The 72,089-nt window shown below is 35.9% G+C and overlaps 2 protein-coding genes across 2 annotated transcripts; both read right to left on the bottom strand.

Moving 5' to 3' along the window:
• Nucleotides 1-46,009: 46,009 nt before the first annotated feature.
• LOC104646216 (E3 ubiquitin protein ligase RIE1-like) lies at nt 46,010-49,968 on the bottom strand. The gene is made up of 5 exons (XM_069296054.1): nt 49,912-49,968; nt 48,625-48,660; nt 46,550-46,609; nt 46,345-46,458; nt 46,010-46,261 (listed from the first exon to the last, which is right to left on the bottom strand). Exons 1-5 carry the CDS (start codon nt 49,912-49,914, stop codon nt 46,121-46,123), a joined length of 354 nt encoding a protein of 117 aa, XP_069152155.1. The 5' UTR covers nt 49,915-49,968; the 3' UTR covers nt 46,010-46,120.
• Nucleotides 49,969-66,487: 16,519 nt separating this feature from the next.
• Nucleotides 66,488-70,554, bottom strand: LOC138347737 (E3 ubiquitin protein ligase RIE1-like). Its single transcript, XM_069296053.1, has 5 exons — nt 70,498-70,554; nt 69,194-69,229; nt 67,048-67,107; nt 66,843-66,956; nt 66,488-66,759 (listed from the first exon to the last, which is right to left on the bottom strand). Exons 1-5 carry the CDS (start codon nt 70,498-70,500, stop codon nt 66,625-66,627), a joined length of 348 nt encoding a protein of 115 aa, XP_069152154.1. The 5' UTR covers nt 70,501-70,554; the 3' UTR covers nt 66,488-66,624.
• Nucleotides 70,555-72,089: the final 1,535 nt, after the last annotated feature.

Genomic DNA, 72,089 nt, shown 5'->3' with positions numbered 1-72,089 from the left:
TCATGATCTTAAGCACAACTATTGGTTGGATGGCATGAAGAAGGACATCTTAGATTATGTGGCTAAGTCTCCTAATTGTCAGCAGGTTAAGGCAGAGCATCTTAAGCCTGGTGGTGTGACTCAGATTATTGAGATTCTGACTTGGAAATGGGAGGCTATTAATATGGATTTTGTGGTTGGGATTCTTAGGACTAGGAGGCTACATGACTCCATATGGGTTATTGTGGACAGATTGACTAAGTCTGCCCACTTTATCCCTGTGAAGTCTACTTACAGAGCCGAGGATTATGTGAGACTCTATATTGATGAGATTGTGAGAGTGCATAGGATTCCCTTGTCTATTATTTCAGATAGAAGAGCTCAATTTACTTCATATTTATGGAGATCTTTCTAGAAGATCTTGGGCACACAAGTGAAGCTTAGCACTACCTTTCATCCTCAGACAAAATGGCAGGCAGAGCGCCCCATTTAGACATTCGAGGACATGTTGAGAGAGTGTGGGATTGACTTAAGAGGTAATTGGGATGACTATCTGCCTTTGATAGAGTTCTCGTATGATAATAGATAGCACTAGAGCATTGCGATGGCACCGTTTGAGGCATTGTATGGTAGGAGGTGTAGATCTCCAGTTGGGTGGTTCGAGGTTGGAGAGTCATCCATTTTGGGTCTGTAGATCATTCATGAGGACTTGGAGAAAGTTAGAGTGATTAGGGACAGGTTGGCTACTGCTTACAGCCGACATAAATCATATGCAGACAACAAAAAGGGCCCCTTAGAATTTAATGTTGGTGACCAAGTTTACTTAAAGATATCGCCTATGAAAGGGGTGATGAGATTTGGTAGAAAAGGGAAGCTGAGTCTGAGGTGTGTGGGGCCATATGAGATCCTACAACGTGTTGGTGAGGTGGCCTATGAGTTAGAATTGCCTGCAGAGCTAGCTTTTGTTCATCTAGTCTTTCATGTCTCAATGTTGAAGAAGTTCCTACGTGATCCAGCATCAATCCTACCTATTGAAGGTTTGGGGGTTGGTGAAGACTTGTCTTATGAGGAGGTGTTTGTTGAGATCTTTGACAGATAGGTCAAGCGGCTGAGGAACAAGGAGATTGCAACAGTGAAGGTATTGTGGAGAAATCATCTTGTTGAGGGTGCTAAGTGAGAGGCTGAGGCCAACATGAGATCTCGCTATCATCATCTTTTCAGCTCTTGAGGTTAGACTTCTTACTCGTAAGGCTATATTTCCTTAGCTCTCCGTATTTTGTTGCTATTGCTTGACTGTGCATAGTGAATATGTTATGATCTGGTTGGCATTACGATTCGTAGTGTTAATGTCATTCAGGGGAGGGATAATGTAACAACCCTAAAAATTGAATAGGATAAATACTTAAGGTGATTTAATTATTATTTAAAATCTATTCATTAAGAGTAAAATGGTCCTTTCACGTATAATTAATTAAATCATATTTTAAGTATTAAGGAGATTCCTAAATTGACTAAGTCATTATCTAAGACTAAACAACTTCACACTTTCCCTCTCACACAATCTCTCTCTCGTTTCACCAACTCTCTCATGCTGGTTTCTGCCAAAAACAACTTCAAGAACTGAAAATACATCAAGAGTTATTAACACTTGAAGAACTCACATGAAATTTTAAGAAAAACAAAGTAACCAAAACGTTAATCCAAAGAGAAGATTCCATCGAGTTGGTAGTGAAACTTTAGGTAACATGGACGTGGTTTTGGAGAAGATTTTGAGCAGCAACTTCACTTTTGATCAATCAAATGATCAATCAAATTAAGGTATGGGTTTCTTCTCTCTTGAACCCTTTCCCAAGAGACTCCTTACGATTCAAGATATTCACTCCGAAACTAAGGTTGTTTCCCGTTGCATGCCCTGTCAGTAGCTCCCAATGAATTGTAGGTTGGGTATGATTGCTAGTAGATTTAGGTGTATATTATGTTTTCGTGATGAATATGATTATGTTTGTGTACTTTAAATCGTATGAAAGGCAACCATATTTTTTTGAAAATATCTGCAAGTGTTGTGTGTAAGAATGTTACAGTGAATGAGGTTCTCTATGTAATGCTCCAAAAATTTAATGTATTGTGGTTGTATCTTTTTCGTGAATAAACTGAGGTAAGGCGTGAAGTTCATATGAAATGTTATGTGGCTTGATTGAGGGTGAAATTCTTGGCTAAACAAATCTATGAAAATATACCTAAAACATTATAAATGAACTACGAAATTTACCTAAGAACTAATGTGTAATTTGATGAAAAATGTGCAGAAAAATCGTGGAATAAATTTCCAGACCTAGAAATAGGGTTAAGAAAGAATCTGGAAATTTTCAGACATAAAAAAAAAACAAACAAACAAAAAAAAAATTGAGGCCTGCAGGGATCGAACCCAAGACCTCACTAAAATAGACCTTAATAATTTAATAAAGAGGGGTGTGCTAAGTAGGGCTCGAACTGGGGGTGGGGTTCCAGCGAAATTCGGTAGAAAAAGGATGAAATTTTTGTTGTTGTTGAGGGGTTATGATCCCACAACATGGAGGATCCCCCAAGTATGTAATTAAAAATAAGTGAGGCGCATGGGATTCGAATCCGTGTGCCCTTAGCTAGACTCTTCTACTTAAAATGTAAATATATAAATGAGAGGAGTGGGATTCGAACCCACGTCCTCTAGGTATGTAGCGAAGGAGAAAAAAAGAAGAAGGGGGGGGCTGTGGGAATCGATTCCACAACCCCTCGACTAATAGCGAAAATGAGAAGCTAAGGAGGGGAAAATTTATTAAGGGAAAAGAATGGGGTCGTGGGGAATTGATCCCACGCCTCTCAGCAGCTACCGAATGGGAAGGTAAAAAAAATAAGGACTCTATGGGGGTTCAAACCCACAACCTCCCTTCCCCAAAAAAAAGTAAAGGAAAAATCAAGATGCTGTGGGGGTTTGAACCTACAACTTCTTGGTTTAGGCAAGAATGGGCAACAAGAGACTAATAAAAATTAAAAGTAGGGATTGTGGGGGCTCGAACCCCTAAACCCTTCGGTTAACTAAAAGTAAAATTAAAATAGAAAATTAGTTCTTCTATGTAAATGTTGATATTTAATTTAGAGTTCTAATGTTATAAATATTAGAAATAAAATCAATAAAAAATTAAAATGATATCCAAGTGATTCAAGATTTGGGTTCCATTGCCGAAACTTTCGTCTTGATATATAAGTCATACGTGAGTAAAATATCCAAGAGTAATGCCACCTACTTAGATAAAAAATCAAGGTCTTGGCATATATACAAGATACATATGTCTTGTACTACCTAATCTTAGGAAAGAAAGAATCACTTAACGAACTATGGTTGAAGCCCCATGGCTTGTATATATAGACAAATAAGTCTAACGTACGTTTAAAAGTAAGTGAACCTAAGATGTACATTATAAAATGATGAACCCTAGGAGGGTTACGTATAAGGGTAAGATACACTAAAAGTCCAAGTTCATTGGCATATGATGAGATGAACTATGAAATGATGAAATGAACATTCACGTAATAAGAGGTGAGTAACTATGAAAAGCAAAGGTGCTAATAATGAAAAATGTGGTGACAACATGATATGATGCTAATGAATATGATGAGAGCAATCTCAAAGGAGCCTAATAAATATTACCAATACGTACCCACCAATGAAAGTGTAAGATCATGAAGAGACCAGTCTCTATGAACGTTTAACACACTTAATACTAATGATGAGATGAGAAATCATCTAATGAGCTACGCTGTCCTCATACTAGAAGCCAGCTTTCTTGACGTATTAGTTGAATGTAATGGAACTTTATACTGAGCACCGATTGACTAGCTACGAGCGGTGATGCCTTCTTTCAGAAAGGACAAATGTTCACGTAACTCTCATGAGATGAGACTGTTCGGCTTGCCAGGTATGGGTCCCCATATATCTCCTAGTCTTTGAACCTATACTACCAATATAAGGATATGGCGGGGTTATATTCCCATATACTCTAGCATGTTATTAAGTCACTTTGGTTGGTGATTCCAGCTCTTTTCGGTGTGGGGGAGACACTGGATTTCATGATGCTCACATGATCTATGTCGCTTGAAGTTAAAGTTTCTATTGAATGAATAAGGCTAGCCTCAAATGAAGCATGTAATGATTTGAATGATACAAAAGGTATTAGGATAGGATAATCAAGAGGTGAGCTCGACCCAGGTAATGACATTAGATTATTCCTGATCATTGCACAACAAACCCGATGAAAGTCTTAAACTATACCCTAGGTATAGCTGGTGTTCATAACTAGCCTATGAATGAAATGAAATGAAATATGTATGAATGAATGAAGCAGACTCTATGTTTGATAATGAAGAATCCCTAGTTGAGGTCCCATGTGTTGAGCCCTCATTTTGGAAAGTCTTAATGTCAAGTCCATAATTCCAAAGTCTCATGGCATATGAATGAATGATATGAGAGAAGCTATCTGTTATATGTTATGTGCTATATGAAGATGTTATGTGTTGTGTTCAATACATTATTTATAATGATGAATGTTACTTTCATGGCATGACCTTCCTAACTGAATTTGGAAAGTTTACTAACTTTCCTAATCTCAATTTGGCAAGTCTACTGACTTGACTTTCAAAAATCATGTCATTAGGAAAGATCTGTTCTTTCTCATGCATATCCTTGGTGTGTGCTTTCATATACCATACTTAGTACAAATGTGTACTAACACTATACAACTATACTATTTTAGGTGCAAGCCTAGGTGGGCGATAGAGCTACAGGTTCATTGTTGCAGCTATCCGGACGTCAACATTCATCCAGAAATTTGGTAGGTTCTCACGCTTTCGAGGATGCTACTATTTACATTCTAGCGTAGTTTTAGAGTTGAGCTAGTGGAGCATGTTCCACTAGCGTTTCTTACCTATTTTGGTTCTGAGTTTGTATTGGTGCCACTTTGGCTATTATACAATTATTACTTAATGAATTATTTCTTTCAGTTGCTTATCTATTTAGTGTTAGATGGTTGATGATGAACGATTATGAAATATTAAGATTATCTAGCAAGTATGTTAAAGATAAAAAAGTTTCAAATTTTCCGCAAAAATTAACTTATGTAAAGTAAGGATGACGTAAGTAGGCTTGTTTGCGACCTCTGAGAGGTCAACAATGCCGGTCTTGTCTAGGGTCTAGATTCCAGTCGTGACAGTGGTAAGAATATTCATGATATTCTTTGTGTTCTTGACTTGGAAGAAAATTTGCTTAGTGTTGGTCGAGTCATGAAAAATTGTTATTCTCTTATGTTTAGAGATAATTTTTGCAAAGTATTTGATAAAATTAAGCCAAATTAAGTTATTTTTGAAGTAAAGATGATAAAAAGAATTTATTTATACAATTTTATCAAAATGCATTCAAACATAAAGTTGTAGATGACTCATGGCTTTGACACAAATGATTTGTTACTTGAATTTTCATGGTCTGAACCTTCTTAAGCAGAATCCATGGTGTAAGGCCTTACTAATACATATACTAAGATTATGGTAGACAAGACTTCTATCATATTTTTAGACTTGTCAAATAAATAAAAGGATGAGGAAGAAGATTAGAAAGATATCCTAAGGGGGAGAAATCTCATATTAAGATGATGAAGAACCACCTCAGAGAGAAACAAAAATATTGAGGGCATTTATCAAAGATGCAAATTTACCATTATTGAGAAAGAGAACTATGAGGAGACAATAAAATATGATGTTCGAAAGAAATCCATGCCAATGAAATTCGGAAGATTGAGAAAAATAATACTTGAGAGTGTGTGACTATACCCAAAGAAAATAGTTGCAAGTCTAAATTTAATTTACAAAACCAAACTCAATCAAGTAGGAGATATTCCAAAGCACAAGAGAAAGGTAGAATTCAGTTATATTATTGCTAACACGAGAACAACTTGATGACATCTTCACCGAAGAACTTCTTAGAGAAAAAATTTTCAAGGTTTGAGAATGCATTGGACTTGTCAAGCAAATGCATTAATGGGGAGTGATGCGATTAATGCTTTCACACCTTGATATTTTATTGTCTATTAGTCTTCAAGAAGTCTTTTAGGATTCTTTAAAACATGTATTTAGTAAATTGTGATACATGTATTTAGTTATTTGTGCAAGACTTCTTGTTTTACATTTTTATTAGTATAAGATGTAATGGATAATTCTAATCATTTCAAGTGATCTTAATTATAAACTGAGAATTCTTTCAAGAAAGTATTCTCCTTTTATATTTCCTATAAAAATATAATCTCCTTCGAAAAAGACAATATAATCTTTTATGGTGATTTCAACCTGCCAAAATTGAAGGCTTTGCACTATATCTAGCTAGAAAATATTCTTCGAGTGCAAAGCAAAAGTACTTTCACTATGAACTTCTCCCCTTTCTTAGAAGACGACCCCTTTTATCCGGTGACTCTTCGCAATATGAGATTCAACCAAATAGTCTTGTTCCACTAGTGCAACTAAATATGTTTTCAATCTGCACTAGAAAATCAACAATAGGGTCTATCACTTTTTCTATATATTTTTTTCTAATAAAGGGTTCTATCCCACTTTCAAGCTCTTTTCAATAATAATCATCATTGAAAAGCATAGGAAAAAGTTTTATGAGTAGAGGCGGTTGGTTAACGCTTGACTCGAAAGACCCTAAGTTTTCCTTAGAGTATTCTTGGAAGATAGTTGGATAGGCAGGGCTAGAAAGAAGAGGGTTGGATAGGCATGTATGGGAGGACGTTTGACGGGTTGACCCATTGTAGGTTGACTTCCATCAAAATTATCATTCATGTGCAAACTGGTGCAACCTCCCACCAAAGGTGACGAGTGAAAGAAGAAGGCATATACACACTTATAAGTCAAAGAGCCTAAGAAAATCACGTAAGGCATGGAATAAAAAAAACCTTTGACACTCTTTATGATAAGGTAATTATGGATCAAAGCTAATCAAATAAGACAAAGACTACTAGCTTTGCCATAATAGAAAGGAGAATCATAGAACAAATGAAATATACAGACAAAAGGTGACATATATTCATGAAAAATATTTTTCTTTATCCACTTTGCTCCCCCTCCTCCATAAAAAAAGAGAATGTTGATTTTTGTTTGGTTGAGTTAGTTTTTCCAACCAAGAAAGGCACGAGGCATGGTAACTAAAGACTTAATTAGCTTTAACTTTTTTTTTATTTTGTCAGCTAAGTTCTTTTATCAACATATGATATTATCGAATTGGCCAACTCAAAATTGTAAGCTCTATAGTAAAGTGTAAAATGGTGTGCTTAGTGTAATCAGGGGTTCAAACCAAAAAAAAATGTACTACTCGACATCCTAACCTTTCATCAGACAACTATATCGAGCTCATTGAACATTAAGTTTCTTCTTTATTTTTTTCGTATCATTGAAATTATCTAAATTATGCTCTGACTTCCATAAGAAAAATCTCTTATTCCTATCCTAAAATTCTCCAAAATTAATTAGAGTGAGACTTCTTTTGAAGAAGATTTCAATGTCATATATTTTTCCTTTCCTACTCGCTCAGTTTTTATTTGAAATCTAGTTTCACCACTCTTCCTCATTACGGTCGCTAATCTAGTTTTTATTACTTGTCTACCTTTTTTTGTATTACTACCTTATTTTATGGTGCCAAAAGAAACTAAAATTGTATTTTACTGCTAATCTGATAACCATCTAGCAGTATTTTCTATTTCTTTTCTTCTTTTTCTTTTGGAGTTTTTTCTTGTAATGCGTACCTCTATCTTTGAAAAAGCAGAGGAGGGGGACAAGTTTAGGAGTCTATTTTTTTAAATCTTTGAAAAAAATACTCTTATTTGTTGTAGAAAGAGAAATATCATTTTACAAACGACTTTGATTCAATAAGACAAAAAATTCATATAGAAAGTGTATGTCATGCATATTCATTAGTCTACTATTTCTACGTGTGAGAGATAAGTGTTTTCTCTATGGTAATTCTCTTGGACAAAAAACACATTTCATTATCATAAGTCATCCTTTCTTATGTCATAAAATTTTACTACTACTGAAACTTTAATATTGTTAAAATAGGAAGAGATCAAACTAACAAGTGAAATTATACTAGATAAAGTGTGCATGATACTGACCTCTATTACTATGGGGTCATCTCTGTGACTGCCAGCCAACATGTAAACTTCAAATGATGAGATGTATGTAATAATAAGGAAAATCCAAATGAGAATAAGAGAAATTGTTAATATTCAAATATAATCTACAAAACATGGATATTTGATTTGGTAGGTCATCTTATGAACATAAATCCAATTTCACTATACACCAAGCTACATAAGATAAAGTACCATTTTAGAGAAAAAATATAATGAAAATGTTTATTGACAGAATAATTTGTACATATTAATAAGATGTGAACTTAGAAGAACTAAGCAAAACATATAGATCTAATAGTATTAAATCAACATATAATCTGAACTTGAAAATATAGGGTCAAACAAGCAAGTACACAAAATATAATGAATGAATCGAGTTGTATCTTAACCAAATATCATAACAATTTTAGTGGAATACCTTTCCAAGAAAATGATGGAAAGATCTAATAAGCATGAGTTCGTTACAAAAAAAAAGGAGGTGGCTAAAATAATTGATTATGTGAAATCAAAAATTCTATAAATCATTACATAGAAGAAAAATTATCAAAAAAAGGATGATATACCAAGCATGTGGATAGTTAAATTTAATGTTCTTATTATCTCCCATCTCAATTTTTTAACACCCCTCCAAAAGGGGCTCCCACATTATGCTTTCTTTGAGACTCAAACTCACAACCTTAAGGTTGGAAGTGAAGACACCTTACCATCTGATCAACTCTCTCTTTCTCTCATTTTTATTTTTTTTTAATTTCATTCACTTCTTTCAAATTTAACTTCGGTAGAAATAATATATTGTATGATTATATATACACATACAAAAATGTATATCATATTTTAATTAACCTGTATATTCCTTAAAATACCCTTTAAAATATTTAGTAAGATTCTATTATTTTAATTATTTATTTTTATAAACTATTCAGTACAATTACTAATTTATAAAAATTAAACTTTTGACTTTATAAAAGAAATTAATAATTGAATCATTTCGATACGTAAATCAATTGTTTTGAAAAAAAAATATTGATACCCATAACTATAGTACTTCATCATAATATATTTAAAATCCTAGTTGGTTCATTTCTTTATTTGTGATTTCTTATTTTAGTTTACTTAGATTTTTACACTAATGAAAAAATTAATATAATTTTATAAAATATTTCGCACCTTTACAAAGTTTAAGTTTGTAAGTCAATGTTATCTTTGTATAGTTGCTCTACGTACGCATGTGGAATTACTATTGAATATGAACATATTTTTAGGTACAATAGATCGGCTTAATCCATGTAATTCACCCATCACAAATCAATAGACACGAAATTAGCACCAAGACTTGAGAAATTATATTTTCTATAGTCTTTATTGATGAAAGTGTATCAAATAAAATAAAAGTATAAAATCAACAAATAATAGCAATATAGTGGTAGAACCATAACCCACTCATAGTACTTATGACCAGAATTGTATTTTTTAAATGATGCATTTTATTGCATAATTTAAGAAAATTGATGAATTAAAATTTTTCATTTTTACAAAATCGACTGAATTCGTTGGTTTTAATATATTCCCATGTCAATTAATGAATGGACTCTGTCTATTTCTTATGAATCACTTGCATTATTCTTTTTGTGAGTTGTCACCTGTAATTATGCAAAATGATAGCCAAAAAATTGTATTTAGCTTTGAATTATTTGTCGTAGCAAATAGTTGATTCGATACAAATTTTAAGTCGTTGATATTAACACATTATATATTTTATGACAATATTTTTGTTGTCACTAAATCATAGATTGATTAAACACAATAAAAAATTTGTCACCAATTATTTATATTATTAGTGACGAAAATAAATTTCATAATTAAATCAACATTTTTATAGCTAAAACTCATATTTAACTACGAATTCAAATTTGTCGATATTGTAACATGTTTTTTTAGATGAATTCCTTTTGTCAAAAATTAATAATTATTAAGACAAAAAATAATTTTTCATGAATTAGATACACTATTAGTGACGAAATAATGTGTCACTAATAATGTTAAATTTGTAACTAACACTATTTAACAAATGACGCCAATTAATTTTTCAGTGGAAAACTTTATTGGACAAAACTTTGCTTCATTTTTTTATGTTTCGTCGCTAAAAGTATGTGTTGCATATATTTAAGCACGAAAAGTAAATTTTGTCACTAAAATCAAACAATTAATGACCTATTGGATGTCCTGGCTAATAATTTCGTAGCTATATATCATATTTATATATTGTAGTGAATTTCAAAGTAAGAAATCCCCAATTGAGTTAGGGTTTTCTTTAACTTCCATAGGTTCTCTTGATTACGACTTAAATGATTGAATTATTATCTCTTATGCATGTATTGATTAAATGTCATTGATTTTATGATGATTCCCCTATGAACCCATGTATCCCCATGCTTTCCAAGTTATGAACATTTAATATGGTCTTGCATTATGAAGGAAGTCTTTTATGAAATCAAGCATGAATTGATCTAATTATATGAATTTATGATGGAATCCATATCTAACTCATGCTTTTTAAATTTTGATTATTGAAAGTGGGTATTGAACCTTGAAAGGTGAATTATGGAATTATGCATGCCTTAAGAAATCTATGTAAATATTTTAAGGATGCTTTGAGATTCACGTATCAATGATATTGGTATTCTTGTGTTGTTGAAAGGACTTCTATAAACAGATAAAAGCATGATGTGAAAGGTTTCTCACATAATAAGGATTCCAAGGTTAAAATGTCTTCTCACCTAATTGTATCAAATATTAAGATCTATCCTAATGAAACCTATCTTGGATTAAAAAGAATTTGTGCCCTTCCTTGGATAATAAGAACAAGTAAGAATGACTATTTCTTGGGACTTATGCTTAGCACCGAGAGTATAGTGAGATGGAACCTCTCCCGTTAGTAGAGGTAGGGTTTCTAAAAGAAAAGTCCTTATCCCTTACCTATGTGCCCTCGTAGGATGATTGTATAGGTAGACATTAACTAGTGAATTTACTTAACCTAGAAGTTCATGGTCCTTACCTTGTCAAGTAGGTCAACCCTTTTTAGTTTGGGAGACATCGGGGGATCATGTTATAGCTCACACAGTCTCTATTTTGGTTAACGGTGCTTTCCACAATAATAATGAACTGGGGTTACTTCAAAGAGTATCTCACATGTGTTCAAAGGCTTTAATTGATGTTATCTTGCATTGACCATGTTTTATGACTTATGTGTTCTAACCCTTTAATATCATGTTTTAGTTTGGTCAATAACATATCATGAAATGTCCTCTTTTAGTATGAATTAAATGTTTTATGCATAGCTATCATACTTGGTACATTGTTTTATACTAACATTTACTCTTACCTACATTTCCCCCAAATGTAGGGTTGAAACGTCAAGATTCTCTGTTTTATGGTTAGTGGTCAATTGCGAGGTTTCCGAGAGTCTTCATGCTTCGAGGACAGATGTAACATCTCGCAACTTAAAATAGCTAATAATAAGTTAAGAAAATAAAAATAATTATTTTTTTATAAATAAAAGGGATAATATGAAAGAAAATCAAAGTTTGGTCATTTTCCCACGACCATAAATTCTAACTCAAGATGAGTTAGAGGTGCTTTTGGATATGGGTGGAAAGATCCTGGAATAACATTTCCAACGCCACGGATTTGCACAATTTCAATATCGTATGAGTGAGCTAAGCCTTTCGTAAGTAGGGATGTTGTATTGAGGGAAGTCCCAATCCGGGTTTAAGGAAGGACAAACTAGTCTTTTCTCTAAATAATTTCCTAATTCATTCTTACGGATTTATTGAGGTAAAAACTAAATTAGTTTAGTTTGAAAAGTTAGAATTACGCTTAGGGCTTGGAAAAGAGAGAAAATAAGAAATAAAGGTATAAGAGTCAAGAATTCGCCAAGAACATCAAGCTTTGCGAATGGAATTCGTCGAGGTGATCCCTATCAAGGAATGTTAGATCATTTAGTGTAGGGCCAGTGTAACACCCCAAAAAATATTTCGAACTAAGTCTTGAACAATTCATTGTAGTGAGTGATATTTTATTATGGAATGAAAAAATTATTTAGTATTAAGGTCAGTTCACGTACCAAGAATTCCAAAAAGAACAAAATTTGAAATAGCAAAATCTTAAATTTGGAGAGTTAAGTTAAGTATGAGTTTTGAGTCAAATTCAAACGACCATAACTCCTAGATAAGGAATATTTATGTGTGCTACTAGATACCATAGGAAAGATATTTAAATCATCTTTACAAAGTCTCCGAGTTTGCTATGTTTCAAGTTAGTATGAGTGAGATATGACCTTTTGAAGTTAGGTTGTCCAGTTAAGGAAAGTTAGCCGAAAATATGAGGAATATTTTGTCATTTCCTTACCCAATAAGATTTAGTTCTTTTTTTGGTAATATTAGGGTTCTTATCCTTTTAGGTTCAATTTTATATTCCTAATATATGCGTAGGATTTTAGTTGAGAGTTCAACAAGAGACAAGAAGAAGAAAGAATAGAAAAGAGGAGAAAAGAGGAAATGATGAAGGCGTTCGTCGACGTTCTTGAATTTAGTGTTGGGTTTGTTCACCCACACGCCATTCATGATTTATTCAGCGCAATTTCGTTCTTGAAATTTAAGGATTTAAGTTTTTATGAGTTCTTGATAAGTGTTCTTGAAGTTTCATTAAGTTTTGATGTAAAATTCTACTTGGGTCAACTTTAAACGACCATATCTCTTAGAATATTAATAGTTAAGTGAGTCATAACCTATCCAATTAAAGGTACTTAAATCTACTTTCCAATGCATCAATTTTGCGTCAACTCAGTTTTGGAGTAAAACATTATGACTATTTTAGTAACTTGTACAATTTGTTGTTACGAATTAGCCGTGTACAATGTTGTAACGAATTAGCCGACTGGAAAACATTAAAATGGGTTGTTTTTGCTTTTTTACCTCTAGTAAAGTCCTATAAGAGTTTATTGACTAATAAAAGGTTCAAAACAATCACAATTCTTGGTCATAATGATTTCAAGAAGCTAATTCAAGAATCTCAAGAAAGGTTTCTATTCATGTTCTTATCCAAAATTCTTCAAGAACCTTGTTCTTCCTATCTAAAATCATTCGTAACATATTCATAGACTTAATTTCATAATTCAAATTCAAGGTAAAGTTGAGAGTTATGTTTTTGAGAATTTCTTCAGACGTTCTAAGAAAGTCCTTTTGAGGAGTGTTCTACAACTTCTAGTAACTTGTTTCAAAACTCAAGCAAGTGAGCATGAGAGTGAGAAGAATGTATTCATGAGTATACAATATCACCTATATCCTTCATATCATGAACCATAACTCTTGAATTCATAATTCACATTTAAGAGAGAGTTAAGAGTAAAGTTCAAGAAAGCCTTTGAGTTCAATTGTGAATCCGTTGAGATCAACTATTGATTTGGGCTAAGTTTCTAGGAAGTAAATAAGAGAATGCGAATATAATCTACATGAGTTCCATCTAGTTACTTAGACGTTCGAGTTGAGTGGTTCATGCCCATAACTTCCACATAAATTCCATAAATTGAGTATCATTGAGAGGAGTAGTATCTCCAACTTCTAAGTCTTGAGTATTGAGTTCCTTATTTCATTGCAATTATGTTTCTAATCATGCGACTATTACACGTTATCCATGAAGTACTTGAGTTGAATTGTTCATACTCATAATTCCAAATTAACCCTATAAGTTGAACAATCTTGAGATGAGAAGTACCTTTGAGTTCACGAAATGAAAAGTTCTTTCTCACAATTCTGCAGGAATCCTCCAAGTTGAAAAATCATGAAATCATCCATTAACATGATATCATGAACCTTGAATCCGTATTTCAATTCAAGGAAAGTGAAGAGTTAAGTTTAGAATTTAAGAAGTAAGTCAAAGCAAAGTTCTTAAAGTTTCAAGAGTCTTTATTAAATGATTTAACTTCCTCTAAATGTTCAAGTTTCAAGTCAAGTAAAGAGTTCAAGTCCTTCCTTTTCAGAAATATAAGGGAACTAAGTATTCCCTAAGAGTTAATTTAACACTCCAGTTTTCAAGTTAAGCAAAGAGTAAAGAGTTGACTTCATTTTCTCAAAAGTTATTAGGGAACTAAGTATTACTTAAGAGTTATAAATGTTTTCACACTTTTGAGCAAGAAAAAGGAAGCTAGACTTCCAACAGACTCTTTGGCTAGTTCTAGAAAAAAAAGGAAACTATGATCTCCAAGAGAGATTTTAAAGCTAAGTTTGAGAAATTACCTCAAACGAGAGAAGAAGTTGTTTATAAAACATATGAGCTTATGTATTTTGGGAGTAGTATTGAACACCGATATGGGGACGCAAGTTCATATTCGCTCAAGCCTCCATAAACCATGTAGTCAATATGGGAAGAAGAAGGATCATTCTTTTTAGATGATTCCTTAGTTCTTTTTAGCATAAACTAGTGGATTCACATAGTAGTTCAGTATCTATACTGACGGCAAGGTATACGAAGGTCCTCTTGCAATGTGAGGTACGACGTTGTACCATTGCTTTGGCTCATAGTGATGGTCGTCGGTTAGAGAATCTCCCTAATAAACTTAATTACTTTATTATATAAGTAAATTTAAGTTTTATTCCATTTTCTTAAATGAAGTCATTTTCTTAAATGAAGTAAGTTGTTTCTAATGTTTTATAAAGCTTTTTATATATTACATGCATATTCTTGCTTTATATTGAGTTGATTATCCATAGTCGAATATCATATCTTTGAGTTGAGTATCTTATCCTTGAATACTTCTGAGTTGAGTAAGTTCACTATTGTTGAGTATCTTATCCTTGAATACTTCTGAGTTGAGTAAATTGAGTATTACTGAGTATCTTTAGTATTCCTTGAGTTGAGTAAGTTTGTAAAGAGGTAAGTATGTTTTCCTTTATTATCAATTTCAAGCCTATGTTTTATGCTTTAGATTTCCCCTTACATGCTCATACATTCCATGTATTGAGCCAATTTCCCTTCATCTTCTCATGATGCAGACATAGTATTCAGAATCATCGAAATGAGATTCATTGATACATCCTAGAGTTTGAGTTATCTATGGTGATTCTCCTTGCTTTCAGAGGATTTCATTTACTTTTCAGTTTAGTCAAGATGTCGTCGGTGTCGTCCCGAATTCCATCTTTATTAGTCAGACGCTTCATATATAGTAAGTTTAGTTAAGAAGTCTGTATCATTCATTTATTTTATTAAATGTATTAATCATTCAAGTTGCCTATTGTATGGCGAGTTGAATACATTATTTTATTCAAAGTTTTTAATTTGAGTTAAAGATTTATATTCCAGTTTCATGAATTTTGTTCAGTTTTTAAATTGTTGTATATATGCTTAAGTTAGTATTTCCCTTGTAGTCAGCCAGGATGAGGATTCGCTTGGGGACCAGGGATGGTCTTTCAGTGCCTGCAATGTCTAGGGTGTAGACTCGGATCGTGATAGTCAGTTCACCCGCACATCAAATGCTTGAATTCATTGATTGGTGAGTTTTTTACATGTTAGTATGTGAAGTTCTTGAAAAACGTTGTCAAATTCTTGTTGGTTGAGTTGTTGAATGCCTAGTGTTGATTCTAAGTGTTTAGAAATATAACCATGGAAGTTTTGATGCCTAGAGTTGTTGTTGAAAATCTCTAACTTTTCTCTTTGTTTTTTATTTCTAAGCCCTCTAAACTTCCATGGCTATTTTTCTAAACACTTAGAGATTTTCAGGCACGTGATGGGAAGTCGCGTCTACCAGAGAGCCACAAAAATTCTTTTGAAATTTGGCCTCTGGCGCGTCACACAAGCCACAACGCCACAGTAAGTACTCTGAACTTTGAGGGCTGGCGCTCTGCGCCTCTCAGATCACCAAGGACATTAATTTTCCCAATTCTTTCCCCACCTTTTCGTACTAGTTCCTTAGTGATGTGCCCATATTTCTTAGTTGATTTCAACACTATAATATACAATAAAAATGAGATTATGAACCTTGAATCCATAAGGTAATTCAAGGAAAGTTAAGATCAAAGTCAAAGGAATTAAGAGCCAAGTCTAAAAGTCAAGAAACAAGTCAAACCAAAGTCTTAAATGTTTTCAAGAGTCTTTAGCGATGTTTTTAACTTTGTTTTACAAATCAAGTTTCATGCTAAGTAAAGAGTAAAGAGTTCAAGTTCTTCTTTCAAAGAAATATATGAGGACTATGTATTCCCAAAGAAGTTTAACAGAAATGTTTTTTCATATTTAAAAAAAAATGGAAACTGAGTTTTCCAAAGATCCTTCGGGCTAGTTTTCAGAAAAGAGTTATAGATTTATAAAAATGAAGCAAGAATAATAACTGAGATTTCCAAGATAGACTTTTTGAGCACTAATCTCAAATCATAGAAGAAATATGTCTTAAAACATAAGAGCTAGTATATTTTGGGAGAAGTATTGGGTACCAAATTGGGAACGAGCATGATTCAGATAACTAACATCTCCATAAAACCATGTAGCCACCATGGGTAGAAAAGGATCACACTTCTTAGATGAACCCTTTTCAAGACTACTGGATCCATTCGGCAGTTTAGGTCTTATACCTTTGGCCGGGCATAGGATGCGCTGGCTGTGTGAGGTAGATCGATGTATCATAACTATAGCTCTTAATTGATGGTTGTCGGTTAGAGAAACTCCCATAGAAGTAAATTATTTTTATATATATACATCCTTTTATTTGTATTTTTACATACATCTCAAAATTATTTGTATCCTTGTATACACTATGATTTACAATATTTTTTCAAACAATTTTTCTTTATATTGCACTTGCTTTTAAGTTGCTTTACATTGAAATGAATCAGTATTGTTGAGTTATGTTATTCATGAGTTGAGAACAACCAAGGTAAGTGTTCCTTTGTACTCTTTTCAAGCTTAAGTTGTTTTAGCATTCCAACTCGCATACTCATATATTCAATGTAGTGAAGCTAGTTGGCCTGCATTGTATCATGATGCAGACGCAGGTAACGAGGATCGGCATTCGATGCACCATTGATCCAATTGAGCACTCCAGAGTCAGTTGGTGAGCCTCCTTGCATTCCAAAGAACTCTTTTTATTGTTTTCCCCCCAGTATTTTCTCTATTAGGATGTTGTGCGAGCTATCCCAATATCCATCTTAGTTTTAGAAGGCTTCATAGATAGACATTTAGATATTAGTCGTTTTTACTTTCCATTTCTTTCTACTTTTTAAGACTTAGTTTACCAGTTTTGCGAGATGAATGTTTTCAACCTTTACAACATTCTCAGTTAGTATGCTTTATCAGTTCAATTAAGTTTGATCATTATAGTTACTGATTGTTGTCTTCCGCTGATTTGAGTTATCCAGTCAAGGATCTGCTCAAGGCCAGCAATGGTCTTCAAATGTCGGCCATATTCAGGATGTAGGCCCTTCCCAAATGTCTTTTTGACCTTTTCCACTCCGTTTAAACCCTAAGTTACGTCGTTTTGACCCTAAATCATCATATTTTATTCAGTTTAAGTCTAGAAATATAATTAAAACATATCCAAGTCAAATCATGAAATCAAAACTTAGAAAATTAGAATCAAGAGAGGAGAAAAAAGCTCAAGAACCTAGTTCAAGAACACCACAAGCTACAACAGTTCCAGCCCCGAAAGTTAGGTATTTTTCCTTGGATGTTATCACCAGGTATGTGGAATTTCACTAGTGGGTTCGTTTCACCCATTGGGTCCTTAGTTTCAGTCAGTTCTTGATTCTCTTATCATGATTAAACCTAGGGTTTCTAGAACTTTTATATAATTTCATGAATTTATTAAATATATGTTCCAAATCAGATTATCATGTTATTACTCAGATTATCGCATGAATTTCAGAACCCTAGCTTTGTATTTCTTTAGTTCTTCAATTACACATGCTAGGTCATATATTTCAGAAACATCAGATATACATGCCTCAGTTATAAATGCATAATTACCAGATTAATTGTTGCATTGTCAGTTTGCATGTTCAGTTTTGAGCTATCCAGTGTTTACATAAATTCAGATATAATTAGTTAATTTACAGAATTCATTGGGAGTAGCATAATACCGAGTTGGACTAGGGTTTAGCGTACCCAATAGTCTCAGAAGTACTAGTCGAGTTGGTTGTAAGTCCCCTCTGTGGGCAATCAGTTTAGTGATCACGCCAGCATGCCTATATACCTTTCGCATGGTACATTGGGTCCTCTCGATGGGGCGTATACATCAGACTCCATATTTAGCTCATGTGGTTTTATTATCGATTATTAGTAGCTCCCACAGTTCAGTCAGACTGTCCGCATTAACCATTTATCAGTATATCCAGTATTCAGTTTCAGCATGTTATAAATTGGTCATTGCATCTAGTTAGCTCAGAAATCAGCACACCACGTTCATATTATTATACTTTTTTTATGCTTTTTCATTTATATTTTATTTCAGATTTACTCTATCCTACATGCTCAGTACCTTTCAAGTACTGACGGATACATGCTCTACATATTTTTGTGATGTAGGTTCAGGTTCTCAGCATCCAGATCACGCATAGATCGATTTCCCGATCTCCAGTTCAGTTGATTCAGTGGTGAGTCCTCATTTTTCGAGGACAACAGTCATGAGTTTCATTTCAGTCTTTAGTCATTTAGTTTTAGTTTTTGCTAGATTTAACTGGGGCTTGTCCTAGTATTTCTAGTCTACTTTAGATTCTATTTTCAGACATAGTTAGACTCAGCTTAGTATTGAGTTAATATTTCTTTTGTATTAATCTCATTGTTTTCAAATATCTCAGTTATAGAATATGGGTATTCCCCATCTTTTCATTTCAAGTATGATTTACTTTCCGCAACAGTTTATATCTTTAGTATGCTCATGATAATGCTAGTAGGATTACTTGGGATCACTTGTGTTCCTAGGTTCCGTGTCCGCGTCTCGGGGGTAGCTCGAGGCGTGACATTTGTGAAGCACTATATGGGACTAAATGTAGATTTCCTATCAGATGGTTTTAGATGGGTGAAGCGGGTTTGATATAAGCAGATTTAGTTCACCAAGCTTTGGAGAAGGTGAAGGTGATTCAAGAGAGGTTGAAAATGGTGCAGAGTCATCAAAAATCATACATTGATGTTAGGACAAGGTTGTTATAGTTCAAAGTAAATGATTGGGTATCTAAAAGTTTCACCCATGAAGGGTGTTATAAGGTTTGGTAAGAAGGGGAAACTTAGTCCCCGATATATTGGAATTTATCATATAGCCAAGAGGATTGACAATGTAGCTTACGAGTTGGAGATACCACAAGAGTTAGAAAGCAGTTCATGCGGTGTTTCATATCTCCATGCCGAAAAAGTTCATGGGTGATCTTTTTTTGATCATTCCAATTGAGAATATTTAGATCAAAGATAACTTGTCTTATGAGGAGATTCTGGTGCAAATCCTAGATCGCTAACTTCGAAGTTGAGAACAAAAGAGGTAGCATCAATCAAGGTCCTTTGGAGGAACCAAATTATTAAAGAAGCTACTTAGGAAGCTGAAGAGGACATGAAGAAAAGATCTCTTTGAACACGGAGAAAATACAGACTAAGGTGCTAATTTTATTCATAGTACTATCTAATCTTGAGTGAACATGTTATTTGGTTGTATTTTCTTATGGGTGTTTCAACTTGATGTTGCTACCCTAAGTATAGTAAGAGTAACTTTATTCGAGGACGAGTATTCCCAAATGGGAGATATTGTAATATCTCGCAACTTAAAATAGCTAAGAATAAGCTAAAAATTAAAAATATTCATTTTTTGGAAAGAAAAATGGAAAATATGGGGAAATATTCTATGTTAAGAAAGTGAGTTTTGGTCATTTCAAATGACCATAACTTCTAAGTCAGGATGAGTTAGAGGTGCTTTAGGATATGGGTGAAAAGATTTTGGAATAATCTTTCCACGCTGTTTCTAGAAAGTTGGGTTGTTGGATTGAGGAAAGTCTCAATTCGGGTTTAAGTAAGGGCAAACTAGTATTTTCTCTAAATAATTTCCAAATTTGTTTTTAAGAATTATTGGGGTGTAACTAAAATAGTTCAGTTTGGAAAATTTAGAATTACTCTTAGGAATTGGAGAAGAGAGAATAGAAGAAAGAAAGGGAGAGAAGTCAAGAATTCACTTAGAACGTCAAGCTTTGTGAGTGGAATTCATCGGGGTGATATCTATCAAGGTATGTGAGATGATTTAGTGTTTGGTCAATTCACCCACACACCAAACTTGTTTTAATCAGTGATTGGTGAATTGTTCACATGTTAGTATGTGAACTTCTTGAAGAACATTGTTGAATTCTTGTTGGTTGAGTTGTTGAATGCCTAGTATTGATATGGTTCATGTTTCTGGGTTGTTTTTTTTTGGAGTTAAATCTATTGGGTATTGAGGTTACTAATGATCCTATGTTTTTGGGAAAAGAACCGTGGAAGTTTAGAGGGTTTAGAGATGAAAAACAAAGGAGAAAAATTGGAGTTTTTATTGACAAGGGCTAGGGCGCCGCACCCGCCTGAGCACCACAAAAGTTCTTCTGAATGTTGGCCTCTGGGGCGTCGCGCCAGCCTGAGCACCACAAAAATTTCTATAAACTTTGAGGGTTGTCACCCCACGTCTCTTTGAGCGCCAGAAACGCGAATTCTCCCTATTCTTTCCCCACCTTTTCGTAGTAGTTCCTAAGTGATGTACCAATTTTTCTTAGTTGATTCCAACACTCTAACGTACATCTAAAATTCATGAAATCATCCATAACCATGAGATCGTGAACCTTCAAATCCATAATCCAATTTAAGGAATTTTATGATCAAAGTCAAAGGAGTTAAGAGTTAAGTCTAAAAGTCAAAGAAGCAAGTCAAAGCAAAGTTCTTAAAAGTTTTTAAGAGTCTTTAGCAATGTTTTTAACTCTGTTTAAACACTCAAGCTTCAAGCTAAGTAAAAAGTATTCATTTGAAGTTATTCTTTCAAAGAAATATATGGGGACTATGTATTCTCAAAGAAGTTTAACTGAAACGTTTTTTCACATTTGAACAAGAACGGAAACTGAGTTTTCCAAATGGCGTTCACGCTAGTTTTCAGAAAAGAGTTATATCTTTATGAAAAAAAAGCAAGCAGGGAAACTGAGATTTCCAAGATAGGCTTTGAGCCAAGTTGTTGAGCACTAATCTCAAATCACAGAAGAAGTATGTCTTAAAAATGTAAGAGCCAATATATTCTAGGAGTAGTATTGAGCACCGAATTGGGGACTAGCATGAGTTTAGATAACTCACATATCCGTAAAACCATGTAGTCATCATGGGTAGAAATGGGTCATACTTTTTAGATGAACCCTTTTCACAGTAGACTAGTAGATCCATTAGGCAGTGGTCTTAACACTCTGTCCGGGTATAAGATGTGCTAGCAGCATGAGTTAGATCATTGTATCATCACTATATATCTTAAGTGATGGTTGCCGGTTGGATAAACTCCCACATAAGTTAACTTTATTTATATATATACATCAGTTTATTTGTATTCTTACATACATTTCAGAGTTATTTGTATCCTTGTATACACTCAGAATTTACAGCATATATTTAAACAAATTTTCTTTATATTGTACTTGCTTTTAAGTTGCTTTATATTGAAATGAATTAGTATTATTGAGTTATGTTATTCATGAGTTGAGTACAACCAAGGTAAGTGTTCTTTCTTACTCTTTTCAAGCTTAAGTTTTTTTAGCATTCCAACTCGCATACTCGTACATTCAATGTACTGATTCCATTTGACCTGTATCGTATCATGATGTAGATAGAGATAACAAGGATCGGCATCCGGCGCACCGTTGATCCAGTTGAGCACTCCAGAGTCAGTTGGTGAGCCTCTTTACATTCCGGAGGACTCCTTTTATTATTTTTTTTCACTATTTTCTTTAATAAGATTTTTTGGGATCTATCCCAACTTCCATCTCAGTTTTAGATTCATAGATAGGCAATGAGATATTATTCATTTAGTCTTTCCATTTCTTTCTATTTTTTAAGACTTTAGGTTTCCAATTTGTACCATATGAATGTTTTAAACCTTTACTACATTCTTAGTTAGTTATGCTTTATCAGTTCAGTTTAATTTGATCATTATAGTTATCGATTTTTGCCTTCCGCTAAGTTAAGTAAGCTAGGCCAAGGGTCCATTCGATACCGACAATGGTCTCCGAGTGTCGGCCACATTCAGGGTGTAGGTCGGAGCGTGATAATAGACTTCCATTGTTCTTAGTTTCTTTCTTATTTTATATTTTGTACATGATGTATGGTCTAGGACTAATTTCATTCTATTGTATTAGATGGCTATTGAGACAAATTGTTTAGACTTGCACTTTACATTTATAAAACTTTAGAACTTGAAATGTTGTCTTTACCTTTTTTGTTCCATTTCTTATGTTTTGAATGCTAAGTGTATTGTATGGGTCTATTTGGGTCCTATACATCATGTTACATCTAGGGTGAACCCCTGGGTCGTGAAAAGAATGGACACACAAACACTTATCAGCTTTCAACATCTTACATCAAATCAACATTACGTAACCCTAGCACATCCAACAATCTTACGGCAGAATAGCTACAACACTAGTAAACCCATATCAGAATCTCACCCCAGACAAAATTATAATGCAACTAGGAAAAAAAGAGGTTGAGGGGGGAGGGGGAGGGTTCCTTTATGAGTCTAGGTAGACACTCACCATAACTAACCAACCATAGATACTAGAAAAGTGTAACACCGCAGAAAATTTTTGAGTTAAGACTCAAAAATTCTTCGTTGTGAGTAAGCTTTTACCAAGGAATTTAAAATATACTTTAAGTTTTATGGTCCCTAGATGTAGAACTTTGAGTGTCAAAAAGAACTTAAGAGAATTCCATTAAGTCATTCCTAGATTCTTTTAAGTTTAAGGTAAACTTGAAACGACAACATAAATACAAGATTAGTTAGGAGACTAATAAGATATCAAATGAAAGATATTGGAGTCCTCTTTTCAATCAGAGTTTACTAATTTTTGTATTTGTATGAGAGAGAGATATGTCCGTTTGAATTTAGTTTGTCCAATTGAGGAAAGTTACCTTAAAATATGAGGGGTATTTTGGTCTTTTTTTTTACCCAATCAGCTTCAAACGAATTTGAGTAATATTGGGACAAATTTGATTTGAGTCAGTTTTAGTAATCCAAACACTCTTAGGGTTTTAGAAGAGATTTCATTCAAGTCACTCCTAAGTTCTTTTATGTTTTGGGTCAACCTCAAACGATCATAAATTTTAGCACATGATGAGTTAGGAGGCCCATAAGATATCAAATGAGATGTCTTGGAATCCTTTTTCTTAGATATGTCTGTTTGAAGTTAGGTTATCCAATTAAGGAAACTTCCCAGAAAATGTGAGGGGTATTTTGGTATTTTTCCTTACTCAATTAGATTTAAACATTTTAGTAAGGTTTTAGGAGTATAAACTGATTGGAATTAGTTTTAATCATTCTTAAAATAGGCTTAGCGTTTTGAGAGGAGTTCAAGAAGAGAAAAAGAGTGAAAAAAGAAGAGCGTTCAAGATTTTGGTGATTCTTTAAGGGATTTCGGTAAGGATTTTATCCTAAAAGGTACATAGTGTTGGGTTTCTTCACCCACACTAATTATGAGTTCATTTTATGAATTTCATCCATGAGATTGAGTATATTGATAATCTTGTTGAGTTCTTGAAGTTTTGTGCTTCGTTTTTATTAATGATGTTCTTGTTTAGTTCTTGAGGTGAAAGTTGAAAAAATGTGTAGTTCATGGAGGTGTTCGGAGTATTATTCTCTGTAATTAGGCTGTGCTTAGGATCCAAAATAGGTTTTAGGAAATCATTCGAGTTTAGGCAAGGTAGGGCCGGAAAATAATTGAAGAAAAGTTTGTCAGATTCTTTTGAGATATGGTTGGGGTGCCGCGCCCCTATAGCGCCTAAGGTGCTGGCACCATGCACTTGCAGTACGCCCCAAACCAGCCTCAATCATATGAGGTGTGGTGCGGTGCGCCACTGTTGTGCCAGGGAGGTCAGGTCCTTTCCGCCTTTGTTTTTCATTTTGTATTCAATCTTTCAAGACATGTATTCTCTCTCTTAGTGATTTTTAATATTCAACCTACATCCAATCATCAAGAAATCATATATATCAAGTTATGATCCTAGAATTTATATTTTAAATTCAGCAAAGAGTCAAGAGTAGAGTGCAAGAAAGTCTTTGATTTAAATTGTGAATCCTTCGAGATCAACCATCGGCTTGAGTAAAGTTTGAGAAAATCCCTATGAGTCTTTTCAAGGAGTCTTCTACAATTACATTTTAAATTGTTTCAAGACTATGTGTTTGAGAAAATCCCTATGTGTTTACTTTGCCATTGAGATCCTTGAGTCAAGTCGTTCTAACCCATAATTTCGTGTGAACTCTATAACTTGATTTTGTTTGAGGAGAGTTATGTATTTAAACATATGAGATAGTTATATTTTGGGAGTAGTATTGATCACTGATATGAGGGAGAGTTCAGACAACTCGCAGCACCCATAAACCATGTAGCCAATGTCAATAGAAAAGTTCATACATTTTAGATGATTCTTTATTATTTTTTAAGCATAAACTAGTGGATCTACTTACTTAGTAGGTTATATACCCCGGCAAAGTATAAGACAGTTTTGGCAACATGGGCTAGACGTTGTATAATCACATAACTCATAACAATGGTTCTCGGTTATAGAATTTCCCAAACCGAGTTATATTTATCTTTACATACAAATAAGAGTTATTATTGTATTTTGCATAAAACTAAGTTATTATCCATTGTGTAAAAGCTTTCCAGATATTGCATATTTTATTGTTGCTTTATCCTTGAGTATCTTATTGTTGAGTTAAGACCTATTTCTCTAAGTTTATTGAACTATGTTTCACTGAGTCGAGTATCTTATTATATAGTTAATCTCTATTTTCTCTTAGTTGGGTTGAACTATGTTTCATTTAGTTGAGTGAGTTGAGAAGAGGTAAGTATGTTTCATTTGTATCAGTTCAAGCTTATGTTTTTGCTATAGAATCGTACATTCCATATACTGAGCCATTTGGCATGCATTGTCTCATGATGCAAATACAGGTATTTAGGATCATTAATAGGCGTTTCGTTGAGGTCATATGAGATTTCAGCCACCTTTGGTGAGCCTTCTTATATTCCGAAGGACTTCGCCTTTATCTTATAGTTATTAATTTTGAGATGTTGCGTATTTTGTCCAGATATCCTTCTGTAATAGTAGAGGCTTTGTAGATAGAAAGAGTTGAGGATTTTATCTAGACATTCAAATAATTTGTCTATTTCACTTAAAATGTGGTCAGATACTCAATTTGAATTAAACAAACTATAATTTGAATATCTAACTGAAATTTATAAACCTATTCAAATAAGATCACATACGTGGTCGATGCCCTTGTAAGGATAGTGAGATTCGGTGTTAATACCACCATTGGAAATAATAAATTGAAAAACATAATCCATTAGGCCACCATTGCAATCATCATCATACGTTGTGCCACAATCTACTAATTCTTGCTTAGACAAGGTGATCACATCTCCTATTGCTATTTGGTTTATGCGTTCTACTGCAGCCACTATTGAAAAGGCCCAACAGCTCCTTGTAAATCAAAATGATCAAAACTCCTCTATGAAAGCCATATATTGATACCAATGCTAGAGAAATCATACTTTTATTTATATAGGAGTAATTTTGATAACAATGCTAGAGATCACTATTTTTCCAATGAAAATTGTTCAGTATTTGTTTCCAAAGATATTTTTCGTTGAATCGATTAGGAATATCTATTTCCCATCATGTACTTTTCCAGTGAGTTTGTTCAATGAGATATGAGTGGAAACATCATATATTATTGCAGAAAATATATTATTGCACAAATTTCTCCTTAATTCACGGTGTAAAAAACTTGTGTTTCTAGTAGTGATGCAAACATGATTCTTTTGATAAGCAAAGTATGCATGTACCGATCTATTTTTTTAATGGATGACAATGTGACTCGAATTCAGGTCTCCTGTTTGTTCTGATATCATCCATAATGTAAAAGTTGAAGCTATTAGAAAGAATATATTTTAATTAGTTAGGAATATTTACAGAAAGGTTACATCCTACACTTAGCAAGTATAAGAATATTGACTAGAAAATAAAAAAAAGTATAGCTACCACAACTCCCTTAATTCTTAATAAGGGCAACTGCACCTTTCATCCTCCAATCAACCGATTCTGATACATGACCGCTAGCCCAAAACACGTAACGATGGCTAGAGTTCTTAGACTTAATTAGGCGGTGTCAAGAATCACTCTTCGGGCCCAAATACATGGTCTTATATTTCTCGTTGGTGAGATCAGCAAGACGATTCAATCCTAGCACATACATCTGATTTCGAGTAGTTATGTTCCTCGATGAACCTCAAATTAACTTTAAAAATCTTGAATCTTTTCCCATTTTCTCGAAGACCATTATATATTTTTCCGTGCTCCACCAACCATATTTCATATGTATACCTTTTACCTCCTCATTTGTATTATTATTGATATTGTTATTATTGTAAGACATGTCATTTGAATTCGTTAAGTATGCAAACAAGATGAGGAGAAAATTAGTTATTACAATGATAGACATAATTGAAAGTGAAAGAGAAAAATCAACAAAAAGGGCTAAAAACTAGTAAAGAAGGCTTGAAAAGTAAGGGAAGTAGAACCATTTTTTGGCTTATAAAGATGAAAAATTGGATATTTCATTACATTATCTTGGGCCAATTATTGTTATGTTTTAAGGAAAATGCTGCCAAAAACTATTTTCTAATTTGTTGACCATGAGGCACTAGTTGTTACACTTTGAGTTTATTGATACGCTCAAACTTACTTCTCAAATAAGAAGTAAAGTGGCCGTGTCAAGTAAAAACTCAACTAGTGAGGTTGGGATCGTTCCCACGAGGAAAATAGTGTAGACTTAACTTCAACCTGTTATTACTATTGTTTGGTCAATGAATTCCTTGGAAAGTAAAAACATAAAAAGGGGGTTTATATTTCTAAATGAGTGAAAATAAAAAACGAACTTGAAAGAGACACTTAACAGCTTTGACTGTTGGATTTTAATCAATTAATCAAAGTAACTAGGGTTTACGTGTTCCCCACAGGTTCATAACTTGATAATTCTAACTATAACAATTCTTTCCTAGTATCTTGCATGCAAAGTGATAAGTTATGTATTTCTAAACCCTTGGTCCGGCATCTAGAAAATCTCACTCCGCACCTTGGTTCGGCTACATGTGTTGCTATCCTAACCCTTATCCTTTCCTCATATTATTTAAGCATCGTATTCGATATTTGACTAAGTTATTACCTCCTACCAATCAATACTAGCCTATTAGATCGTATACACTAAATCTATATTAATAATTCTTTTCCTATCATCTACCTCCTTGGTCTGGCAAGTAGAATTAAGGTGATTTATAACGTTGGTCATCCGTTAAAAGGACTTCTAAGCGAAAGAATTATTAATACATGCAAGACACTATTCTAGAATTGTTATTTTAGTTAGGGTTTATCTCATTATTTTCCTATGGTTCCCACAACCCTAGTTATGGAGTTTAGTTACTCATAGCCATAAAAACAATATTCAAATATAGTAGATAAGAATTCATGTACTTACTTCAATGAGAAAGAGTAAACTCCAAAAGTTTGCTTGATTAATCACCAAAAATCACTTGCAAGAATCTCAAAGTAATCAATAATCTCACAAAAAGTCTAATGATTATCAAGAATCTCACAACACAATGTTTACCAATACGGAGTTTAACAATCTAAGAGTCTAACTATCTGGTGTCTAACCTAACCGAGTCCAACCTCAAAAACGAGGTTTTTTGAACTATTTATAAAAAATAAAAAACCTAGTTAAACAAGGACTCTGTTTGCTGGAAATCTGCCAAAATGCAGCTGGGTCGACGGACCACGCGACGTATCGCCGTGGTCACAATGGACCATCATGGACTCCGTCGTCCCATACTTAGTCAATCTCTTCTGCTGCTCTCTTCACCACCCTCGACGTCAAGTATGATGGACCGTCATAGGCACAACGGTCCATTGAGGGTCTTCGTTCTAAAACACTTCAACTCTTGGAATCTGGGTAGTGGGATTACTTCTCTGAACTTCATGACGAACCTGCAGGACGGACCGTCATAGACACGACAGACAGTCACAAACTTCTTAACCCCACACTTGGTCAGACTTCCCCATCTTCCTTCAGCAGCTGCACTACGCTGCCACCTACAGACCGTCATAAGCACGACGGACCGTCATAAGCTCTGTAGGTGGTCTCTTTTGCATTTCTTCGCTCAAAATCTCCGCATTCAACTTAGGACCGATTTCCTGCAAAAACAAAGAGAAACTTATATAAAAACTAGCACAAAAAGGCTTTTGGACACACTAAACTTAAGGAAAAAGTATTAATAATACCGTGAAACCACGATATATCAACAACCTCAACGTAAATTCGTTGTTTGTCCTCAAGCGACGCGCTATGACTCAATACAAAATCTTTGTACAATAGTATCCATATTTTATCCTTTGCAATCATTTGGCTATCAATCCCGATTAATCTCATCAAATCTATGCATGCTATCACTATTAGGCTTGAATTATGTGGGATCAGAACATAACACAGACTTACCATTCACTAACACCTATCCTCTCCAATTTCTCACCGAGGTGCTAACAATTGCGGTATTGCAACTAGTGTCCTCACTTTAAAACAAAATCCTCCTTTTCACACAATGATTTCAGTTTAAGTATAAGGATTACTTTTCAACACTCGCTCTCAGAACAAAGTCACACTCATTCATACCTATTGCCATAGGCTTGCCCTTAATTTCACTGCCTTAAGTTCGCTATACAACCCTTAGGATCACGATAGGACTTTTTTAGCTAGTAACATAGGCTCGGGGTTAGGTAAGGTATATTTTGTTATACTTTAGTGACTTTTTGCCCTCCTTGACATATCTACTAAACCTTCCACTGTCTATCATTTTATCTTGCCCAGTTTCTCATATTCTTTCACCTTGCTATTTTCTCTTCTTTCTTCATTTGTGTAAGTGACTCTCTTCTTTTCTTGTTTGTAACTCTTGTATATTTTTCTTTTTCATTACTTTTGTTTCAAAGAATTCTTGAATCACTTTACTTTTGTTATTTCTCTCTCTTTGTTTTCTCAACCCCACTTTCCAGAGCATTCCTCATAATAGCCACCCTCAACTCATGGCTTTGCCATGAGTAAAGGTACACAATACCCAAAGTTGGGTCAGGGCCATAATGAAGGTTGTTTATGCATTAGCCACCCTCAACTTATACTTTTGGCATAAGCTGAGGTGCACATGTCCAAGGAGGGACCAGGGCTAACACATTGTTCCCAGAAAAGATTAGTTGGAGTGAAAAAGAAAGGTCTAATTTTAAGCTCTGATTATTTGGATCAAAGAAGGATAAATTTCATTTGGTTTCTTTTATTTAGGCTAGAAATGGGGTATATTGAATAAGGGCCTATGATCCTTTCCTAATTTTCTATTACAACTTACTTTTAGCAGGACTAACCAGGTAAGTTCTAGCTCAGTACCAATAGTGGACTATTCAAATTTTCCTCACACTCACTTGACATCTCATCACTATACCATATTATCAGACACCTAGTTCAAATTTAAGACTTAGGGTAATGCAATGGTGTAACTCTATTTCATACTTAGAAACACATAATTATCAGTTACCATGCCTTGTCATGCATCATTTTCCAGTTTATCATAATATCATTTTAGCCATCATTCTCTAGAATTAAACTATGTACAAAAGATATAAACATGCCGGTTCAACAGAAAAAGTAATCAGTCTTTTGGGGAAAAAGAACACAGGCAAGAAAACCCCAAAAGAGGATAGTGAATTGGGCTACTCAGACTTCACCCTTAAACTCACTATCCATTTACCACACCCCCAAAAAAAGCGCGCAATTGTTCCCAATGCATAAAAATCTAAATACTAGAGTGGTAGGTGAAGCAAACCTGTGGCGCAAAGCGCCGTCGATCAGCAAGATGGTGGTTCCGGTTCCCCAGAACCCACGTCCTCTGTAATCTGGACACCCTCAATGGTGTCCTCAGCAACAACCGCACCATCAGTAGTGCCTCCTGCTATCTCCACAGTGCGGGAGCTAGACACCCCAGCCGTTAACTCTGATGCTCTCATTTGGTGCGCCTCCTCCTCAGCAAGGGAGGCTCTCCTCGCAGCCTCTATCTCTCGGCGCTCCTTCTTCCGTGCTCGCACCTCGTCCTCTGCTCGACCCCTACACCTCTTGTCACTCTCGAGGGGGAGGTGGTGGAATGTCAGAAGTAGCAAAAAGGGTCGTCAACACTGTGTCCTCAGCAGGATCAATAGAAGGGGCCTCAGAATCCGGCACCCTAGCCTCTAAGATCGTGTTGATATCTGCACAAAGACTGTCGACTGCAACCTGAAGGGTCGACACATCCACCGGAGGGGCTGGTCAGGCTAGCACCCTCAACTCAAAGGCGTCCAAGCGCTGGTTAACCTCAGCGATCTTCCGCTCTATAAACTGCACCATTTTCCTCTCTAGGCGCTCTTCGGACTCAGTAATCGACTACTACATCCACGGATGGATATGATGCAGAAGAGTGGCCATTTGTGCTTCTATTTTTTGGACCATAGCAAGCGAGACCAGTGCCGGTAGAGGGGCTGTGCGAGAGGAGCTCGGGGCAGTGCTACTACCCGGGATAGACTCAACCGGGGTAGTGTCAGTGGACGCCGCCTGTGTAGTTGTGCGGGCTTGGGCTACCATATCACCAAGATCATCAGCAAGTGGGGGTAGCTCTGGACGGGGCCCTCTACGTGGAGCCAACTCATTGGCCCCGTCTCTGATGAGGCCGACATCAATAGTGCTCTGCGGGGAAAGGCAGTGACGGACAAGCAGCCACAAGAACTTTGCTGTGAACGTGAGGTTGGCCTTCTTGATGGCCCCCTTCGGCTCAGTCACCCAATCGGCACCCTCTCCATGTACTGACAGGTGCAGGGCCATCCACCTCTTGGTGGTCTCTCTCAGTGATGGTCGCGCAAGAACTGGCCATCCTTAACTATCTGCCAGCGGTAGTCAAACTCGGCGGATGGCTGGCAGGGAAATGTCAACCTGTACGTCCCGTACTCGGACCTGGTCTAGTGGGGCCTATTTAGCGGGGGCAGCCCGTCTATCTATATGTGATCGGAGAGTCGTTACGTAAGATACGTAGAACTCTCAGACAAATTCTTCATTATATCGTCCCAACGGATGTGCTGTCCACTCCAAGCGAGGCCTAGTGAAGAGGTTGTGGATCTCAGGCATCGTCAGGAGACTCCCTGTAAGGACTCGCCGCTCCAAGGTGAGTGTTTGAGTCATTACTCCTTTATCAGTCAAGAATTTGTCGTCGGAGTAGACTTGAAATTTCCTCTCGACACACCAGCGGTTGGGCTGGTCAGTGGCTGGGGTGGGGACCTGAGCTGGTGAGCCTGATGTAGATTCTGAAGTGTCAGCCTCATCAGAAGAGGCCGACGCTGCAGCGGTGGCGGGTGCGGGAACCTCAGCAGAGCCGGAGGCTTCCTCGGACCATGATACTTCTAAAGATCCAGACGCTCCTTCTTCATTTGTGGCTGACCCAGAGGGTGTGTCGGTCAGTGTGCGCTCCTCATCAGACTGGGAGGCAGTGACTACGCCGGACGCCACCTTTTTGGGTGTGGCTCTGGGAGCACGTGCAACACGGGAAGGTGTGGAAGTGCCTGGGGGCACATACTCATGGTCACACTCATCATCAGAGCCGATGACCATGTAGGCTGACAGAGCGAAAGACTTTGATTGCCTGCGTGCGTAGATTTGGTCTTGCTTGGGTGCCATAGTAGATAGTACTTGCAAAGGATCAATATTAGTACAAGTAGTGGCAAACAAGACAAGCAAAACCATACGAAAAAAACATTGAAAATAGTATGTCATTGCTATAGAAACAGTGACACACGACGGGCCTGGTGACGGCTCATTGTGACTATGACGGACCGTCGTGAGGTCAGTTGTGTTTTACTTGGACTATGTATATATAGAGAACCCTGAAGGAGAGTCTCTGACTAAAATGACGGTATGTGCAGGACGAACCGTCATAGGTAAGACGGTCCATCATAGATGTCTGTCGTAGGACACTTGAAAAAAATATATGGAGACCCTTAGCACAGGGGTCTCTGACCGTCATGACGGTCGTGCAGGACGGACCGTCGTGGGTATGACAGTCTGTCACATGTGTCCGTTGAAGGACACTTGAAAAAAAATGAGATACCCTTAGAAACAGGGTCTCTAACAACCAGAACGGTTGTGCAGGATGGACCGTCGTGAAGACGACGGTCTGTCACATGTGTCCGTTGAGGAACACTTGCAAACAAAATTAGAGACTCTTAGAAACAGGGTCTCTGACAACCAGAATGGTTGTGCAAGACGGACCGTCGTGAGTATGAGGGTCCGTCACATGTGTCCATTGGGACAGGGTGCTAGGGCTTTTACAATGGACCCTACGACGGTCCGTAGTGGATACGACGGTTCCGTCATCGGGGTCTCGATCTGAATAACGGTGACAGAACTGAGGGTACCCTATGCATCCCCGATGAACTCACATCAAACTTGTAGTAATTTTGACCTACATTTATTTAACCCAACTACCTAGGAAACTAGCAATGCAAAAGCACCTATGTCTAGGGTTGTAAACATGGGAATTTTCGAACATTTTTAACCTAGGTGAGATAGAATCATATAAAAGAAACAACATATGAGAAAGAACTAAGCTAATACTGACTAATATAGAAATGCAAGATAAATGAGTACAAATTCGAAACACATACCTTAGAAATGGAGAAAATAACTGGACAAGTACTCGGTGGCTAGGAAAACACCCACAGCAGCAACTCCGACTAGTAGATTAACACTTTTAGGGCTTTGGAGAATTTTGGGGGAACAATGATCGAGGGGGAGAATATGGAAGTTGAAAAGAGAGGGAAGTGGGAGGAATAATGAATGAATGGGGTGAAATGAAGGGTTGGGGGGGGGGTTAAATGGACTAATTTTGAAAAGAACTCAAGTCGGGTCGGGTCGGGTACGACTCATTAATCATGCGACGGTTCCCCGACGACAGCCCGTCGTTGTTGTGATGACCCGTTGTTGGTTCCGTCGAGTGTGCCCTAGTTTGAATATAACAGGAAAACATACCTAGTACAACGGAGGCATACGACGGTCCGTCGCAGGTGCAACGGTCCGTCGATGTATCCGTAAGTGACTGCTGCAGAGTAGTTTTCTATAGAATTTCCTGGTGATGTGCCTGCAAATTTAAAAACCCATTAGTAGAAAAATGCTACCATTACTAAAAAGACTATAAGTATTGGGTTGCCTCCCAACAAACGCCTGATTGAATTTCGCGGCACGACAGGGGACCCTTGATTACTCAGACTTCATCAAGATGGTATGCCTCTATCACTTCATACCTCGATGCTTTATGCCCAAAATAGAGTTTTATTCTATCTCTATTCCTCTTAAACCTCACTCCCTCCTTGTCTTTTAACTCAACTGCTCCATGACGGAATACTTGGGTAATCAGGTAAGGGCCAGTCCATTTGGACTTGAGCTTGCCCGGAAGACAAGGCACCCCAGAACTGTCTACAAGCACCAAATCCCCAACCATAAACTCTTGTTTTACATTTTTCTATTCAGTCTCCTTCTTCATCTTTTCTTTGTGGGATATGGCAGATACCGATTGGAGCTCACCACTCTGCCTCATGGTCCTACAAATGTTGAAGGTCGCTTCTTCATTATTCAACTGAAATGTCATCTGTCCCTTCTCCATATCGACTAATGCTCTATCTGTAGCAAGTAATGGCCTCCCAAGAATAATAGGCACTTCAAAATCGACCTTGCAATCAAGAATAACAAAATCAGCCGGAAAGATGAATGACTCCACTTTTACTAGCACCATCATGGAGTATCCCTATAGGCCGTTTGACTGTCCGATCAGCCATCAGTAGCCGCATCGCAGTGGGTTTTGGATACCCAAACCCAATTTCTTGTAAATCGAGAGGGGCATGAGATTTATGCTTGCCCCCAGATCACATAATGCTTTCTCAAATGTAATGACCCAACTATCATCATCCTCGAAAGTGACTGATCTTTTCTTGGTGACCAAATCTTTCATAAATTTGGCATAACCAAGCATTTGTTCTAGAGCTTCTACCAAAGGGACATTGATAGAAAGCTGCTTCAACATTGTTATGAAACGCCGATATTTACCATCCTCGGTCTTTTTCACTAATCTCTAAGGGAAGGGTGGTGGTGGCCTAGGCTTGGTAATTACCTTGATAGGTATTTCTGCATCTTTTCCATTACTTTCCTCTACTTCACCACTACCATTTACCACATTATCATTATCCTTTCTCACATTTTCCTCAGTAGATGGCATAGGTGGGTCAATGGTTTGCTTACCACCCCGAGTAGTGATTGCCATACAGTACGCATCATTCTTTGGATTTTGGACAGTGTTGCTAGAAAGAGTGCCCAGTTGCCGTGTGTTCATTGTCGCAGATAATTGGGCCATTTGCAACTCGATCTGCTTAATCGAAATTGCATGTGTATCAACTTTTTGCCCAATACTAGCTAAATCACACCTCAACTCTTTAATGTGTTCATCACTAGTGTCGAACCTCATCATTTTGTGCAACATATCCTCAACTCGCGCCATACTATCTCCACCATCCCTAGGAGTAACTTCACGATTTTAAGGAGGGACATAGGGCCCATTCCTGTCGTTTCTATTAGCATAGTTACCCCTGTTAAAGTTATTGCCGCGGTTGTAGTTTCCATCTTGGACATAATGACCCTCACGGTTATAGTTACCATAGATCCGACCTTGGTTCCCTTGACCTTGGCGCCAATTATCCTGATTTGAGCCTTGGTGCTTGGTCGAAAACCCCCCGTCTGCTCATTTACTGCATAAGTGTACTCCACATAATAGCACTCATTAAGAGGTGGTGGTTTAGCCAAGTAGTTGACTGCATTTATCTTTTCTGCACCCCCTATGACATGTTTTAGTACCAACCCAAGCTTAGTTCTCATCTGAGCCATTTCTTCACGAATCTCATCTGTGGATGGGTTGTGAGTGGACTGTACTGCGAAGATGTTTCTCCCTGTATCAGACTTCCTAGCTCCAAGCCTTGTTATTTCGGGAGATTTTCTCTAATTTTTCAGCGATATCAGCATAAAGACACTCCCCATAAGGTCCACCTGCTATAGTGTCCAAAACCATTTTATTGTTATCATCCTGTCCCCGATAGAAGTATTCCTTCAGTGACTCATCATCTATACAGTGATTTGGAACACTTCTCAAGAATGAGGTTAATATATCCCAAGAACTACTAACTGATTCTCCTGGTAGTGCCACAAAGTTGTTCACTCTGTCTTTGTGGTTTAATTTCTTGGAGACCGGATAGTAGCGTGCTAATAAGACATCCCTTAGTTGGTTCTAAGTGAAGATTGAGTTGTATGGGATCTCAGTGAACCACATAGCAGCCTCTCCCGTCACTGAGAGAGGAAACACTCTGAGACCTATTACATCTAAATCCAAATCATGCCTCCCTACACAACTTTTATACACTTCCCTTACCTTAGCTATATGGGCATGTGGATCCTCAGAAGGTAGCCCTAAAAACAAACCTCTGGCAGTGACCATTTGCATCGGGCTACTAGTTACCACAAAAGTGTGGCCTGTGGGTTGAGGGGTCAAGATAAGTGGCCCATCTGAGTCTGTTATGTTATCATACCCTCTGTAGTATGCTTGGGGCCGTGGAACGGGATTTTGTCCCCTCTGTTGATGTTCACCCAGAGTATCGGGTAAAATCTTACCATGAAAATCAACTGGAGCTGGGATGTTCTGGTTCTGATCCTCATCATTTATTCCCAAGTTTCGATTCATATTGCGCTGTGTACGCTCTAACTCGTGATGGTAGGGAAACAAGGGTTCTCTTCCTCTCCGTGTATTTGGCATACAAGGAGGATAGTTCTAAAAAAATCAAAAACGATAAAACAAAGTAAAATCAAGAAAATATCAACTAAACTATAGTAATAGGTTCAAGTTAATCTAAAAGCTATATTCCCCAGTAGCGGCGCCAAAATTTGATCGCTCAAACTTACTTCTCAAATAAGAAGTAAAGAGGTCGTGTCAAGTAAATAACCCTACTAGTGAGGTTGGGATCGTTCCCACGAGGAAAATCGTCTAGACTTAACTTCAACTTGTTATTACTATTGTTTGGTCAATGACTTCCTTGGAAAGTAAAAACATAAAAAGGGGGTTTATATTTCTAAACGAGTGAAAATAAATAACGAACTTGAAAGAGACACTTAACAACTTTGAAAGTTGGATTTTAATCAATTAATCAAAGTAACTAGGGTTTACGTGTTCCCCACAGGTTCATAACTTGATAATTCTAACAATAACAATTCTTTCCTAGTATCTTGCGTGCAAAGTGATAAGCTATGTATTTCTAAATCCTTGGTCCGGCATCTAGAAAAACTCACTCCGCACCTTGGTCCGGCTACGTGTGTTGCTATCCTAACCCTTATCCTTACCTCATATTAAGCATCGTATTCGATATTTGACTAAGTTATTTCCTCATACCAATCAATGCTAGCCTATTAGATAGTATACACTAAATCTATGTTAATAATTCTTTTCCTATAATCTACCTCCTTGGTCTGACAAGTAGCATTAAGGCGAGTTCTAATGTTGGCCATCCGTTAAAAGGACTTCTAAGCGAAAGAATTATTAATACATGCAAGACACTATTCTAGAATTGTTATTTTAGTTAGGGTTTATCTCATTATTTGCCTATGGTTCTCACAACCCTAGTTATGGAGTTTAGTTACTCATAGCCACAAACACAATATTCAAATATAGTAGATAAGAATTCATGTACTTACTTCAATGAGAAAGAGTAAAATCCAAAAGTTTGTTTGATTAATCTCCAAAAATCACTTGCAAGAATCTCATAGTAATCAATAATCTCACAAAAGTTCTAATGATTATCAAGAATCTCACAATACAATGTTTACCAATACGGAGTTTAACAATCTAAGAGTCTAACTATCTGGTGTCTAACCTAACCGAGTCCAACCTCAAAAATGAGGTTTTTCGAACTATTTATAAAAAATAAAAAACCTAATTAAACAAGGACTCTGTTTGCTGGAAATCTGCAAAACGCGGCTGGGTCGACGGACCACGCGATAGATCGTCATGGTCACAACGGACCGTCATGGACTCCGTTGTCCCATACTTATGCAATTTCTTCTGCTGTTTTCTTCACCACCCTCGACGACAAGAATGACAGACCGTCATAGGCACAGCGGTCCGTCGAGGGTCTTTGTTCCAAAATACTTCAACTCGTGGAATCTGGGTACTGGGATTACTTCTCTGAACTTCATGACGAACCTGCAGGACGGACCGTCATAGACACGACGGACCATCACAAACTTCTTAACCCCATACTTGGTCAGACTTCCCCATCTTCCTTCAGCAGCTGCACTACGCTGCCACCTACAGACCGTCATAAGCACGACGGACCGTCATAAGCTCCGTAGGTGGTCTCTTCTGCATTTCTTCGCTCAAAATCTCCGCATTCAACTTAGGACAGATTTCCTGCAAAACAAAGAGAAACTTATATAAAAACTAGCACAAAAAGGCTTTTGGACACACTAAACTTAAGGAAAAAGTATTAATATTATCGTGAAACCACGGTATATCAGTGATATATATATACATATACATATATATATATATATATATATATATATATATATATATATATATACACACACACACACACATACGTCAAGTGGATGGTTTTGAAATATAATTTTTTGTAACCATTTCTAAATAATTATTTATTGTTGTAGGGAAGTAGCTAGATTTATAGGATTCAGGGTCGTCAGTCTTTTTTTAATGAGACTTGATGATCTAGTATATTTATTTTATCGAGAGAAAAGACATAGAAGTTGTTAAGAATTTTTAAATAGATACCTTAATTTTGCGATCGTCTTATTCCTGTACAAAAGTAATGAATATCTTTGTAAAGGACTATTTGACCCATTTTCTCACCTGATTTGTGAACACGTGCGTGAAGGTCTATTTTTGTGCTAAAAACTAAAGTGTAATGTTTCAGTTTTTTCATTATTAATTCTTTAATTTATTTAAATTAATCATCTTCCCCAAAACAAGCTCAAAAGAGTTGATGGAACTCTCTACGTGAATTCGTCATCTTCCCCAAGAATTATTCATTTTTAAATTCCTGTTAGAAAACTTAATTTGAAATTTTTCAAGGTTTATTTCTTATTAAAATGTAATCTTTTTCAAATAATGTAAGAATTACTAGCTTGTTAACCTTCAATTCCTTGATTACTCAGCTATTCCTCCAATAATTTTGACCAAGAATTGTCAAAAATGAAGGAGATTATCTCCAGTCCGTTATCCCTTGACCAATAAATTGAAAAGACATGAAAATCTGAGTAATGGAAAAAAAAAGAAATAAAAGAAATATATTCAATACTAAGTGATATGCTCACGCGTCTTACCAGAACAGAAAATGCATGGCCTAAAATAGTCTTTTTCTTTATGAATATATTCTATACTTTTGTGGGGTAATAGGATTCCCGCAAAATAAGGGTTTTTTTTACATTTGGGAAAACTTTATTGGTGACTTTATGTCTTTTCTCTTTTATCAATAACAATTTGATTTTCGTTATTCACTTGCATCTTTTCCATAAATGAATCGAAGGGGAAAATGACAGATTTTAGTGGATTGTAATAGAAAGATCACTTTGCCACATACAATATTCCATTATATAATTAAGTCATTCGCTAAAATTATATTTTCTACTCAATGTGAAAATTATACATCAAGGTGGTCATGCGACCCTTTTATACGTCATGATTACTAAGCCAACAATACATGTTCTTGGGTCAAAAAGGACCCTACCATTTCGGCTACTATAAATTCATTATTCAACAAATGATAGCTTCATGCTACTATCCATCATGATGATTAATAATGTGAATTAAGAATTACTTTTATATCAACTTGAATTAATATTGCGACACTAATATTCATTTTTTCTAGTAATTTAGTAATACTTTCTATTAGTATAACAAATAAATCAAGAAATGATTTGATCACCTAATTCATGAAACTCATAAAAGCGGAGGGAGCATTAGTCACCCAAAAGACATAACCAAAAACATATAATTCCCATAGTGGGTTCTAAACATTGTCTTAGGCACATCGTTAGGCCTAATTTTCAACAGATGATAGTCAGACCTTAGATCAATCTTGGTGAAAACTGATGCACTTTGAAGTTGGTAAAAAGATCATCTATTTAAGGCAAGGAATACTAATTTAGAATGGTGATCTTATTCAGTTGCCGGTAGTATGTACACATTCTCATACTATCATCCTTTTTATTAATAAATAAAATTAGAGCACCCCATGGGGAAGCACTAGAACACATAAATCACTTGTCAAGAAGCTCCTACATTTGAGACTTAAGCTCTCTTAATTGTGTTGGCGCCATGCGATATGGAGGAATGAAAATAGGACGAGTACCAGGCTTCACATCTATGCAAAACTCTATATCTCTATCCAGAGGCATCCCAGGTAAATCAGTACGAAACACTTCTCTAAATTCAGAAACCACAGGAATAGACTCAATAGATGGGAACTAAACCTCAACACCCTAAATATGCACTAAATAATCCAAACAACCCTGCCCTACTAGTTTTCTAGCCTGAATGGAGGATATGATCTGAGCTTGCTTAGGCTTGTATATCTCTTCCCACTATAACTTTTTCCTTTTCATAATTTCTTGAGTTACAGACTTAGTGTAACAATTAAGCATAACATAATAGGGGGACAAAAAAGTCATTCCTAAGATTATATCAAAGTTAGTCATATCCAATATTACCAAATCAGCCGAAGTCGAAAGACCCATAAATAAAATAGAACAAGCACGATAGACATGGGTAACTATGATAGACTTTCCAATTGGGGTAGAAACATGGATGGGAGCATCAAGTATATCACAAATCATATCAAACTCTGAGGAAAATCGAATGATATATAAGAATAAGTATAACATGAATCAAATAACATATTAATTATCCGGTCACACACAAGAATAGTACACGTGATCATTGCATCTGATGCCTCTGCCACATTCTTACCCAGGAAGACATAATACTGAACTTTAGCATCATGTCGAGTAACTTTCCTACTTGGTTGCACATTACGCCTTCATGTGTAACTATTTCCTCTACCCTCATGGCCTCACTGATTACCTCCCAGTCCACCTTGTTGACATCCTTGACCAATATTACCATTTCCACGGACAACTGCTTTAGTCTGTTGTTGTGTGGAATCCATCACTCATGGTAGGGGAAAATATCTTCTCATATACCCAAGTTCTCCACAATTATAGCATGTACGATCAAATATGGTCTGCCATCCATCGAAGGTGCAACTTCCTGTCTATCCTGAATCAAAATTATGAGGTGGAGTTTTTGAGTAATTACATGTAGAGGCGAGCAAGGCGGACTAAATTTTCCTAGATACAAGTGTTGTCCTCCCTACCTCCTTGGACTAAGAACCTTGAAATTTACCTGAGTTTTTGACCTTTTAGCCAATGCCTTAGCCTAACCGTACGAATTGTATTACTAGATTCTAACCATTTATGAATATGATCTGATTTACATATTTTTGTTGGGATTTTACTTAGCATCGAGTGGGGTTTTGGGATGAAGGTTTTTGTTAAGCCTTCTTTGACCTTCAGTAGCAATCCCTAAGTTTCAAAAACTATGTGCCACCATATGATTTTGTCTCAAGTAGACATTAGCTAGTGGATCTACTTAATTAAGACTCATGGTCCTTACCATGAAAGTAAGACACTCTTTTTTCGATGTTGGAGTAAGACACCAGACTCCATGTTATATCTCACATGGTTTATGTTGATGAATGGTATCTTCAACACCTAAATCTTTTAGTTTATTGGTTTAAACTTACATTCGGTTATTTTAGTTTCAATATCTAATATTTACATGTTTTAATACTTGGTCATTGCATTAGTTCATGTATTTCAGTTTATTGTTCAATGAACATCTCATATTCATCATGTCCTGCTTTACAAATTATCATACACATATTTTATACTCAGTACATTTAAAGTACTAATCCACATAATTCTTGTGTTTACAGTTTTCATATGATGTAGATTGAGGTTCTTACTATCAAGATCTTAGTGAGTTGGACCGCAACTTCTGGATAGAAAGTGATGAGTCCTCTTACTTTGATCACTAAAATAAATTTGTAATTCTAGTATGTTATTTATATTTACAAATATTGATTGGGGAGATTCGGGGTTATGTCCCACTAACTATAATTAGTATAAGTAGAGGCTTCATAGACTTCCAGTTAGAGTTTTTGTATTCTCTCCTTTTGAATTAAAATTGTTGTATACAAAATTTTGTTCAAAAATATATCAACCAGTATTCCATAATTATGATTACACTTAGATATTTTTATTCTTTTACATGTTCATATTTTGTTGGTCATTACTATATCAGTATCAACGGTGAGCTTGGATTCACTTGTGACTTTAAGCATCGTGTTAGGAGTAGGGGGTAGTCACGGGGTCATGACACTAATTAATGCATCACCGTTTTTCCTCCTATTTTTTAAAGGAAAAAATAGGTTTCTCCAAAAACAATCTAAAGGCACCTGAGTCTAGGGGAAAATGAAGGCAGAGAATTACCGTGCAAGGAGGGTGAAAACCACAGGATTTCCAATGTTGTTTCATTATAGACTGCTCCCGTAGAGTAAAATTTCATAGGTAGAATGCATTAGCAATTGCTCTTAACAAAGGTAGGATAGGTTTCTTTAACCTAAGTAGTCCAGACCCGTTACTACCAAATTATCTCTTGTATCTATTTGGAGATTGCATGCATATGCATTTAGGCATGGAGTTTGAATGATTATAGGTTTTTGTTAGGTATTTTAAAGTGGGAGATGTGATAATGATTAGAGGTACATTATCTAGTTCTTATTTGTCATTAAGTTTCCTTGTAAGGATGCTTGCATTGTTCTATAGATATAGGTATACATATCCGTTGCTTGATATATCGCATGACTATGTATAACAGGAGAAACCATAAGAAGGCATAAGTAATGACAAAATATTGATATATAATCTCAAATGAACTTATTATGTACTTGTGGCATTAACGTTATTCTTCCTAATGTTTGTGATTATGCATGATTGTTTGTGTTTAATGGTAAGCCTAAGTACCACGCTTGATATAAGATATCCCCAACATTATATCAAATAATACATGTAGTATGGGGATATCCATAAATGGTTGACTCAGATACCACACTAGTATTCTAATTAGGCATAGCTTAGATATCACGTCGATATACTAAAATTTTGACTTTAGATTCCATGAGAGGATCAAGTATGTGTTTATAGTTCCATGAGTGGACCTAAATTGATTCTTCATAACATAATTGTTGCATGTTTGATCCTTTAGTTGTTTGGGATACTTAAAAGGTGAGCTTATATCATATATAACTTGTATGTGTTCATGTGGAACATTTGGTTTATGTTATTTTAAGTCATGGTAAGGAATGTGATTGCGGGATTGGTGTTACTCATGATAAATAAGAAACGTTATTTGTTGTTGAAAACTCAGTGCTTATGATTTTTGTTTTGCTTATTTTTTTAACTATTGGGTGGTGTTTATAAGAAACGTTATTTGCTGTTGACACCATTATAAACTCATGATTATTTTAGTTTATAATGGTGTCTGGTTTAGTTTCGATATGGATGAGTTTTTCAAAGGTGCATGCTTCATTTATTATTCCAAAAAGGGCCTGGGAATGGGCAAGTAAAATTGAAAAAGAATAGCAAGTTGGTTGATAGGGCTAATGATGGCCTTATATTCATGGATATTGACGTGGTAGAATGTTTTGACTATGATTTAGTATTGTGATGGTCTTGTATTCAATGATATTAATATGGTAAAAAGGGTCAATCTAGGATTTGTCCTTATAGTGGCGTAACTAAGAGGCATGGAATCAAGGTGCACTATTTATGAGATTTATCCAGGGAGGTAAAGTAATTATATAAAGACTTGGGGTGGTATAACACTCTTATTGCATGTTTTCGTCTAATCATTTATATTATAATATGTGGTAGGTTTAAGTCTACTGATGATGTCTACTAGTATGTGTTGTTTGTACTAATACTTATCTTGCTATGTCTGTTGGCATAATCTGGTTGTATGGTTTATGATGGTTTATAGATGAACATGATATGATCTCTGACAAATTTTGTTTTTCCTTCTTTATGGTGGGAGTAGTGTCAATTGTATTATATAAACCATACTTCTTTAATTGCTCTCATACCTATTTATAATAGTTACACAGGGAGGATTTTTTTGGTTATTTGTAAAAGGTCTCCATTAAAAAGTTGAATGTTTTCATAAATCTTAAAGTATTAAATTTTTATTGAAGCATTTTATAAATTTTTGTATGTTTTGATTAAATTTGATTGTAAGGGTTCTCCTATTATAAATGTTAGAGTAGGTTCATGTACGACCTTATGGGTTGGGTCATGACATATGCATGTTGGGTATACCATAGGGAAGGATATATGAGGACATCATGTTGATAATCTCGTTCAATAAACCTGTTCCTTTACTTTTGTTTTCAAGTGTTATTGTTCATTGTTAATGTGATTGACTATGATTGTTTTTGATTACTAGTTGGCTCGGGTACGACACTGGTATAGAAATACTAATGGTTAGCTTTGATATCACATCTTGTATAATTATTAGTGGTTGAATCAGGTACTATGCATAGTAAAATAATTACTAACTTTGTTGGCTTGGATAACATGTTGGTATACAAACAGTTTGTGTTTGGGTTCCTTGAGAGAACAGTGTGGTTCTATAAGTAAACTAAGTAGAGAGAACTAGGTATGAACATTTTTGGTTCTACATGTGAACAAAATTGACCTTTTATAATGTTATATATGTATGTCGAACTCTTTAGTGGTCTAAGTTACTTGAAAGTTGATTTTATCTCAGGTTTGGCTTGTATGAGATCATATGGGACATGTTTCATGTCAAGAGTAGGTCAAGGTAAGGACTGGGAGTCTGATCTAAGTAATGCTTGTGCTTTTAGTTGGTATGCCTCCTTATCGTTGAAATTGTGGGTGCTAAGTTAGAAAGAAGGGACCGGTGCATTGTTTAGGTGTTGATTTTGCTTAGGTTGTCTAGTTTTTAAGAACTTATATGATAATGGAGATATGATTCAAGATTGATTAGTTGGTCCAAGATGCGAGTTTCAGATACTATTCCAAAAGGGCTTTGGAGATTGCATGGGAACTTAAGAGAAAGTAGTAGGTTAGTATGGGATAGGGTGTACTTGTATTCATGAATCTCTATGTATTAGATGGGTTAGGCTATGACTTGATATTATGGTGGAATAACACAGAGGCATGGGATCAAGCTGCCGTAGTTTATGAGCATTATACTTGGAGGGTAAAAGAATATGGATAGAGGCTTCGGAGGTTTAACCTTTATATTTCATTTCTTTTCAAATCATCTATATTATATTATGTGGTACGTTCAAGTTGACCAATGATGTCTAATCGTGTGTACTATTTGTACAGTTACTACTTTTGCAATGCAACCTGACATAGTCTGGTTGTAGGGTCAATTATGTTTCATAGGTGAAGATGGTGGTCATATCCAACAACTTTCGTTTTTTCGTTCTTTATACTGGGAATCGTGTCTCATTTTCATGTAGCGATTATACTCTTTTAGTAGCTCTTTTACGTCTTAACATAGTTTACTGGGAGATTTTTGGTTATTTTTAAAAGGTTTTCATTACAGTTCATGTTTTCATAATTCCTTAAGGCATTAAAGGAGTTTCACATTACTTGTTAATTTTCACACTGCCCATTTTTAAAAATTAGGTGGTACATGTGTTAGAATAGGTGTCAGCATGGCCCACTGGGTTGGATCATGATTTCTATTCGTTGAACTTTGCCTACAAATTGTAAGACCTAGTTGTGGTGATGGTCACGAAAAACTATTTCAATGTCATCAAAATTTGAAGACGGATCCATCACCAAAGGAATCTATTCTTTTCTTTCCAAATTGTTGAAAGGTAAAAGGGTAAAAAAGTAGTTGGGATGTCGAAGCCATTAATAAACGTCCACATTTAAATACTCTAAATCGATTAAAGCATTAAAGTAATATTTAACCATGAAGGCTCCTGAAAAAGTTAGACCACACACAATATGATCATGAATTAGGAGACCAAGGAAGATATACATTAGTCATTTGCATTGGCACAACAATAAAAAGCTCAAAGGATAGAGAAAAGAGATTCTATAATGATCAATCTTAGTAGACATATTTTGACAATTTTAGAGGCTTCAATGAATTAGAGATTTTAAAGCAACTGAAAGCCTCATAAGCTAATAAATTTAGTACTTAAGTATAAATTGACATCTCAAAGATTTTATCATACATTAATTCATAACAAGAAAGGCACCAAAACAAAAAGGTCAAAATCATAAGTTTTCAAAGCCATAATGAGTACTAGATCTTCAAACCAATCAACTTTAAATGAGACATAAGAAATTATGTGTACTAGGTTGGTCGAAATTAAAGCCATACACTCTTCAAATCCCGCATTTTGCATAAAGGACAACTGATATTGATCTTCAACCACTTCCAGATGCAATAACAGTGAAATTCATGACCACAACTAAGCTTTCCAAGTTCTATCCCATATTCATAAGTATCCTACACTCATCCAAACATGAAATAATATAATAGAATCAGGTTGTGAACATGTTCATAAGTAGCCAAAGTTTTGTGCTCCTTACCAAGCATATGCAACATGAATCATTGTTATCATTCCTCTCTCTTAGTTGATACTTGCGCGCCATTATAAGTGTAGAAATCCTCATCTCAATCATGCATTCAGCTTGTAAAATTGACTAAAACACAAACCATCCATAATTTGAGAAAACATTAGATCATTTATTATAATCGTATCACGTGTTAATGCATTATGTTTTGATACATTACCTCAGAAAACATAGTCTCCAACAAAGGATTAGTATTGGCAGGTTCATCATTTTCATCATCCTGTCATTTTGAACTCTCAGTAATAATAGTCTCAGTTCTCTTACCATCTTAACCACAAACTTTGAGAAAGGTATATAGGAAAAGAAGATTCTACATTTCACTGTGCTATATAAAACAAATAGTATGTCCAGCATATCAAGATTACTAGATTGATGTTCTCTAAAATACGACAGTCAACTCATATCCTAAATATACAAAGCTCAATCCTCTTATCTTGTGAGAAAGGGTAGTGCAGTGTTGATATTTTTCCTTACCGAAAGAGTGGGAAATTTGGAAAATAAGGAAGAACTAATGTATCTTGTGACAAAGAGTTGGAATTAATGACACACACCTTGATGTTTAGTCTTCCAGTATTGTCTCTACGTTTTTCAAAAAGTCTTTTAAAATTCTATAATACATGTATCTAAGTATTTGTGCAAGAACTTTTGTTTTATTTTTTTATTGGTATAAATAAAGATGTAACTGATGATTTTAATCATCTCAAGAGGTAATAAGTTGCCTATATAACACTTGAACATTCTGTAAAGAAAGTACCTTCCTATACTTCCTACAAATTTGTATCAGAGCAGTTTTTCGTTTTTAATTTACGGTTAGGTGAAGAAAAAAATATGACGTCAAAAAAATGAAGGGGTTGATTCATCAGTTGTTCTTACTCCATTTTTTTATGGTAATATCTTTGAATACTGGAAGATAAGAATGAGAACACATCTGAAAGTTGAAGGTTTGTGGACTATTGTTACAAATGACTATGAAGAGCCAAAAACAATGGTAAACATTCCGTAGTAGGCATGAAAAATATTCGAGGTTAAGTATTGTCGACATGCAAAAGCCTTGAGAAAAATTAAAATATGACTCTCAAGATCATATTTTATAAAGATTGTTACTTGTGACACTGCAAAGTAAGATTGGGAGTCTCTGAAAATTGAGGTGAATGGTGAAGAAAAGATATGCACTATTAATATTTAAACTCCCAGAGTGTATCAAAATTTAAAGATGATAGAATTTGAAAATAAATATTGCACAAGAGCCATCAATATTGTCAATGAAATGAGAAATCATGGTGATACTATTTTTTACTAACAAGCTGTAGAAAAGATTATAATTAGTTTTACAGAAAAGTGTGAGTACATTGTTTCTATCACTGATGAGACGAAAGATCTTTCTAAGCTTTCCATTGAAAAGAGAGTAGGATCATTTCTTTTCAAATGAAAAGAGAAGATTTTTTCATGAAGATCAACCCAAGGAGATAGATTTCCAGTCTAGAACCCATGAGTATACCCTAATTTTCTCAAAAAAATCAACAAAAGAAAATTACAATCTAAAAAAAACAGGATCATGATGGTTCTTCTAAGAAGGTTGAAGAAAAAGATGATAAACGTTCTAGTATTTTTTATAAAATTTGCAAAATTGACTGATCACAATGCAGACTAATATTGGAAGAAAGGCAAGCCTCAATGTAACTTTTGTAAACATTTTGGCCACATTGAGAAGGATTGCTAGAACAAGCAATGAAAGAAAACATTTTTTTGTGAAGAATATGAGGAAAAAATGGAAGAAAACCTTTTTTAAAAGCGTTGTAGTAATCACATTACTGGAGATAAAAAAGATTTTCTCTCAATTAATAGTATCATCGCTAATAAAGTGAGAATAGGGATAGAGGAGCCTTAGTGTTGGTCGACTCATGGAAAAAGGTTATTCTCTTGTGTTTAGAGATACTTATTGTAAAGTTTCTGATAAAATTAAGCCAAATCAAGTTATTGTTGAAGTAGAGATGATAAAAAGAAATTTTTTTGTGCAATTTCAATAAAATGCATTAAAAATAAAGTTGAAGATGATTCATGGCTTTGGCACAAAAGATTTGGTTACTTAAATTGCCAGAAGCTTCTCAAGCAAAAAGTCATGGTGTAAAGCCTTTATAAGATACATACTAAGAATAAGATAGAGAAGACTTCTATCATATCTTTAGACATGTCAAATAAAGAAATCATACTAGATAAAGTGTGCATAATACTGACCTCTATTACAATGGGATCGTCTCTGTGACTGCCAGCCTACATGTCAACTTCAATAGATAAGACATATATAATAATAAGGAAAATGTAAATAATACTAAGAGAAATTATTAATATTCAAATACAATCTACAAAAATGCATATTTGTTTTGGAAGGTCATCTTAAGAACATAGACTCACTTTTAAACAGTAACACAACTAAAACATTACACACCAAGCTCCATAAGTTCAAGTGCCATTGTAGAATAAATTATAATGTTCACTAATCACAAAAATATAATGAATAATAACCAAAAATTAGTGATTCACAATAGCACTAATATTATCTTTTACATTATATAAATTTTGAATTGTCGATCAAAAGGTACTTATGCTAGAATTATATGTATTCTCACTAGAGCATCGCAACAATTAACAGGAAAAAAATCATAGATAAGTAATTGTGTGATATTAACATCTTCAATATACCAAATGTGTACTAACAAAAGAATTTATACATATAAAAAAGGTGTGAACTTAGAAACACTAAAGCAAAATATATGGATCTAATAGTATTGAATCAACATGTAATCTGAACTTGAAAATATAGGGTCAAACAAGCAAGTACACAAAAAAAATGAAAACATCAAGTTGTATCTTATCAAAGTATCATAACATTTTTATGAGAATACCTTTTCAAGAAAATGACAAGAAGATCTATCAATATGATTTCATTACAAAAAAAAAAGGTGCCTCAAATAATTGAATATGTGAATCAAAACTTCTATCAATAGAAGAAAATTTATAAAAAAAATATGTTGATGTACCAAGCATATGGATAGTTTAGATTCAAGTAAGCTGGCGTAGAAATCAATGCTATAAAAAAGTGAAAGAAATCCAAAAATCATCTATTTATCAAAAGGAAATTTCTATCATAAGTAAAACATTAAGACAAAAACAGTCAAAAAATTTTGATGTCATTGATAGTCCATCACTTTCCCCCAAATGCACTGAATTCTTGTGCAAAAACAATGAAACAAGAAAGGTAAATGAAAACTCAAGAAACTTGGTGCTAATAAATAATCCTAATAACCACCAAAATTGTTAGATTGGAAACAAAAAATAGAACAAAATTGAGATTGCATACAATTCCTAGCTTCTCATTTTCAAAAACTGAATTCAAGATCTCGGGTCTAAACTTCTCAAATTGAAAATTAACTAAATACATACATTTGGTTTATGCATCTTCAATCTCAAATACTTATTCTCAGACCAAAAAATCTCAAAAAAAGAGGGAAAATTAGGACTCACCATTTTCACAAGAAAGCAAAAATAGAGAAATCTTTGTGATGCAAGGAAAAAGAGCAGTCAAAGGGGGTCAATGTTCAATATATACTAATAGAATTGATTGCAACAACTTTATCTTCAAATTAGGGTAGAAGGTAATTGATTATTCCCAATATTTTAATTTATTGGTCTTAATTTCATTTTAAAGTTTTTTTTTTCAAAAAAGAAAGGATGCCTTGACCCAAATATCAGGGTCATGATGGCACCTACTAAAACCCTTGAATAGGTAATCTTAACACTTACCCCAAAATCAACGATAACGAGCATAGGGAATAGGCGAGATAGAAAGAAACAAAATACAATAAATCTATATATATATATATATATATATATATATATATATATATATATATATATATATATATATATATACACACACATACATACATATATATATATATATGTATATATTTATATATATATATGTACATATATACCCCTTTTTTATACAATAGTATCCATGTTTTATATTTCGCAATCATTTGGCTATCAATTCCGATCAGTCATCATTTGGCTATCAATCCCGATCAGTCTCATCATATTTATGCATGCTATCACTATTAGGCTTTAATTATGTGGAATCAGACCATGACATCGACTCACCATGCACTAACACCTATCCTCTTCAATTTCTCACCGAGGTGCTAATATTTCCTGTATTGCAACTAGTGTCCTCACTTCAAAACAATATCCTCATTTTTCACACAATGATTTCAGTTTTAGCATAAGGATTACTTTTTAACACCCACTCTCAGAACAAATTCAAACTCATTCATACATATTGCCATAAGCTTGCCCTTATTTTCATTGCTTTAAGTTCGCTATACAACTCTTAGGATCACGATAGGACTTTCTTAGCTTGTAACATAGGCTCAGGGTCAGGTAGGGTATATTTAGATATAGTTTAGTGACTTTTTGCCCTCCTTGACATATCGGCTAAACATACCACTTTTTATCATTTTACTTCACCCAGTTTCTCATATTCGTCCACCTTGCTATTTTCCCTTCTTTCTTCATTTGTGTAAGTGACTCTCTTCTTTTCTTGCTTATATTTCTTGTATTTTTTTATTATTATTATTTTTCATTTTTTATTTTTTTCACTTTTCTTTCAACTGATTCTTGAGTCACTTTACTTTTGTTCTTACTCTCTCTTTGTTCTTTCGACCCCACTTTCCAGAGAATTCCTCATAATAACCACCCTCAACTAATGTTTTACCATGAGTCAAAGTACACAATACCCAAAGTTGGGTCAAGGCCATAAAAAGGGTTGTTTACTTCATTAGCCACTCTCAACTTATGCTTTTGGCATAAGCTGAGGTTCGCATGTCCAAGGAGGGACCAGGGCCAACACATTATTCTCATAAAAGATCAGTTGGGGTGAAAAAGAAAGGTCTAGTTTAAGTTCAAATCATTTGGATCAAAAAAGGATTAATTTCATTTGGTTTTCTTTTATTTAGGCTAAAAATGGGCTATATTGAACAAGGGCCTATGATCCTTTCCTAATTGTCTATTACAGCTTACTTTTAGCAGGACTAACCAGGAAAGTTCTAGCTCAGTACAAATAGTGGACTATTCAAATCTTCATCACACTCATTTGACATCTTATTACTCTACCAGATTATCAGACACCTAGTTCAAATTTTAGACTTAGGATCATGCAGAGGTGCACCTCTATGTCATGCTTAGAGCCATACATTTATCAATTACTATGCCTAGTCATGCATCATTTTCATTTTATCAGGATATCATTTTAGCCATCATGCTTCAGAGTTAAACTATGTACACAATATATAGACATACCGGTTCAACAGAAAAAAATAATCAGTCTCTTGGGGGGAAAAGAACACAGGCACGAAAACCCCAAAAGAGGATAGTGAATCGGGCTACTCAGACTTCACCCTACCACTCACTTTACATTTACCCCACCCCCAACAAAAATACATGCAATTGTCCCAAATGCATAAAAATTTGAAATACAAGAGTGGTAGGTAAAGCAAACCTCAGGCGCAAAGCGCCGACGATCAACAAGTTGGTGTGTCCGGTTCCCCGGAACCGACTACCCCTGTAATATGGACACCCTTAGTAGTTTCCACAACATCAACAACACTATCAGTAATGCCTCCCACTATTTCCAAATTTCTGGAGCTAGATTCCCCAGAAGCTAACTCTACTTCCCTCATCTGACGCGCCTTCTCATCAGCAAGTAAGGCTTTCCTCGCAGCCTCCATCTCACGACGCTCCTTATTCCGTGCTTGAGGGGGAGGTGGTGGAATCTCAGAAGTGGCAAATAAGGTCGCCATCACTGTGTCTTCAGCAGGCTCTGCAGAAGGTCCCTCGGACTCAGGCACCCTAGCCTCTAGGATCATATCGAAGTCCTCGTGAAGGTCAGGCTAGCCTCTTGATAGATCCCTTCGGCTCGGTCACCCAGTCAGCACCCTCTCCATCAACAGACAAGTGCAGGGCCATCCACTTCTTGGTGGTCTCTCTCAGCAATGGCTCACGCAGGAATTCGCTATCTTTGACAATTTGCCACCGGTAGTCAAACTCGACGGTGAGAGGGGTCCGGTTGGTATCAACATGATTGCCGTATAGATAATGGCGGATGGCAGGAAGGGAGATATCAACCTGAATGCCACGTACTCGGACATGCTCCAGTGGGGCCTGTTTGGCGGGGGCAGCCCGCCTATCAATCGGTGATCAGAGAGTATCCACGTAAGAGGCGTAGAACTTTCTGACCAACTCTTCACTATAATATTCTAACAAACGTGTTGTCCACTCCAGTCGATGTCGAGTGAAAATATTGTGGATCTCTGGCATAGTCAGGAGATTTCCCGTAAGGACCCTCCGCTCCAATGTAAGTGTCTGTGTCATGACTCCTTTGTCATTAAGGAACTTTACGTCCGAATAGACTTGATACTGCCCGTCGACACACCACCGATTGGGATGGTCGGCAACTAAGGTAAGAGCATGAGTCAGTGAATCGGGTATGGATTCGGAACTGTCAGCTTCATCAGACGAGGTAGACTGTGCAGCAGTGGCGGGTGTAGGGACCTCAGTAGATTTGAAGGCTTTCCCCGACCACGGAACTCCTAAGGAGCCAGACGCTCGTTCTTTATTAGTAGCTGACCCAGAAGGTGTACCTGTCAGAGGGCTCCTCATCAAACTAGGAGGTAGTGACTACGCTAGACGCCACCTTTTTGGGTGTGGCTCTGGTAGCACATGCAGCTAGGGATGGAGTGGAAGTCTCTGGGGGCACGTACGCAGGGTCACGCTCATCATCAGAGCCAATGACTAGGCACACAGATGGGGCGACAGACTTCGATCGCCCGCGTGCGTAGACTCGATCTTGTTTTGGTGCCATAATAGATAGTACCTGTAAAGAATCATTATTAGTACTAGAAAGAGCAAACAAGACAACCAAAACGATACAAAATAAATAAAAGAGTTAAGATGTAATGACATTTCTATAGTAATAGTGAAACACGACGGACCAGGTGACGGCTCGTTGTGAGTAGGATGGACCGTCATGGGTTCCGTCATGTCTTACTTAAACTGTATTTATGTGGAGAACCCTGAAGGAAAGTCTCTAACAAGTATGACGGTATATGCAGGATCGACCGTTGTGATTATGGGTCTGTCATTGATGTCCGTCGTGGGACACTTATAAAAAAAATGGGGACCCTTAGGAGAGAGGTCTCTGACAATCATGACGGTGTATGCAGGACGGACCGTCGAGGGTATAACGGTCCGGCGTAGTTGTCTGTAAGAGGAACTTGGAAATAGAATGGAGACCCTTAGGAGAGGGGTCTCTGACTGTCATAACAGTTATGTAGGACGGACCGTTGTGATTATGACGGTCCGTCGTAGATGTCTGTTGATGGATGATATACCGTGGTTTCACGGTATTTTTAATACTTTTTCCTTAAGTTTAGTGGGTCCAAAAGCCTTTTTGTACTAATTTTTATGTAAGTTTCTCTTTATTTGCAGAAAATCTATCTAAAAGATGAATGCAGAGGTTTTTGAGAGAGAAATATAGAAAAGTACCACCTACGGAGCTTGTGACGGTTCATCGTGCCCTTGATGGTCCATAGGTGGCATCGTGGTGCAACTGCTGAAGAAAGATGGGGAAGTCTGACCAAATGTGGGGTTACGAAGTGCGTGACGGACCGTCGTAGCCATGAAAGTTTCTCCGCTGGTTCGTCATGAAGATCAGAGAAGTAGTCCCAGTACCCAAATTCCAAGAGTTCATGTGATTTGGAACGAAGACCCTCGATGGACCGTTGTGCCAATGATGATCCGACATACCTGCCGTCGAGGGTAATGAAGAGAGCAGCAGAAGAAATTGCACAACTATGGGCCGACGGAGTCTGACAGTCCGTCGTAACCATGACGATCCATCACGAGGTCCGTTGATCCATCAGCGTTTTGACAGATTTCCAGCAAATAGAGTCCTTATTTAATTAGGTTTTTATTTTTTATAGATAGTTCAAAAAACCTCGTTTTTGAGGTTAGACCCTTGATTATTTCTAGACTCTTTGTTAGACTCTTGATTATTTTTTAGACCCTTTGTGAGACTCTTGAATATTTTGAGACTCTTGTAATTGATTGTTGGTAATTTTTGTTGATTAATCAAGCGAACTTTCGGATTTTACTCTTTCTCATTGTACTAAGTGCATTAATTCTTATATCATATATTTGAATATTGTGATTATGACTATGGGTAACTAAACTCCATAACTAGGGTTGTGGGAACCATAGGTGAATAATGAGGTAAAACCTAACTAAAATAACAATTCTAGAATAGTGTTTTGCATGTATTGACAATTCTTTTGCATAGAAGTCTTTTGAACGGATGGCCAACTTTAGAACTTGCCTTAATGCTACTTGCCGGACCAAGGAGGTAGATAATAGGAAAAGAATTATAAACATAGATTTGGTGTATACTATCTAATAGGCTAGTATTGATTGGTACAAGGTAATAACTTAGTCAAATATCGAATATGATGCTTAATATGAGGTAAAGATAAGGGTTAGTATAGAAACACACGTAGCTAGACCAAGGTGCGGAGTGAAATTTTCTAGATGTCGGACCAACGACTTAGAAATACATAACTTATCACTTTGCATGCAAGATACTAGGAAAGAATTGTTATAGTTAGAATTATTAAGTTATGAACCTGTGGGGAACACGTAAAACCTAGTGACTTTTATTAATTGATTAAACTCCAACATTTGAAGCTGTTAGTGGTCTCCTTTAATTTCACTAGTTATTTTCATTCATTCAGAAATAGAAAACCCCTCTTTTATCATTTTTGTTTTCCAAGGAAATAATTGACTAAACAATAGTAATAATAGATTGAAGTTAAGTCTAAACTATTTTCCTCGTGGGAACGATCCCAACCTCATTAGTTGGGTTATTTACGTGACACTGCCGCTTTACTTCTTATTTGTGAAGTAGGTTTGAGCGTACCAAATTTTGGCGCCGCTGCCAGGGAAAGTAGTTTTAGATTAACTTAAACTTATAACTATAGTTTAGTTGATATTTTCTTTATTTTACTTTGTTTTATTGTTTTTGATTTTCGCACAACCATCTTTCTTGTATGGCAAATACATAGAGATGAAGAGAACCCTTGTTTCCCTATGATTATCAATTAGAGCGTACACTATGCAACATGAATCAGGGCTTCCTTCAGTGTAGGGAGGCCTGGCTTGGACTTAGATGTATTAGGTCTAAGAGTTTTTCCTCTCTCACTTACGGAAGAGGCTGCTATATGGTTCACTGAGCTCCTTTACAACTCAATTTCACTTGGAACCAACTAAGGGACGTTTTCTTAGCACGCTACTACCCGGTCTCTGAGAAACTAAACCACAAAGACAGAGTGAACGACTTTGTGGCACTACCAGGAGAGTCAGTTAGTAGTTCTTGGGATAGATTCACCTCGTTTTTTTAGAAGCGTACCCAATCACCGCATATATGAAGAGTCACTGAAGGAATACTTCTATTGGGGACAGGATGATAATAATAAAGCGGTGTTGGATACTATAGCAGGTGGTTCTTATGGGGAGTATCCTTATGCTGAGATTGCTGAAAAGTTATATAAAAACTCCCGGAATAATAAAGCTTGGAGTACTAGGAAGTCAGATACTGGGAGAAACACCTTTGCACTGCAATCCACTCACAACCCAGCCACGGATGAGATTCGTGAAGACATGGCACAGAAGAGAACATAGCTTGGGTTGGTATTAAAACATATCAATGGGGGTGAAGAAAAGATAAATGTAGTTAACTACTTGTCTACACCACCACCACCTAATGATGAATGCTATTATGCGGAGGATTCTTGTGCAGTAAATGGGCCGACCAGGGGTTTCCGACAGAGTGCCCAAGGCTCAAATCAGGATAATTGTCCCCAAGGTCAAGGGAACCAAGGTCGGATCTATGGTAACTATAATTGTAGGGGTCTTTATGTCCGCGATGGAAACTACAACTGCGACAACAACTTCAACAAGGGTAACTATGGTAACAGAAATGATAGGAATGGGCCCTATGTCCCTCCTCAAAATCGTGAAGTTACTACTAGTGATGGTGGAGATAGTATGGCGCGAGTTGAGGATATGTTGCACCAAATGATGATGAGGTTTTATGCTAGTGATGAGCAAATTAAAGAGTTAAGGAGTAATATAGCAGGTATTGGGCAAAAAGTCGATACACATGCAATATCGATTAAGCAGATCGAGTTGCAAATGGCCCAATTATCCGCGACTGTGAACACACGTAAATCGGGCACTCTTCCTAGCAACACTATCCAAAATCAGAAAAAAGATGCACATTGTATGGCAATCACTACTCAGGGTGGTAAGCAAACCATCGACCCACCTATGTGGTCTAATGAGGAAAAGGAGAGAAACGATAATGATAAGGTGGTAGAGGGTAGTGGTGAAGCAGAAGATAGCACTGGAAAAGATGCAGAAGTCCCTATAAAGGTATTCCCATGCCTAGACCATTACCCCCCCTTTCCTCAGAGATTAGTGAAAATGACCGAGGATGATAAATATCAGCGTTTTATAGCAATGCTAAAGAAGCTTTCTATCAATGTCCCTTTGGTAGAAGCTCTAGAACAAATGCTCGGTTATGCAAAGTTTATGAAAGATCTAGTTACAAATAAAAGATCGGTCACTTTCGAGAATGATGATCGAATGCAGCATTGTAGTGCTATTGCTACAAGATCTCTCCTACAAAAGAAAGAAGATCCGGGTGCATTCACTATTCCTTGTACAGTCGGGTCATTACATTTTGCGAACAGTGAAAATGCTTATAGGGATACTCCACGGTGTTCTAGTAAAAGTGGAGTCGTTCATATATCCGACAAATTTTGTTATTCTTGATTGTGAAGTCGAATTTGAAGTGTCTATTATTCTTGGGAGGCCATTCCTTGCTACATGTAGAGCCTTAGTTGATATGGAAAAGGGACAGATGAAATTTCGATTAACCAATGAAGAAGCGACCTTCAACATTTTTAGGTCCATGAGGCAAAGCGGTGAGCTCCAATCGGTATCTGCCATATCCCACAAAGAAAAGATGGAGAAGGATAATAACTAATAAGTGAAAAACGAGAATTTATGGTTGGGGATTTGGTGCTTTTAGACAGTTCTAGGTTGTGTTTGCTTACGGGCAAGATCAAATCCAAACGGATTGGCCCTTACTTGATTACCCACATATTCCCTCATGGATCAATTGAGTTAGAAACCAAGGAGGGAGTGCATTTTAAGGTGAATGGAGAATGAATAAAACTCTATTTTGGGCATACTACATCGGTGAATGAAGTGATAGAGGCATACCATCTTGATGAAGGCTGAGTAATCAAGTGCCCTCAGTCGTGCTGCGACATTAAATCAGGCGCTTGTTGGGAGGCAACCTAATACTTATAGTTTTTTTCTTTTTATTAATGGTAGAATTTTCTACTAATGGATTTTAAATTTGCAGGCACATCACCAGGAAAATTGTGCAAAAAATCACTCTACAGCAGTCACTGACGGATACATCGACGGACCGTTGTGCCTGTGACGGACTGTCGCATGAATCTGTCATGCCATGTACGTCTTTCTGTTATTATCAAACTAGGGCACACGCTACGGAACCAATGATCAACCGTCACAACTGAGATGGACCATCGTCGGGGACTCGTCGTGTCATTAATGAAGCGTACCCGACCCGATCCGACTGGGGTTTTTTAAAAATTCAACATTTAAAACCCCCACCCGTTTATTTCACCCCATTCCTTCCCTCTTTATCCCATTTCCCTCCCTTTTCAACTTCCAAAGATCATAACCCCCCTCTCTTACAACCGATAATTTTCCCCAAATTCTCCTAATTCCTAAAATTCACTATCTACTAGTCGGAGCAGCCGCTGTGGGTCTCTACTTCATCACCAAGTACCTTCCTCACTTGATTTTCTCAAATTCTCAGGTATTTGTCTCTAATTTCTAATCATTTACACTGCATTTGTATTTATCAATTAGTATTAGCCTAGTTCTTCTTGATAGGTTCATTCTTTAATAAAATTCTGTCTGACCTAGGTTGAGAATCCTCGAAATTTCCATGTTAAAACTCTAGAAATAGGTGCTTTAGCATTGCTAGTTTACTAGGTAGTTGGGTTAGATAAATGAAGGTTAAAACACTAACAATTCTATTTGGGTCATAGGGGATGAATGGGGCATCCCCAGTTCTATCATTGAATGACAGAACGAGACCCCAATGTCGGACCATTGTGCCCACGACGGACCGTCATCGGGTCCGTTCCAATAGACCTAACACCCCACTAACCAATTTTCTCCAAGTTTCCACCAACAGACATATGCGACGGACCTTCGTTCCCACAACGGTCCGTCCTACACAACCGTTTTGGTTGTCAGAGACCCTGTTCCTAAGGGTCTCTCACTTTTTCTAAGTGTCCTCCAACGGACACCTACGATGGATTGTCATACCTACGACAGTCCGTCCTGCATGACCGTTATGACGGTCAGATACCCCTCTCTTAAGGGTCTGCATACTTTTTCCAAGTGTCCTTTTACGAACAACTACGATAGACTGTCATACCCTCGACGGTCCGTCCTGCATGACTGTTATGACGGTTAGTGACCCCTCCCCTAAGGGTCTCCATATTTTTTTCAACTGTCCTCTGACGGACACCTACGACGGATCGTCATGCCTGTGACAGTCTGTCCTGTATATACCGTCATACTTGTCAGAGACTTTCCTTCAGGGTCTCCATATAAACATATTCTAAGTGAGACACGACGAACCCCATGACGCTCCATCGTACTCACGACTAGTCATCACCAGGTCTATCCTGTTACTATAGAAATTTCATTACATCTTAACTCTTTTATATCTTTTGTGTGGTTTTGCTTATCTTGTTTGCTCCTTTTAGTACTAATATTGATTCTTTACAGTAACTATATATTATGGAACCAAAACAAGATCGAGTCTACGCACGCAGGCGATCGAAGTTTGTCGCTCCGTCTACCCGCTGTTCATTATCTCTAATGATGAGTGTGACCCCGAGTACGTGCCCCCACGCACGTTCGCCCATCCCGAGTTGCACGTGTTGCCAGATCCATACCCAAAAAGGTGGCGTCGGCATAGTCACTGCCTCCTAATCTGAGCAGCGCACACTGACCGGCACACCTTCTGCGTCAGCTACTAATGAAGAAGGAGCGTCTGAGTCCTTAGGAGTTCCGTGGTCGGAGGAAGCCTCCGTATTTGCTGAGGTCCCTGCACCCACCACCGCTGCACAGTCTACCTCGTCTGATGAGGCTGACAATTCGGAATCCACACCCGGTTCACCGACTCGTGCTCCTCCCCCAGTTACTGACTAGCCCAATCAGTGGTGTGTCGACGGGCAGTATCAAGTCTATTCTGATGCAAAGATCTTGAATGAAAAATGAGTCATGACTCAGAAACTTACATTGGAGCGGCGGGTCCTTACGGGAAGTCTTCCGAAGATGCCAGAGATCCACAATATCTTCAGCAGACATCGACTAGAGTGGAAAGTGCGTTCATTGGGACGTTATAGTGAAGAGTTTGTTCGAGAGTTCTACACCTCCTACGTAGAGACTCTCTAATCACAGATTGATAGGCATGCTGCCCCCGCCAAACAGGCCCCACTGGAGAAGGTCCGAGAACGTGGCATTCAGGTTGATATCTCCCTTCCTGCCATCCGCCGGTATCTATACGGCAAGAATGTTGATGCTAACCGACCTCTTTCACTGCCAAGTATTACTGCTGATGGCAGATTGTAAAAGATGTCCAATTCCTGCGTGAGCCATCACTGAGAGAGACCACAAAGATGTGGATGTCCCTAGACTTGTCCGTTGATAGGGAGGGTGCTAACTGGGTGACCGAGCCGAAGGGAGCCATCAAGACGGCTAACCTGACCTTCACGGTGAAGTTTTTGTGGTTGATTGTCCGCCACTGCCTTTCCCCCATAGCCGCTGATAAATAGTCACATGGGATCGAGCAGTACTGATGGCGGTGATGATAGCCAGATTTGAGATGGATTTTTCTTGGCTTCTATAGGCAGTCATGCACGAGAGGGCTTTTAAGGTCACAACTACTTTCCCTTTCCCGTGCATGATATTTTCTCTATGCAGGTCCGCAAGGTGTGCCTATATGGCACTTTGATCAGCTCAAGACCCCATTGGGAACTGTAGATATCGGCCTCATCAGGGATGAGGCCAATGAGTTGGCTCCACGCAAAGGGCCCCGTCCAGAGTTGCCTCCACTTGGTGACAATCAGGATGATACGGTAGCACAGGCCCGCACGGCTACGCAGGTGGCTTCCACTGACACTACCTTGGTCGAGTCTATCCTAGGTAGTAGCGCTGCCCCGAGATCCTCTCGCTCAGCCCCTTTCTCCTCTCTGGACCCGCTTGCTAGGGGCCAGAAATTAGAGGCACAAATTGCTACACTCATGCATCACATCCAGCCTTGGATGCAGAGGTCTATTGGACGCTTTTGAGTTGCGGGTTTTAGCTCGACCAGCCCCTCAGGTTGATGTGTCGACCCTTCAGGCTACGGTCGATAGTCTTCGAGCAGACATTGATATGATCTTAGAGGCTAGGATGCCTGAGTCTCAGGCCCCTTCTGCAAGCCTTCTTAAGACACAGTGATGGAATCCCTATTCGCCACATCATAGATTCTACCACCTCTCCCTAGAGAGCATGCAAAGAGGCGTAGGGGTCGAGAGGAGGATGAAGCTCGATCACGGAAGAAGGAGCACCGTGAGATGGAGGCTGCGAGGAGAGCCTTGCTTGCTGATGAGGAGACGCATTAGATAAGAGTAGTAGAGTTAGCTACTGGGGCGTCTAGCTCCAGAAATGTGGAGATAAAGGGAAGCACTGCTGATAGTGCTGTTGATGCTGAGGACACTACTGAGGGTGTACAGATTGCAAAGGTAGTGGGTTCTGGGGAACGGACCTACCAGCTTGCTGATCGTCGGCGCTTTGAGCCCCAAGTTTGCTTCACCTACCATTCTTGTATTTCAATTTTTTAATTCATTGGGGACAATTGCATGTCTTTTTGTTGGGGGTGGGGTAAATGGAAAGTGAGTGCTAAGGTGAAGTCTGAGTAACCCAATTCACTATCCTCTTTTGGGGTTTTCTTGCTTGTGTTCTTTTTCCTAAGAGACTGATTATTTTTTCTGTTGAACCGGCATGTCTATATCTTGTGTATATAATTTAATTCTGAAGCATGATGGCTAAAATGATATCCTTATAAAATGGAAAATGGTGCATGACTAGGCATAGTAATTAATAAATGTGTGGCTCTAAGCATGACATAAGGTACACCACTGCATGACCCTATGTCTTAAATTCGAACTAGGTGTCTGATAATCTGATAGAGTATTTAGATGTCAAGTGAGTGTGAGGAAGATTTGGATAGTCCACTATTTGTACTGAGCTAGCAATTGCCTGGTTAGTTTTTCTAAAAGTAAGTTTTAATAGACAATTAGTAAAGTATCATAGGCCCTTATTCAATATAGCCCATTTTTAGCCAAAATTAAAGAAAACCAAATGAAATTTATCCTTCTTTGATCCAAATGATTTGAGCTGAAACTAGACCTTTCTTTTTCACCCCAACTGATCTTTTCTGAGAATAATGTGTTGACCATGGTCCCTCCTTGGACATGTGCACCTCAGCTTATGCCAAAAGCATAAGTTGATGATGGCTAATAAAGTAAACAACCCTTTTTATGGCTCTGACCCAATTTTGGGTATTGTGTACTTTGACTCATGGCAAATCCATGAGTTGAGGATGTCTATTATAAGGAATGCTCTAGAAAATGGGGTTGAAAGAACAAATAGAGAGAAAGTACAAAAGTAAAGTGAATCAAGTATTAGTTGAAACAAAAGTATCTCTCTCTCTATATATATATATATGTGTGTGTGTGTGTGTGTGTGTGTGTGTGTGTTGTATTCTCTCTTTTTGAATTAAAATTGTTGTATACAAAAAATTTTTCAAAAATATATCAACCAGTATTCCATAATTATGCTTACACTTAGATATTTTTATTCTTTTACATGTTCATATTTTGTTGGTCATTACTATATCAGTATCAACGGTGAGCTTGGATTCACTTGTGACTTTAAGCATCGTGTTAGGAGTAGGGGGTAGTCACGGGGTCATGACACTAATTAATGCATCACCGTTTTTCCTCCTATTTTTTAAAGGAAAAAATAGGTTTCTCCAAAAACAATCTAAAGGCACCTGAGTCTAGGGAAAAATGAAGGCAGAGAATTACCGTGCAACGAGGGTGAAAACCACAAGATTTCCAATGTTGTTTCATTATAGACTGCTCCCGTAGAGTAAAAATTCATAGGTAGAATGCATTAGCAATTGCTCTTAACAAAGGTAGGATAGGTTTCTTTAACCTAAGTAGTCCAGACCCGTTACTACCAAATTATCTCTTGTATCTATTTGGAGATTGCATGCATATGCATTTAGGAATGGAGTTTGAATGATTATAGGTTTTTGTTAGGGATTTTAAAGTGGGAGATGTGATAATGACTAGAGGTACATTATCTAGTTCTTATTTGTCATTAAATTTCCTTGTAAGTATGGTTGCATTGTTCTATAGATATAGGTATACATATGTGTTGCTTGATATATCGCATGACTATGTATAACAGGAGAACCCATAAGACGGCATAAGTAATGACAAAATATTGATATATAATCTCAAATGAACTTATTATGTACTTGTGGCATTAACGTTATTCTTAACATTGTTTGTGATTATGCATGATTGTTTGTGTTTAATGCTTAGCCTAAGTACCATGCTTAATATAAGATATCCCCATCATTATATCAAATAACACATGTAGAATGGGATATCCATATATGGTTGACTCAGATACCACACTGGTATTCTAATTAGGTATAGCTTAGATATCACGTCGATATACTAAAATTTTAACTTTAGATTCCACGATAGGATCAAGTATGTGTTTATAGTTCCATGAGTGGACCTAATTTGATCCTTCATAACATAATTGTTGCATCTTTGATCCTTTAGTTGTTTGGGATACTTAAAAGGTGAGTTTATATCATATATAAATTGTATGTGTTCATGTGGAACATTTGGTTTATGTTATTTTAAGTCATGGTAAGGAATGGGATTCTGGGATTGGTGTTACTCATGATAAATAAGAAACGTTATTTGTTGTTGAAAACTCAGTGCTTATGATTTTTGTTTTGCTTATTTTTTTAACTATTGGGTGTTGTTTATAAGAAACTTTATTTGTTGTTGACACCATTATAAACTCATGATTATTTTAGTTTATAATGGTGTCTAGTTTAGTTTTGATATGGATGATTTTTCCAAAGGTGCATGCTTCATTTATTATTCCAAAAAGGGCCTGGGAATGGGCAAGTAAAATTGAAAAGAATAGCATGTTGGTTGATAGGGCTAGTGATGGCCTTATATTCATGGATATTGATGTGGTAGAATGTTTTGACTATGATTTAGTATTGTGATGGTCTTGTATTCAATGATATTAATATGGTAAAAAGGGTCAAGCTAGGATTTGTCTTTATGGTGGCGTAACTAAGAGGCATGGAATCAAGGTGCACTATTTATGAGATTTATCCAGGGAGGTAAAGTAATTATATAAAGACTTGGGGTGGTATAACATTCTTATTGCATGTTTTCGTCTAATCATTTATATTATAATATGTGGTAGGTTTAAGTCTACTGATGATGTCTACTAGTATGTGTTGTTTGTACTAATACTTCTCTTGCTATGTTTGTTGGCATAATCTGGTTGTATGGTTTATGATGGTTTATAGATGAACACGATATGATCTCTGACAAATTCTGTTTTTCCTTCTTTATGGTGGGAGTAGTGTCAATTGTATTATATAAACCATACTCCTTTAGTGGCTCTCATACCTATTTATAATAGTTACGCAGGGAGGATTTTTTTGGTTATTTGTAAAAGATCTCCATTAAAAAGTTGAATGTTTTCATAAATCTTAAAGTATTAAATTTTTATTGCAGCATTTTATTAATTTTTTTATGTTTTGATTAAATTTGATGGTAAGGGTTCTCCTATTATAAATGTTAGAGTAGGTTCATGTACGACCTTGTGGGTTGGGTCATGACATATGCATATTGGGTATACCATAGGGAAGGATATGTGAGGACATCATGTTGATAATCTCGTTCAATAAACCTGTTCCTTTACTTTTGTTTTCAAGTGTTATTGTTCATTGTGAATGTGATTGACTATGATTGTTTCTGATTGCTAGTTGGCTCGGGTACCACACTGGTATAGAAATACTAATGGTTAGCATTGATATCACATCTAGTATGATTATTAGTGGATGGATCAGGTACTATGCATCGTATAATAATTACTAACTTTGTTGGCTTGGATAACATGTTGGTATACAAACAGTTTGTGTTTGGGTTCCTTGAGAGAATAGTGTGGTTCCATAAGTAAACTAAGTAGAGAGAACTAGGTATGTACCTTTTTGGTTCTACATGTGAACAAAATTGACCTTTTATAATGTTATATATGTATGTCGAACTCTTTAGTGGTCTAAGTTACTTGAATGTTGATTTTATCTTAGGTTTGGCTTGTATGAGATCATATGGGACATGTTTTATGTCAAGAGTAGGTCAAGGTAAGGACTGGGAGTCTGATCTATGTAATGCTTGTGCTTTTAGGTTGTATGCCTCCTCATTAACCTGTGGATTGTTTAGGTGTTAAATTTGCTTAGGTTGTCTAGTTTTTAAGAACTTATATGATAATGGAGATATGATTCAAGATGGATTAGTTGGTCCAGGATGCGAGTTTCAGATACTATTCCAAAAGGGCTTTGGAGATTGCATGGGAACTTAAGAGAAAGTAGTAGGTTAGTATAGGATAGGGTGTACTTGTATTCATGAATCTCTATGTATTAGATGGGTTAGGCTATGATTTGATATTATGGTGGAATAACACAGAGGCATGGGATCAAGTTGCCGTAGTTTATGAGCATTATACTTGGAGGGTAAAAGAATATGGATAGAGGCTTCGGAGGTTTAACCTTTATATTTCATTTCTTTTCAAATCATCTATATTATATTATGTGGTACGTTCAAGTTGACCAATGATGTCTAATCGTGTGTACTATTTGTACAGTTACTACTTTTGCAATGCAACCTGACATAGTCTGGTTGTAGGGTCAATTATGTTTCATAGGTGAAGATGGTGGTCATATCCAACAACTTCCATTTTTTCATTCTTTATGGTGGGAATCATGTCTCATTTTCATGTAGCGATTATACTCTTTTACGTGTTAACATAGTTTACTGGGAGATTTTTGGTTATTTTTAAAAGGTTTTCATTACAGTTCATGTTTTCATAATTCTTTAAGGCATTAAAGGAGTTTCACATTACTTGTTAATTTTCACACTGCCCATTTTTAAAAATTAGGTGGTACATGTGTTAGAATAGGTGTCAGCATGGCCCACTGGGTTGGATCATGATTTCTATTCGTTGAACTTTGCCTACAAATTCTAAGACCTAGTTGTGGTGATGGTCACAAAAAACTATTCCAATGTCACCAAAATTTGAAGACGGATCCATCACCAAAGGAATCTATTCTTTTCTTTCCAAATTGTTGAAAGGTAAAAGGGTAAAAAAGTAGTTGGGATGTCGAAGCCATTAATAAACGTCCACATTTAGATACTCTAAATCGATTAAAACATTAAAGTAATATTTAACCATGAAGGCTCCTGAAAAAGTTAGACCACACACAATATGATCATGAATTAGGAGACCAAGGAAGATATACATTAGTTATTTGCATTCGCACAACGATAAAGAACTCGAAGGATAGAGAAAAGAGATTCTATAATGATCAATCTTAGTAGACATATTTTGACAATTGTAGAGGCTTCAATGAATTAGAGATTTTAAAGCAACTGAAAGCCTCATAATCTAATAAATTTAGTACTTAAGTATAAATTGGCATCTCAAAGATTTTATCTTACATTAATTCATAACAAGAAAGGCACCAAAACAAAAAGGTCAAAATCATAAGTTTTCAAAGCCATAATGAGTACTAGATCTTCAAATCAATCAACTTTTAAGAAATTATGTGTACTAGGTTAGTCGAAATTAAAGTCATACACTCTTCAAATCCCGCATTTTGCATAAAGGACAAACTATATTGATCTTCAACCACTTCCAGATGCAATAACAGTGAAATTCATGACCACAACTAAGCTTTCCAAGTTCTATCTTGTCTTCATAAGTATCCTACACTCATCCAGACATGAAATAATATAATAGAATCAGGTTGTGAACATGTTCATAAGTAGCCAAAGTTTTGTGCTCCTTACCAAGCATATGCAACATGAATCATTGTTATCATTCCTCTCTCTTAGTTGATACTTGCGCGCCATTATAAGTGTAGAAATCCTCATCTCAATCATGCATTCAGCTTGTAAAATTGACTAAAACACAAACCAACCATAATTTAAGACAACATTAGATCATTTATTATAATCGTATCATGTGTTCATGCATTATATTTTGATACATTACCTCAGAAAACATAGTCTCCAACAAAGGATTAGTATTGGTAGGTTCATCATTTTCATCATCCTGTCATTTTGAACTCTCAGTAATAATAGTCTCAGTTCTCTTACCATCTTAACCACAAATTTTGAGAAAGGTATATAGGAAAAGAAGATTCTACATTTCACTGTGCTATATAAAACAAATAGTATGTCCAGCATATCAAGATTACTAGATTGATGTTCTCTAAAATACGACAGTCAACTCATATCCTAAATATACAAAGCTCAATCCTCTTATCTTGTGACAAAGGTAGTGCAGGTGTTGATATTTTTCCTTACCGAAAGAGTGGGAAATTAGGAAAATAAGGAAGAACTATTGGAATTAATGACACACACCTTGATGTTTAGTCTTCCAGTATTGTCTCTATGTTTTTCAAAAAGTCTTTTAAGATTCTATAATACATGTATCTAATTATTTGTGCAAGACCTTTGGTTTTATTTTTTTATTAGTATAAATAAAGATGTAACTGATGATTTTAATCATCTCAAGAGGTAATGATTTTCCTATATAACACTTGAACATTCTGTAAAGAAAGTACCTTCCTATACTTCCTACAAATTTGTATCAGAGCAGTTTTTCATTTTTAATTTACGGTTAGGTGAAGAAAAGAATATGACGTCAAAAAAATGAAAGGGTTGATTCATCAGTTGTTCTTACTCCATTTTTTTTTGGTAATATCTTTGAATACTGGAAGATAAGAATAAGAACACGTCTGAAAGTTGAAGGTTTGTGGACTATTGTTACAAATGGCTATGAAGAGCCAAAAACAATGGTAAACATTCTGTAGTAGGCATGAAAAAATATTTGAGGTTAAGTATTGTCGACATGCAAAAGCCTTGAGAAAAATTAAAATATGACTCTCAAGATCATATTTTATAAAGATTGATACTTGTGACACTGCAAAGTAAGATTGGGAGTCTCTGAAAATTGAGGTGCATGGTGAAGAAAAGATATGCACTATAAATATTCAAACTCCCAAAGTGTATCAAAATATAAAGATGATAGAATTTGAAAATAAATATTGCACAAAAGCCATCAATATTGTCAATAAAATGAGAAATCATGGTGATAGTATTTTTTACTAACAAGCTGTAGAAAAGATTATAATTAGTTTTACAGAAAAGTGTGAGTACATTGTTTCTATCACTGATGAGACGAAAGATCTTTCTAAGCTTTCCATTGAAAAGAGAGTAGGATCATTTCTTTTCAAATGAAAAGAGAAGATTTTTTCATGAAGATCAACCCAAGGAGATGGATTTCTAGTCTACAACCAATGAGAATACCATAATTTTCTCAAAAAAATCAACAAAAGAAAATTACAATCTAAAAAAAATACAGGATCATGATGGTTCTTCTAAGAAGGTTGAAGAAAAAGATGATAAAGGTTCTAGTATTTTTTATAAAATTTGAAAATTTGCAAAATTGACTGATTACGATGCAGAATATTATTGGAAGAAAGGCTAGCCCCGATGTAACTTTTGTAAACATTTTAGCCACATTGAGAAGGATTGCTAGAACAAGCAATGAAAGAAAACATTTTTTTGTGAAGAATATGAGGAATAAATGGAAGAAAACCTTTTTTAAAAGCATTGTAGTAATCACATTAGTGGAGATAAAAAAGATTTTCTCTCAATTAATAGTATCATCGCTAATAAAGTGAGAATAGGGATGGAGGATCCTTAGTCATATTCTTGATATTGAAAGGAAGTAGTAAGCAAATTCATGATATTCTTTGTCATCCAAACATGGAAAAAAATTCTTAGTGTTGGTCGACTCATGGAAAAGGGTTATTCTCTTGTGTTTAGAGATACTTATTGTAAAGTTTCTGATAAAATTAAGCCAAATCAAGTTATTGTTGAAGTAGAGATGATAAAAAGAAATTTTTTTGTGCAATTTCAATAAAATGCATTAAAAATAAAGTTGAAGATGATTCATGGCTTTGGCACAAAAGATTTTGTTACTTAAATTGTCAGAAGCTTCTCAAGCAAAAATTCATGGTGTAAAGCCTTTCTAAGATACATACTAAGAATAAGATAGAGAAGACTTCTATCATATTTGTAGAAATGTCAAATAAAGAAATCATACTAGATAAAGTGTGCATAATACTGACCTCTATTACAATGGGATCGTCTCTGTGACTGCCAGCCTACATGTCAACTTCAATTGATAAGGCATACATAATAATAAGGAAAATGTAAATAATAATAAGAGAAATTATTAATATTCACATACAATCTACAAAAATGCATATTTATTTTGGTAGGTCATCTTAAGAATATAGACTCACTTTTAAACAGTAACACAACTAAAACATTACACACCAAGCTCCATAAGTTCAAGTACCATTGTAGAATAAACTATAATGTTCACTAATCACAAAAATATAATGAATAATAACCAAAAATTAGTGATTCCCAATAGCACTTATACCAATAGCACTGATATTATATTTTACATTCTATAAATTTTGAATTGTCGATCAAAAGGTACTTATGCTAGAATTATATGTATTCTCACTAGAGTATCGCAATAATTAACAGGAAAAAAATCATAGATAAGTAATTGTGTGATATTAACATCTTCAATATACCAAATGTGTACTAACAAAAGAATTTATACATATAAAAAAGGTGTGAACTTAGAAACACTAAAGCAAAATATATGGATCTAATAGTATTGAATCAATATGTAATCTGAACTTGAAAATATAGGGTCAAACAAGCAAGTACACAAAAAAAATGAAAACATCAAGCTGTATCTTATCCAAGTATCATAACATTTTTATGAGAATACCTTTTCAAGAAAATGACAAGAAGATCTATCAATATGATTTCATTACAAAAAAAAAAGGTGCCCCAAATAATTGAATATGTGAATCAAAACTTCTATCAATAGAAGAAAATTTATAAAAAGAAAAATATGTTGATGTACCAAGCATATGGATAGTTTAGATTCAAGTAAGCTGGCGTAGAAATCAATGCTATAAAAAGTGAAAGAAATCCAAAATTCGTCTATTTATCAAAAGGAAAATTCGATCACAAGTAAAATATTAAGACAAAAACAGTCAAAAAATTTTGATGTCATTGATGCTTCATCACTTTCCCCCAAATACACTGAATTCTTATGCAAAAACAATGAAACAAGAAAGGTAAATGAAAACTCAAGAAACTTGGTGCTAATAAATAATCCTAATAACCACCAAAATTGTGAGATTGGAAACAAAAAATAGAACAAAATTGAGATTGCATACAATTCCTAGCTTCTCATTTTCAAAAACTGAATTCAAGATCTCGGGTTTAAACTTCTAAAATTGAAAATTAATTAAATACATACATTTGGTTTATGCATCTTCAATCTCAAATACTTATTCTCAGACCAAAAAAAGCTCAAAAAAGAGGGAAAATTAGGACTCACCATTTTCACAAGAAAGCAAAAATAGAGAAATCTTTGTGATGCAAGGAAAAAGAGCAGTCAAAGGGGGTCAATGTTCAATATATACTAATACAATTGATTGCAACAACTTTATCTTCAAATTAGGGTAGAAGGTAATTAATTATTCCCAATATTTTAATTTATTCGTTTTAATTTCATTTTAAAGTTTTTTTTTTCAAAAAAGAAAGGATGCCTTGACCCAAACATCAGGGTCATGATGGCACCTACTAAAACCCTTAAATAGGTAAGCTTAACGCTTACCCCAAAATCAACGATAACGAGCATAGGGAATAGGTGAGATAGAAAGAAACAAAATACAATATATATATATATATATATATATATATATATATATATATACACACACACACACATCTATACCGCTTTTTTATACAATAGTATCCATGTTTTATCTTTCGCAATCATTTGGCTATCAATCCCGATCAGTCTCATCGTATTTATGCATGCTATCATTATTAGGCTTGAATTATGTGGAATCAGACCATGACATAGACTCACCATGCACTAACCTATCCTCTTCAATTTCTCACCGAGGTGTTAATATTTCCGGTATTGCAACTAGTGTCCTCACCTCAAAAGAATATCCTCATTTTTCACACAATGATTTCAGTTTTAGCATAAGGATTACTTTTTAACACTCTCTCTCAGAACAAATTCACACTCATTCATACATATTGCCATAAGCTTGCCCTTATTTTCACTGCTTTAAGTTCGCTATACAACTCTTAGGATCACGATAGGACTTTCTTAGCTTGTAACATAGGCTCGGGGTCAGGTAAGGTATATTTAGGTATAGTTTAGTGACTTTTGGCCCTCCTTGACATATCGGCTAAACATACCAGTTTTTATCATTTTACTTCGCCTAGTTTCTCATATTCGTCCACCTTGCTATTTTCCCTTCTTTCTTTTTTTTGTGTAAGTAACTCTCTTCATTTCTTGCTTGTATTACTTGTATTTTTTTATTATTATTTTTCATTTTTTATTTTTTTCACTTTTCTTTCAACTGATTCTTGAGTCACTTTACTTTTGTTTTTGCTCTCTCTTTGTTCTTTCAACCCCACTTTCCAGAGCATTACTCATAATAGCCACCCTCAACTAATGTTTTATAATGAGTCAAAGTACACAATACCCAAAGTTGGGTCAGGGCCATAAAAAGGGTTATTTACTACATTAGCTAATCTCAACTTATGCTTTTGGCATAAGTTGAGGTGCGCATGTCCAAGGAGGGACCAGGGCCAACACATTATTCTCAGAAAAGATCAGTTTGGGTGAAAAAGAAAGGTCTAGTTTAAGCTCAAATCATTTGGATCAAAAAAGGATTAATTTCATTTGGTTTTCTTTTATTTAGGCTAAAAATGGGCTATATTGAACAAGGACCTATGATCCTTTCCTAATTGTCTATTACAACTTACTTTTAGCAGGACTAACCATGCAAGTTCTAACTCAGTACAAATAGTGAACTATTCAAATCTTCCTCACACTCATTTGACATCTTATTACTCTACAAGATTATTAGACACCTAGTTTTAATTTTAGACTTAGGGTCATGCAGA

Source organism: Solanum lycopersicum, chromosome 3 (assembly GCF_036512215.1).
Source record: "Solanum lycopersicum chromosome 3, SLM_r2.1".
In the NCBI taxonomy this organism is placed as follows: Eukaryota; Viridiplantae; Streptophyta; class Magnoliopsida; order Solanales; family Solanaceae; genus Solanum; species Solanum lycopersicum.
This window is presented reverse-complemented; position numbering and strand designations above follow the sequence as displayed.

Excerpts from the sequence above, each read along its gene's own strand:
- LOC104646216 (XM_069296054.1), bottom strand. Across the intron at positions 46,610-48,624 it reads ACGATCCCATTGTAATAGAG|GATGATGAAAATGATGAACC; the intron begins GTCAGTATTATG and ends TCAAAATGACAG. Across the intron at positions 46,262-46,344 it reads ATTCATGTTGCATATGCTTG|GATACTTATGAATATGGGAT; the intron begins GTAAGGAGCACA and ends GGATGAGTGTAG.
- LOC138347737 (XM_069296053.1), bottom strand. Across the intron at positions 66,957-67,047 it reads TGGAGACTATGTTTTCTGAG|TCAATTTTACAAGCTGAATG; the intron begins GTAATGTATCAA and ends TTTGTGTTTTAG. Across the intron at positions 66,760-66,842 it reads ATTCATGTTGCATATGCTTG|GATACTTATGAAGACAAGAT; the intron begins GTAAGGAGCACA and ends GGATGAGTGTAG.